Below are 59512 nucleotides of genomic sequence, written 5' to 3' on the forward strand. Positions count from 1 at the left end.
TGGCCATCTTCATCCATGAAGTGGAAATACTGAACATTAAATCGATGCACGGGACAACGACAGGAAAAGACATTTTTTAAAACGTATGTCAAAGTGTAACCGACATGAAACTGCCCTGGGACAAACTTGTTGGACTGACAACAGATGGAGCGCCGGTGTTGTGCGGTGAAAAAAGCGGACTAGTCAGCAGGATGCGAGTAAAGATGCGGGAGAAGAACTGTACCTGTGAGTTAATAGCATATCACTGCATCATACACCAGGAAAGGCTGTGTGGTAAAGTCCTAAAAATGGAGCATGTAATAATCACCGTAACGCAAACCGTAAATTTAATCTGAGCTATAAGTTTAAATCACTGTCAATTTCAGTCTTTTATGTGGGAAATAGATTCAGAGTTAGCCGACAGTCCTCATCATACAGAGATCCGTTGGCTGAGTTGGGGAAAAGTTCTCAATAGAGTTTTTGAGCTCAGCAAGGAAATCTGTCAGTTCATGGACATGACATGTATGATGCGGTGAAGGCATTTCAAGTGAAGCTGTCACAAATGCACCAGTGCAACCTGCCTTACTTTCCCTGTTGCCAAGTAATGTTGAACCAAATCAGCATACTTTGCTGAACTGCACCTGTGCAGATTCAGATGGAGCTGCAGTGTAATGATACACTCAAAGGAAAGTACGACACTGAATGGCCCGAAGAGTTTATTAGTTCCACTCCTGAAGCAATGCTCAGCTCCGTCTACATGCGGCTCCAACCTTGTGTTTGCTTTCATTTATTTTTTCTGGGGGGTTTGGCAGCATGTTCATATTTCTAACTTGCATAATTTTGACAGGATATATTTTTATGAAGAGCAAAATATTTAAAGTTAAAGTTTATTTTTTTAACTTTATTTAATCTGGAATAATATTCCTGTCTGTTTTCATTCATATTTATGTTTAAAAGACATTGTTTTAGTGTGTTCAATAAATCTTTATCTTGTTTGGCCCATGGCCTAAAGTGTGCCTTGAGTTTTGGTCCCCTGTGCAATTGAGTTTGACACCCCTGGTGTAAATACTGGTCATTCCAGTGAATCCTCTCAAACAAATCTCTTTTATACTGGCAAAGGGAAACTACCAGTTGTAGTCCACCATGGTCACTGATGAGAAAGAAGAAAATAAGCCTTGGCCTTATCAAGTTTAAAGACATAGTAGAAAATTCAGCATTACTTACTAAAAGATTAAATTATGTATGTATATATATATATAAAAAAAAACACCCAGCACGCCCCTGCGGGCGGTTTATCCTTCAAGCTCGGGTCCTCTACCAGAGGCCTGGGAGCTTGAGGGTCCTGCGCAGTATCTTAGCTGTTCCCAGGACTGCGCTCTTCTGGACAGAGATCTCCGATGTTATTCCCGGGATCTGCTGGAGCCACTTGCCTAGCTTGGGAGTCACCGCACCTAGTGCTCCGATTACCACGGGGACCACCGTTACCTTCACCCTCCACATCCTCTCGAGCTCTTCTCTGAGCCCTTGGTATTTCTCCAGCTTCTCGTGTTCCTTCTTCCTGATATTGCTGTCATTCGGAACCGCTACATCGATCACTACGGCCGTCTTCTTCTGTTTGTCTACCACCACTATGTCCGGTTGGTTAGCCACCACCATTTTGTCCGTCTGTATCTGGAAGTCCCACAGGATCTTAGCTCGGTCATTCTCCACCACCCTTGGGGGCATCTCCCATTTTGACCTCGGGACTTCCAGGTTATACTCCACAATTATATACTTATATATATATATATATATATATTATATATATATATATATATATATAATCTCATTAAACGACATTAACGCCATAACCACGTTAACGTCAAACTTGTATACACTTGTACAAGGAACATACTTTAATGGGATTTCATGAAAAAAAGAGGTTATGAGGCTGAGCCATACTAGCAGTGAGCTAACTAGATCAGTTAAATATAAAGATGAGCTGGCTAAATGATTGAAAGACAAAACAAAAACACCCTGTACTGTACACACCCTGTATACTGTAACTTTGGATGACAGGGAAAGGTGAATTTAGGTTAACAAATAATAATCGGCCATGCTGTGACTAACTTCTATGCCCTTTATGTAGATGCTAATGTTCTAGATTCTAAGATGTGAGCACATTCTTTGCTGTAAAGAGTGTGCTTCTTCACTACTGTACTACTGTACTACTGTACACTGTTGACATTTTGAATGGTTATTTACTGAATTTTGAGGTTGAGAACCTCCAAACATGAATAAAACTTCGTACAAAGCAATAAAAATAAATGTTTCACATCCTTCTGCAGACAAAACAAAAGAAGACGGTCTGTAGAATAGCTGTGTTCCCATCATTTGTTAAACAATGAGAAACAGTTTCTGTACACATCCTTCCTCCCACCTGCACTGTCTCCACACACCGCCCACCTCTCTGCATACCTGCCACATGTTTGCACATACACCTACGTTTGTCTTAAATCTGTCTCCCCTTCTGGTCCTTTCTTCAGAAAAAAAACTGCAACATGCAAATCACTCATTGCATGGTAACTCCCACACAGAGTTTTTAAGGAGTATTTACAAGTGTCAATATATTTGCATTTTGTTTTTCATCACCATGCTAGCTGCAGTGCCTCCACAACTCCCCCAACAGGAAGTGGTGGTGCAAACTGCCCTTATTTACAATGGTGGTCGACTGATTGAAAATTTTATGAGCAGTCATTAAACACATGGTCGAACAATTGAAGGAACTGTGAGTTTAGACATGGCTCAAGTGTTCTCACAAGTGTTCATTGTGTAAGCCTTGGCAATACCAGGACCCTGCAGCTGAAGCAGTTCAATAGGGCTTTATCATCATTCATTTTCCGGTCTTCTGTAAAAACTATTATTCTATTACGTAATGCAAAATGAAGGAAACTACACATCTATACCAAGAGATAATGTGAGGAATGAAAAAACTCATGGATTAAAGCTCTGCTCACACTGACTTTCCAACATATTTTTGTATTGTACAGAGTGGGCTGTATTTCAAATTGGACTGTACGTTATTGTCACTTGACTCACTTGTTTCAGATCAGGCTTCAGATTCATGGTGGGGGAAAAAGCTCCAGAGGGAACTGTCCCAAAACTGCAGATTCAGAATTAAGCAACTTCTGTCACATGGACAACTTCCATTTTGATTTTCAGTTCAGATCAGTGGAGACTGTTACCATATTTTTCGCAACATAAGGCGCACCGGATTATAAGGCGCATTAAGCGAAACAAAATCAGATCAAACTTTACTCAACTCATTCTTCTTGCTTCCTCCACTTCCGTAACATTGATTCATTAATGTTGAATTCTCTCGCAGCTGTTCCATTCCCGTGTAGTTGCAGTATATTAATGACTAACCTCGTATTGTGGATGGATTATCTCAGTTGTTCATTAATGTTGAATTCTCTCGCAGCTGAAGTTTGGTTCTTTTAAATGCAATTTTCTTTTTGTTGGCTCTTTGAGACCCTTCTGGTGTCTCATCTTTGGCTTTTTCTCTCTTTTTAAAGGAGTTCTCCGGTGACATTTGTTTTGGGGTCATTTTTGCATGGGTTCACTTACAGACTTACTGATGCATGGGGAAAAACTGCAGAAGTGAGGTGTGGGCAGAAGTGGCATTTTTTGAAAAATAAAATACTTTTTCAACGACATGTATTCTTCGTATGCAGCTCAGTACGGAATGAAGGAAGTCCAGTCCTCTGCCCATCGGTTGGGCACCTATGCTCTACAGTCTCTCTTCTGATTCTGATTCTCCAACTTTGAAACTCGAATGCAACAATTGAGCCCCTTCCTCTTTGCTGCTCACATAAAGAATGCCTTGAAGTCACCGATAAGTTTAGACTTAAAGTTTTTTGAAGTGATACTTCAGGGCTTTGGACATCACGCACATCACTGATGATTGCCCGCAATTTCAGTTTATTTAGTATAATATACAAAACCTGTGTGTTTTGTTTTTTCTTTATTTCTTTCTTTGGCTGCCAAAGGTTACACCTTTGGATGATCTGTGACTTCTACATCATCAAAAACTAAGCGACCAAACTTGACACTCAGGTAGCCCCGATAGTGTAGAAAGGGTTAAGCATTTAACCAAGCGGCCACATTAAAAAAATTGGGACTGCTGTGAAAGGTAATTAGCTTATAAATGCTAATTATTTTAATATTGAGCAGATCTGAGTTCAGCTTATTGGTGTGACACATTTTTAGTGTTTTGAATCTAAACAAACACCCTTTAAAAGCACTGTATCATTTCAATTTCATGACAGTTACATCTCATAACACCTCACCTTTATATTTGCAAAACTGGAATTATACATGCCTAGCAACCACCTACCGATGGACTACAATGGCTCACTTTTAACATTTAAACATCTACCACCACCACCAATCCCCCATCACCATTTTTTACTGCTTTTTCAGTTCAATTAAGTATCAACTTGGCAGGGTAAAAAAATTGTATGTGCTAGTTTACTACACAGGCACTTAACAATATTACACTTGAATGTTATAAGTCAAAATCCCCAAAACATTTTTCCCACCACTTGCAGATCGTGGAAAGGAGGCTGGACAAGGTTCAACGGCCACCAATGAAACCTAATAGATGCTGAAAGTAATAAAAAAATAGATTATTATTTAGAACGCACAATTGTTGTTTTAATTTGAATAAAAGTCTTTTAACGATTTAATAAACTGTTGAACTTCAAGACTAATGTGTAATTGGCTGTGCCTCTGTTGTTCTCATTCTAACAACCATAATATAAAAAGTGTTATCTGTTAGTAATTTTGATTCAGTTCTATTAATTCATATCAAAGAACAGATGTTTTCACAGCTGTTTAACAGTTACCTTTGTGTTTAACACGGGGGACTCTAACTAACAACACAGCACCACAATAGATAACGTCTGCTTATTTGGAATTTCCCAGAGAGGCAAAAGTAGGCACGCTATCTGACTTTCCCATCAAGGCACCACCACATCAGTCTGAGCTTTCCCCCAGTGACAGGGGAAACAAAATAAAAGTGAGAGTTTTGTGGGTACTCACCCTGTAAGGTTCATACTGGCAGATATCATTGCAGAGTGGTAGGATCATTCAAGTGGTTGCAAATTCATGCAGTGCATCTGCTCTGAGACCCTGTTTTTGAAGTGGAGGAGCTAAAGAGTTAAGGCTTGATATTGTCCCACAAAGGCAAAAAACAGAAACCAATCTGTTATCGGCATAAGAACAAACGTCGTCAAACTACTGAGATTTTGAGATGTTTAAGAATAGATATTTGGGATACACTATGCCCTTAGTTTGGGATCTTTTAATTGCTCAAACATTTTTGAAACTGCACCTGCGGTTGCACTACTGTATGGGCGTGGATACTTTTCTGTTAAACCATGCAGCAAGAGAAAGTTTTTAACCCACCAGATCACTTGTCTGATTTACAGATCCAAACATAAATCTCCCTTTTAGCTTCACTGTCGTTTCATTTGTGTGCACAACCATGTGCAAAATGCCAGAAGGGGATTAGCCTAAATAGTTTTTCCTCGGGTCACCTTTAAAAAAGGACATATTTAGTTTCAACCTGTTTATTTAAATAGTACATGTTGTGTGCTTGGTTTCTGCAGCTTGGTATTAGAGCAGATATTCATTTTCTTTTGCCAAAACACCCCCCATTATTTTCAAATCAGCACCAGGCTCTGCAAATGCTACAGGAAGATGAACTGCGGTGGAGCTCTTGTTCTGTTTTCAGTCTGATTACCCCCTGTGCACTAAAGAAGACGAGCCAAATATGCCCTTCCTGTCAAATGCACATTTAAAGCAACAGTCATCATACCCAGAAGTCCAGCAGAATCATCATATTATTTTAAAATTGTTTGTGGGGACTTTTGGGAAACATGGTTAGAGAGTATTCATTTTTAATAATCTGAATAGACTGGCCTGTTAAATAGCTATGAAACAAAGCTACATTTTGCAGGTAAATTTTCCATTGTGAGCTCTGAAGCCCCACAAAGCAGTGATTTGACTCACTGACAGGTCTTTCGATGTGTAAGGGCAGTTTATGTAATTATAGAAATTTATGGTACATTAACTAGGCTACCTGTCTTTATATTAAGTTACATTTTATACAGATAGTTAAAGAGATCACAGGAGAAATGGGAAATGTCCATGCCAACACTTATGATACAATCATTGTTACTGCAGTTTGAATTTAAACAAATAAATAGAATAAAATAATAAACTTATGTATGAAAAATATGTTTGCCTGGAGTAAGCAGATCAAAGTTTTAGTTACATTAAAATACACCGCTGGTTGCCATGGAGCTCTAACATTTAAACATTCACCAAAACTGTGTCACAGAGAGGAAGGAAAGAGAAGAGTCATAGCACAGCTGCACGGGGTCAGCCAGCTGTTGCTGGTTCGTGTAATATTTATGAACAGAGTAAAGCATTACACTGATAAAACATTACCACACAGATAATATCACTATCAAAGGTGCCTGAACTCCCAACACAACAACCACACCCATGACTGGAGGTCACCACCAGCCACAGAACTAGAAAGAGTGTGTGGGCAGGGGATTCTGGGTATTTCAGAAGTGTGGGTTTAGGCTCAGGGTTGGGCCATGTAATCATATATAAGGAAAAATGTAAAAAATAAAATAAAATAATGCAATTTAATTTGAAGTTTTAAGATGATGTTCTTTTCTTTTTAATCCTGAACCTGTCCTTCATCATAATTTCCAAGGAAGTAACTTGCATGAAACTGTGGCTCTCAGCAGACAGACATAAAGCTGTTAACGAGAACCGACCTGAACAAGATCAAAATGAATCTATGAAAACACAAAAACAGAAATATTTCATTTTAGGCTCATGTGATGATTACAGCTGATTAAAGGTTTGGCTGGGCTGCAGAAGATTTACTAATAACTAATAACTAAAGGCACGGTGGTTTGCAAGCAGAGGGAGTGGACACTCAGTGCATCATAACTAAGGGTAGCTGACTCAGGCTTAATATGCTTTATCAAAAAGGAAAGCTTTAAAATGAATTACTTTGTCACTGTGCTGTAAGTGATAAAGTCACACCATCTGCTTCAAACAGGCTTAGCCTTAGTAAAGTGACATAAAGACAACTTTAATGTCTCTAAACACGGAACAAATGACAGGCCCATTAATCACTGTTGACAAAATCAATGCGTCACAGTACCAAACAAGCACACTCATATATAGAACTGCTCATTCAATAATTGTTTCCAGTGTTCCAGCTTAGATATATCGCACACACGTATTACTTTATGAGTGCATAGTTTCACATATAGCTGAACAAAATCAATCCTTTAAAAAAAACACACACACAAACTTCAATTTTCAATTTTCAAGTTTCACTTCATAAGGATAATATGTTCTATACGAAGACTTTGGTTCAGGGATTTGAATCTCTACAAGAACCTAATCCCAGTAATTGAATTCCTTGGAATTAATATTCTGCTTGTCTTTTATATTTATACTTGTGCTACAACCAGCTGATTTCAGTTTGTGTGCCAGAGGAGGAAATAGTGGTGCAGTCTACAGTGATTAGAATTTTAACAGGAACCAGGAAGAGAGAGCAAATCACTCCAATTCTCAGCTCCCTGCATACGATTGAAATATAAATATAGTGAAATATAGATTTGGATTTAAAGTATTTTTGATTGTTTATTAATCAATAAACGTCTGACTATAAATTATTTGTATGAAATGGTGAAATATCTGTGATGTTGAGTAGATACAAGCCCAGTATGTCTCTAAAGTCTGCAAGATCTGGTCATCCACTGTAGCAGTGCACAGACCTGAAACTAAACAGGGTGAAAAGGCATTTAGCCGCTGTGCTACCCATAGATGGAACCAACAACCCACTGAGGCCAGATCATCTCCAACACTACCTATTTATAAAAGAAGCCAAAACAGCTTTTTTCATGATTGTATTTAAGCACTGGTTTATTGTTGTTGTTTCTGGTATTATTTCTGGCAGGTTTTCTTCTTTTACTCTTATCTTTTTGATTTTAGATTTTACTTGTAATGTGCTATATGAATAAGCCTGCCTTGCTTTGCCTATAATAATACTGTAGTGAGAGTCATGTTTGCAGAGAACATCAGTAGCACAGCTGGTCATAGTTGTTCTCATTTAGCAGTTTGAGCAAATGAATCTAAAGACTGAAAAGGCTTACAAAATAATGGGAGTGTCCTCCTGCAGTGTGTCTGTGACCTCTTCTCCAAATCGGCTGTTCAGAGCAGAGTAAGGACAGCAGTGGACGAAAGTAGCAGGTGTACGTCAGAAGGAAAATATGTCTTCTTTCTCGTCAGTGCCCCTTTAGCTGGTCATGATATCTTATACTAACAACCTGTCCAAAAGGTCTGTGATTCATGTGTGGTGACCGAAAGTGGGATATTTTATTTGTTTATATGTTGCTTAGCCCCCACGACCCTGAAAAGCATAAGCTGAAGCGAATGGATGGATGGATGGATGGATGTTGCTTAGCACTGATTAGTAGTTTTCTTTATTAGTGTGCTGGACATATACAGTCTATAGATCCTATACATGCTAAGTGCTAACTAAGCTAGCTAGAGTTTCCTCTCCAATCTGTTGTCCAAATATAGTCACTTTTGCTGCTAAAAAAAAACAAAATAGCACGGCGTAATGATCAATTGACTTCAAAAGGCCACACACACATGAATGATGTCACATTGGCCTATGAATCATCTTTTTTACATGTTGTCCAGAGGCTGTGTAGCAGATTTATAATAGCAGGATAAGAATAATTACACAGCTTCAACATGATCCTAACATGATCCTAAGATATGATATATGATAAACACTCTGTGGATTTTAGGCTCCTGAAAACTCCAAATTGAATTTTTTAGTTAGCACACTGAAAGCTATATGCACAGCAGCAGGCTGCAGGTTGGTGTTTGTTTGTGACATAATTAGTGACCAGAGGAAGGAGTGGTCCATCTGCGCTGTAAAGGGGAAGTTAGTTGTGTAGTTCATGCAGCAGTCATACAACCAATGAAAGTTGATACACGAGTATGTCTACACTAGTGTAAGGACGTAGTTAGCTGTTTGTAAAGATTCAAACAACTCAAACTTTTAAGTCCAAAGAAGAGTTAATCATGGTCACACCATAATCGTGGAAAGGAGCAGGGTTCAGTAGTTTCTGCTGGTAAGTATACCCGCTCTGGTTGTTTTTTTTAATGCTGGCCTTGTATGTCTGCTTGTCTGTGTTGAATGAGTGCTGCATCTTGTGGTTTAAGGGAGGGTGTTATGACACTTTGTACAGCAGCTTTAAAAAAGGCAGGCCAGGAAGTGAACTGGGCTGAAGTGGAGCTCTGCAAGACTCAAACCACACTGATGACACAGAGACAGACGAAGGAGCTACACAGCTGACGCGGCAATCCATGGGTAAGTTTCATGAAATATTTCAACAGTTTATCCAAAATGTGTGCAGTATGGGATGTTTTGGCTATTCAAGGTATATGCTAAGGGAAGGCTGCGAGGCTATCAGATCTCTTGAATCAGAATGAGATAGCATCCCACATGCAAGTGCTCAGATAGCTTTCACTAGTTTGTGAGTTCTTATATGTGTTTGTAATTTGGTTTTGAAGGATTCAATCACCGAACCAGAGAGAAAAGATCTATACACATAAAGCATGCAGTGAACTGTGAGGCTTCACATGAGGCTTACAGAGAATTTCTACCTTGGCATGTCTTTTAAATTGTTGGACAATTTTCTGTTGCTCAGATTAACAATTTAATGACTAATGACTGAAATTTTTGTTTCAAGGTTGGTCTCAGTGCCGATAGCCTCCATATAACCCAGACAATCCTGGTACTATACACTTACACAGAGAGAGGAGATATTTTTGACCACCATATTTGACCAGCGGCAGAAAAAATCATATTAGTCAATCCTTCCAAACACCTGACACCACTTCATAAGCAGGAATTCATCACTGATAGCCTATAGCAGTGGAATAACTAAGTCTGACTTTGACAAGGTCACAGGAATTTAGGCCTTACTAGGTACTATTTTTAGGTTTGTATTCAGCCGCTGTTTCCTTTCTGTTTCACCTGTGCTTTGGTTAGGGCTAGGCACCAAAGTCCCACCCCACGTTAAGGTCCTGATGTCATAGTGTGTTGGTAGTCCAAAGGAAGTACCACAGACAGGATAAAAGATGGACGTAGCTACTGTGACATGACCCATTGAGGTCTGAGGTCCAGTTTTTGATAGCTTCCATTGTGGCTATCTTGGTGTTTTGCCGGTGATATGACCAGTGAGGGGCGGATCAGAAGTTGAAATTGCATGCTCATTGGCTAACAGCTTGTCAATCATTAGTCATTAGACAGCATACTCTGAATATTCCTTCTTTTGTAAAAGTTATCATTTATAAAATAAACAGTATATTTTACTGGTTATGTAGGTAGATACTTTCATCTCCCCTCCTGTATTTTCTAAGGGCTCACTGTATTTTCTTTGGTGCAACCCTCCTTTTTATCCAGCCTTGGAAGTAGCGCTAGGAGTACACTGCCTTTTGACCCCTTGAAACTGTGTTTGCCTCTTGTGTGGCACTTCTTGTGCCTTAAACTGTGGATCTTTGGTGTGTTAGGCAAATGTGTTAACTACTACAACTGAGGCTAAAAACGGAAAGTGCTTCCAGAGGTCAAACCTAAGGGTCGATTTTGCATTGACTTCTATAGGGACAAAGTCTTTTTGCAACCACGCGTGTGGCTGCAAAAGCTGGTGATTAAAAAGAATGGCACTTCCACAATGGCTTCATTTCAAAGCTACATTAATCTTTTATACTGTCTGTCGATGCTGTTAAGAGCTTTGTTGTTGTCTGCTGTCACTAGGTGCCAGTATCAAAAATATATGGAACAGCTGTTTTTTATGGGCTACACATGTTCATATTTGGGCTATGGTTTGTCTTTTAGCAAAGCCTCTGACACAAAGAAGTTAAAATATTCAAAGAAATTCTTATAGTGAAGTGAAACTAAGTGTTCAAAAAAGCCGAAATTCCACTGTATCTACTGTTTGTGATTCATTTTTAGCTCATCCAGCCATAGACATTATGAGCTCAGTCCCTGGCAATGCGTCTGTTGTCTGTCCATCCACAAGGTTGCAAAATGTAATCAGTGTTTCCTCCTAAAACATTGGTCAGAAATTAATTAAACTTAAGTCCTTTTCCATTGGTACCTACTCAGCTTTGTTCAACGCGACAGGAGGCGGTACAACTCCCCTCGACTTGTTTTCTGTTACAGTTGAGGGCCACCTAATGCGCATGAGGTCGTTACAGCAATGCGGCCTAGCATCTCATGACGTAATTAGTATGCAGCATGAATGGCACAACAAAGGTGGACGGCGAGGTAACGATTATACCTTCTTCTTGGTCTGTGGCTTATTGCCAGACTCAGGGATCACTGACTTGTTTTTTGTTGCCATTTCCCTCATTGCTGCGTTTCAAAAATGGTGATTTTGATTTTTGGGAAGGAGATGCACTGATGACTCATCAAGTGATGCCACTGACCAGCCAATCATGGCATGCAGTCTGTTGATGCCTTGGATCGCTTGGATCCCTGGCAGAGTAGGCACTAAAAAAGTACTTGGTACCAGATACTATGACCTAACAGAAAACCACAGAGATGATGAGCCGATCCGAATAGGTACTAATGGAAAATGGGATTTACACTCGGTGATAACCTAATAAGGCTTCACCCAACTTCCATTCAAGGTCAAGATCACGTTTGTTGCTTAGCCTATCTTTGATGGGGGAGTTTTGTTTTTTTTTGTATTTCTTCCTCTAAATGTCAAACTCTACTGTTGTTCCCTTTCCTCTTCAAGATAACTTTTCAATGAGTCAGTGTTTTAACCCTAACCCTAACTGCTGCTTGGTCTTTTTGGCTCTATGTATTTCTGAATAGAGCTACATAAATAAACATCAACGCAACACCAGAAATTCAAGGTAAATGCATGCATGTATTCTCACTATACTTAAATTTAGTCTATAGGTCAAAATTGTGAAGGTGGTGAGTTTCTATACACATACAAGCATGCAGCAAAGTGTGAGGCTTCACATCTTGCAGAGAATTTCTACCGTGGTATTTCTTTTAAATTGTACAATTTTCTGTTGCCCAAATTAACAATTCACTGACTAATGACTGAAGTTTTTGTTTCAAGGTTGGTTTCATATGTCTGTAGGTCATAATTGTGAAGGTGGGATGTCTCTATTTATCCCATAAACAAGGTCACTTTTGGAGCTTAGATCAGTTACAAAGTATCTGGTTCTTTGACAACAGTTGAAGATCTGAAATTTTCAAGGCAGAAGTTACATTAAAAAAAAAAAAATATGAATTATATTTTGTGTATTGTGTTGTTTAACTCGGAGCAGTCATAGTTAACAAATAGAGGAACAAAGTATTTTAAGATTTGTGCCTCAGACTGTTGACTACGCTGTTCTAATAGCCCCCAAGAGCCATGATTCTTATAGTATTTAGAGATCAAAAGTCCAGAAATACTTGTAGTATAAAGACTTTTTAATGTATTCATACCAACTGTATGAAAGATAGCTAGTTAGCTCAACAACTGCTTTATATTTTTCATTTATAGGTGCTATGATAAAGACATTCCTTTCTGTAGCCTTGCTAAAGACATAATTTCTTATGAAAACAAGCAACATAGAGGCTCGATTAGTTCCATAGTTCCACAGAGGCACATTGATACACTTTCTGTAATAATTGAACTCGTGTGGCTCTGAACAGTGCTAAATCTTGAATGACATACAGTTCAATAACAGCCCCGAAACACTTCCTTTTTTGGTGCTGACATACTATATTGTATTGTCATATTGCTCATGATTACGTCTCGGCATTTAGCCTCAAAAATCACTAACCTAGCAGCTAACTTTAGCCTCCAGTAGAGTATTTTAACATGCTGCCATGCATTTAATTTCATTTATTTATTTATTTCACACTTGGTACAACAGATCAAACAAACCAACCACACTTTCTATCAATAAAGCACTACAACCATGTGTGAAAAGGAGCAGGAAGAAGAAAATATTCTTATTACATGCATGCACTGCATGTAAAAGCAATCCATCTTCTTCGGTCCGAACAGACTGTTTCCGTGCTTTCCACCAAAACCTGTTCAAACTGATAATAAATACAAATGTTGGTGAAGTTTTACTTGTTCTAACTTAAAATACAGGAACATGCACGTAGCCGTGTGAAGTAATTTGACACAGACTCTTGATTGAACTTTGTGCAGCCTTTATGCAGCCTGTACCAAAAATAAAAACTCTACGTGCTAATGTGTAGCATCTGCTTACACAAATTACAGTAAGACAGAAGTGCTTTAGCCCAGAATCATATTATTAATATTCTGTAGCCATTTCCCTTACAGAACAGAAAACATCCTCATAAGCGTTTCTGCAATGACTCATATTTCCCAGTCCTACTGAGATGTAACTAAAGCTGCATGTTTGATCCATCATTTACTCTCCTGTTAATATTAAGTCAGTTTACTGTTTACTCCCATGTCTGTTTGAAGCCATGCTAACTGTGCGGGTGGTAGTGCCACAGTGGGGTTAAAGCAAAGCGTGGTTCAGTTTTTAAGTCTTTTCTGAGTTTTTATAGAATAGTCTGGGTTAGAAAATGTTATAAAATGTCTTTATGCTTTGAATGACAGTGTTTGAAGTGCTGTTTTATGTGGAGTCATGTAAAACCACAGTCTAGCCATATGTGACTTAAAATAATAGAATATTTTCTTAAGATTCTTTCTAACAAGAATGTTTCTATCGATTCATTTGTTTAGTGCTACAGTTAATCTGCTGCATAACCTTCAAAAAGGATCAGATTTTTGTCCATCTTTTTTGCTCTTCAGGGCTGTTTCTGCAGCAGTGGTATACTGGCACTGAACATACATATTTCATCATAGGTTTTGCAGACCAAGTCAGTCAGTCTGTCACCTTTAGCTCCTCCTTCTGTGATTAACTGGATCTACTGGGTCATAAACTGTAGTTACAAGATATGAATGAGAGGGAGTTTGAGCTTTAGCAGCAGAGCTTTGTAAATGTGTGATATCTGTGATAAAGGGCAATGCACTATGGTACGCGTAGTTTAACCACCGCTGTTGTCTCTATAGTCAAACTCAAGCGACAGTGCAGTACTTTTACAGTCAGAAGATGTTTTTCATTATATGTCCATCATTATCTACAATGCAACACTACATCCATTTTCCACTGAGTTTTTTAACATGACATAGTTCAGTCTATTTCTCTTAAAGAATTTTATTTATTCTTTTTTTCACAGGGGTTGGCGCATTAGCGTGGCTAATATAATTGTTGAATGTAAATATATGTATATTTTAAACATTATAGACTTTGATTTTATTGTAATTTTCCAATTATTATTCGGTGTATTGGAATTTAGCACAGTGACCCATGACTTACAGCTCTAGGATCCCTGAGTCACACTTAAGGCCCCAAAATGATGATGGAAATAGCTCAAGTTCCAGAAATCTTGAAAACCATATTTGTAAACCATAGATCATGTTGGAATATCTGTCATAGATGAGGAAACATATATGTATGGTAAACACCAATAGAGAAACACCAGTTGCGAAACCACTTGGTCGCTTGACAGTTAACATATTATTTAAGAATATAACAGATATATTTTCTTTTAGCTTTCCCTTTACAGTTAAATTTACGCAGCACAGTAAATGGGCTTACATATCCTTTCCATATATACTAGATAAGGCAGAATAAGGTTAGGAATAGGTAACTGGCTAACCAGGTTAGCAGAGGATTCCTTTTTTGTAGTTTTGGCTGAGAAGTGTCGTGCAGCGCCAGCATGACAAGAACTGGTTCTAATCACCTTTCTGAACCACTGGTGACATCATCAGTACTTTACACTGGTATCAAGTATAGGTCACTAGTCATTGTCTGACTCAAATACAGTAAAAGCAGCAGCCATCCTCAAGTTTCATTGGTTGTTTTCCTTTGTGAGTTTTGCTTTGACCCATTTCAGTTGTGTTTTTTGCTGTCAAGCAAAGCCCTCGTGGTTTCAGACTCAGTGCAACAGGGACCAGCAGTCCCCACTTGCACGAATATAAAATGTCACCACATGCCTTTCACAGTGAGCAACAGTACTGCTACAGCCTTGCAAGTCATTCTGTTTGGCTCATACCGTACAGTGAGTTTGGTCAGCTGTTACATGCTGCTGCAGGTTGTGTGGTTAACCTGCATGCTTGGTACATCAGTGAAGGTCTGAAACTAATGCAGCAAAAAAATCCTGTCACTTTTTCCATCTTCATTTTTATTTATTGCTCGTATTCTAGTTAAACCAGTATCTTCCTATAAAGATGTGCATAGGGCTTTTAAAGGCACTGGTCATAAATTGCTTATAGCAAATTTAATGCCTAAATTTAATGCTTAGCTAACTTCCTGGAAAAGGGAAACAACTGGCAGGTCAGCGCTCAATATTTTGACTTGATTTTTATTTAAATAAAGTGGAAGAACTGGTGATGAGGCATTTTGAGCATGCTGGTATGCACCACATCAGAGTATTTCTTCTGAATGTTCTTCCTCAGATGCTTTGGGGCACTACATCAGTAGTCCGTGTTTCACAGTGTTCCCCCTTTTAGGGTAAAAACCAAATCCCCTGGCATGCAGCCTTCTAACTGTGGCCTCTTTAACTGAAAACTCCTGAAATCTGCACCCTTAATGTATAAAAAGTTGGTGTCAGTATAAAACATGAATTGCGGTCTGCGGCAAAATTACAGCACGGTCAGCATAAGTGGTATGAAAAGAACTTTTAGGAAGAGATCTGAAAATAGCAGCTGCACTTAACCAGAGCTACAAACTAAATTAGCTGAGGCTTTATTGACATATGAGGAAGGAACAAAATAAGGAACACTTACATCATACATCAGATCTTGCTGATCCTCTTTGAGTTGAAAATCTTTATTGATATACACTGTGTATTTTTTTTCTAGACAAACATGGTAACAAGGTTGGAAACCAACATCAGCAGATATTTGATTTTCACTGCTTGAGATACATTGCCAGAAGAAAAAAAAAGGAACAATAACAAAAAATTTCAGATGTTATTTGTGATATTGACATCGAAATGTTAATATCACGTGATACAAGAGTGCTCAGCCATTGAAACCCAGACCATAAAGGTCCCAGTGCACAGTTTTTGTGCTGATTTTAATCTCAGGGAGGCTTAAAGCTCAAAGCAGTTACTGGGTCAGCAGAGCGTTGGTGACATTTACACACTTAAGAGGCCCTGCTCTGTAATTTTACATGGCCTGTCACTAATGTTTGTATAGGCCGACTGAATGGCTAGATGCTGGATTGCTGTGGCAATGAGACTGAAAACACCTGAATTCAAAGATTAAGAGGTTTGGTGTACATACTTTCATATTCAGTGTAATTCGTCCTTTTGTTTCAAGTTTAATATTTTGTTTTTCACTATAAAGCAACAGCACTGTCACTGCAATTTGTCCACTCTGTTCATTGAGGAGGAGAGCTATGCAGATTACACAAATACAAGGAAATACATGTTTTTACACCTGAAATGGCACTTTCAGCATTAAGTAGCACCTTAAGTGTCCATTTCAAAGAAGGCCTTTTCTAACGTTACGTTCAAAGAAGTGGTGCAGACATCACACCTCAAAGCTGCCAACCAGCACACGACTGTACAGTACAGTCCCCTTGGTTAAACTTCAGCAGCAACATGAAAGCTGTTTTGTACCAAATATGTTCACACTTTAGATGATCTGGGTATACATAAACAATTTCTTGCTTATTTACATGTACTAACAACTGTCTCTGGATTAGACTTACAGTGAAAAAGGTAGTTCTGAAGCATATATATATATATAAAATATAAAAACATGCAAATTGTTTTACTAGCTGTGATCCAACTTGTGTGAAAAGGAGTGGTTTTTTTTGTTTGTTTTTCTGTCAGCAGATGGCCTCATCATCTGTGTGCATAAACAGTTGATCATCTGAGACTTCAGACTAACTGATATGATGACCGCGTAACCTTAGCCGCCCCTTTTTGGGATGGGAACTTGACAATAGTACAGACATTACACAAGGAGTGGCATTATTTTTAGCTTCCTCTTTTTAGGGTGTATGACAGCTTTGATAGCAAACCTATTTCAGTGTCTGGTAGAGGAACAGATTAAGATCATATTTTATAGCATCCTCATAAAAAAAAGACAAAAATTCCCCAACATAGTGTGACCTCTTCTTTAACTCGTTGATTTGCAGTCTTGCTCTGGGGCTTCTCACTTTGACATCGTGCTAACAAGCTGCTTGCTACGTGTTCGATTTGCAACTGATGCAGCTGCTATGATGGGCAGATATGGCCATGATACATGTAAGGAGCATCCTAACCTAATCACAAAGTGCAACCTGATACATTCACTTGCAGGACACTTTATTAGGTATACCAAAGTAGTAAAGGGTTGGAGTTCCCTTTGCTGGAAGCGTTCCTCAGAAAGTTTGATCCATACTGACATGATAGCGTCAGACACAGTTACTGCAGATTTGTCGGCTGCACATCAATAATGCGAATCTCCTGTGCCAGTGTGAATTGCAGTGGGTAACAAATACACTAACATGCTTCAGAGTACACAGGCTCATGTTTGGTCCTGAATCAACACCCAACAAACCTCACCCAAGTGATATGACACACTCTAGTGGGTTTTTATTTTCTCACATTTTTGTATTCAGATATATTACAGAACAACTCACTGAACCCTTGATTGAGCCCAGCCTAATATACTTGTAAGTGACTTGTGGCAGCTTGAAGTAATGACAGAAAAGGGGACAGAAGAGGAGGGAAAAGCTGATAGTGGAAACACAAATGCTAATACAAAACTAGGAAATGTACAACTGATACGAGACGTAAAGGAAAAATGTTTAAAGAGAAACTGATACAGGGCTAGTCATTTTTTAGAGGAATGACTTAAATAGTTCAGTTCTTTTTGCAATATGAACTCACTTCCAAGTAGTGTACAGGAGGAGTATGGTGGTTTTAGACATCATGGTGCTTCCTGTGTGTTCACGGTAGTATGTTGGGGGGGGGGGAAAGAAGTCAGAGAGCTGTCGTCTGGTGAGGTTTGTGGATTTAAAAAGAGGTGAACTTTCCAGACTTCTGTAGCCTATGATATAAAAGTTATTTTAGTGAACTAAAATACAAGGCTCAACCCAGCCTTGTAAAAAAATAAAGAAAATTCAAACTAAACTAAAATATAGACTATTGTTTTTATGTTCGTCTTTAAAATTTGTGAACACAATAAGCACGAGAACGTATTGAGGAAGCAAATGTTTAGTGAGACTGAGAAAGTCTGGGTTTAGGATAGAGATGCCTGCTCTAGTTTTAAGCTTCAAACTAAAAGTTAGGGCTGGGTCAACTGACCCTGAACCACCCTGTAGCTTCAGTGCTACAAGCTCCGGCTGCTCGGGGGACTTCCCATGATGCACTGAGCCTTTTTCCTCCAAAGATCTCTTTTCTCACTCTCACCAGTATTTTGTGTTTCATTGTCAGTTTCTCTGTGCTTCTCTTTCCGCTCATCTTTTCCCTCACTTCCCAGTCGGTTGTAGCGCATTGGCTTCTAGTGGCAATCTCGTCCCCACCATCACCAAGTTTTTGCTGATGTATTCTAAGCCATGTCTGATTGACTGGTTTATTGTCTCTGTCTAATATTTTGGGGTCTAGATCAGGGATGTCAGACTCATTTTGCAGTGCAATTGCAACACTATGGATATATACTCAACAGTAAATAGAAAAAACGATCTGTCAGCACGACTCTTGGAGAAATACCTGTGTAAAATAAAGAAACAGTTCTGGTAGCTTGTTGCCCAGTCTAATAGACCCTGTGCACGAGAAAATGCTAACTTCCTGGTTTGAGACCGGATGTGGGGTTGTGCATTTCCGGTAGCTTTACTTTGCGGTCAATCGCTACTGCAAAGATATACTCCACAATCATGTCCAAAACTCGAAAACGGAAAGATCGCGTTAAGTTACAAAGAGTAGAAGGTGGGAACACTCACCGCTGTTGTGTCATAAACAATCTAATGATCAATTTTGACATCTAAAGAGTTTAGATCGATCAGTTGTTTACATCACTCAACACAAGCAGAACTGCATCACTGCAGCAGAAGCCACATCGTCCACATTCAGAAGCACATCTCTGTATAGTGACTGGTCTTATGATTTAAACAGGCAAATGTTCAGCATTCAAACTACAGGTGAAGAATAGTCAAACCAGATGTTTCCCCGTTATGTCGAGATCAGCTAGTCAAGTACACACCTACACAGCATGTTAACAAACCGTGAAAAAAAGCCACACAAAAAATGAATGATTGCTGGTAAGGGTTTCTATACATTAGTATGTACGAAGGGTATGTTGTGACTTACCTTCAAAATTACAGTGGTCCCTCGCTATAACGTGGTTCACCTTTCACCTCGCTGTTTCACGGATTTTTTAGTGCAAGTTTGCGTGCTTTTTTTCTTTTTACATCACATTGTGTCCTGCATCCTGATCGCTGCAGACGATCTCCTCCGTGACGTCTCTCCTGTACAGTACAGAATCGCTGCATCGATCGCTAGCAGTGTGACTCTGAAGTGCAGTACTGTATGTCCACGATGTCCACCAAATGTTTTGCTTCGTCAAAAAATAAAATTGGCTACTTGATTTCACCTATCGCTGGTTATTTCTAGAACATAACACCTGCGATAAACGAGGGACAGCTGAGAAATATAACATTTGAATCTCTTTTGCCCTGAGGCGCGGGGAAAAAATATTGACAAGTCGATGAACATCATTTACAGATATATTGGGTAAATGCCCAAGACATCTATAGAAATGTAAATTGCCGCTTGATTCATTCATTTGCTTAACTTGTTTTGGAGCGTAAACAGGGCGCGAATAGGACACCGGAAACAAAGCTCCCCACAGGAGTTTCCGCACCGGAAGTAGCATATGCTAACGTGCACATAGTCAATTCACAGAGAATAACCTTTTTGTTGTTGTTGACCCGTATTTTTAAAGATCAAAATTTATGCCCTCCTTCACTTTTTAAAAAAACGTCTATTAGACTGGATTCCAGTCTAATAGACATCATTAAAACTGAGTTGAAAGACATTATCAGTGACAAATTTATGCACTGCAACACTCATAGAACACTCGTTCTTCAAGCTTTCTGCCTAAGCTTATCTGTTTTATTTAGGCCTTCTTAGTCTTTTATAAAGTGCCCACAGGTCGGTTTTAAGAGTCAAAAGGAAGTTAGGGTCTCTTAGAATTACTACACACTAGAAAGTATCACCTGTAACCTCACAGAGGAACGGCTCTGTTTCAGTGTGTGTTTTCAGATGCATTCGTGTGTCTGCGTCCATGTGCTTGACCTCTGAATTGTTCCAGTCCTGTGCGACGGAAAGTCCCCAGGCTTCTTTCACAGGAGCTGGGTGTCCAAGTGTGTGAGCTATGTGTTTGCAGAAGTGTGGGCTACAAGCGGCAGCCTATCGCATGCTGTCTTTGAGGAAGCAGGAAGGAACATGCTGAAAGTAGTCAGCCAATGAGGTGCCAGAGCTGAAGGAGGAGCCCCCCTCAGGAAACGCTTGGTGGAGTATCAGGGGTTCAGATCATCAACAGACTTCCTAATCGACACAGCTGATTGTTCTCTCTGCTCATCTATCCATTTCTTTCATTATTTTTTGTTTTTTCTTTCTTCGTTAACACCTTTCTCCAGTTCCATTCATCTGCATTCTGTTTTCATGCTTCCACCCATAACAACTCTTATGATTTTGAATCTGACTCGATTCTTTCTACTTTGAGTCCATTCAACCGTATATCCGTCTCTCCACGTGGGTTGAAAATTATGGTGGTATATTATCCTGTACTGCCGCTGTCATGTCCGCCGACATGTCTGCTCCTTCGGTAAAGAAGAAGAAGTCGTTTGCACGGAGCTCCAAACCAAGCACCAGGATGTGTATTCGGGAACAAAGGGACATCATGTAAGTTCAGACATTATCCTCACTGCTGGGTCTGACACAGCTTTTCTGGTATCTTTATTTTTTCACTGAACACGTCCTCACCAGCCTGAGTTTGGTGATCAGCTCTGAGACTCGTTTGAGGTAGTGACTATCTCATTAGTTGGTTTTTGTGTTTATCAAGTGGCAGATATCTGGTATTTAGTGGTTCTTTTGAATGATCTTGAGTATCATCGGTGGTCTCAGGTGTGCAAAACCACGCAAGTAAGAGTGAGGTTTGTACCATCTTCACTGGCTGCTGTTTGATCTGGTTGTCACAATAATCTAACTAATGGAATTTGAACTTGCGTTCTCTGCTGCCTGAAATGTGTAAACAGCAAATTTAAGATTTCCTAAGTGAAGTGCAACATTTCAGACTAAAGTACTGAGAAAAGTTAAAATCTTGTTTAGAAGTCGGAAAGTCAAAAGCGAACATCTACATTTCTCACACTGCATTTGAAACAGATGAATTTTACAACTTTTCAATAAAACGGACATTAACTTGGCTTATTTCGAGCGATATTTATGAGGGAGTGAAAGTAGTACATATTGCACTTTTAGCACTCCTTGTCCCCATGCAGTCAAAAAAAAAACAGCATGGCAAGAGTATCAAGTAAATACTGGACAAACAAGATGTTTTAATTAATAAATAAAACGATCAGGAATAAAAAAAATAGCACTGATGTAATATTTTTTCCAGTAAAGCAAAAAGAAAAGATGTGAGAGAGCGTATGTTTGCACTCAGGAGCAGTGAGACTAGATATGATGTAACCAAGTTACAAAATACCATGACAGTACACGGCACATTAGGTCATGTCTTATTCACGCGCTGAGCTTTAGTAGGTATATTTCACAAGGTGAATGACAGACTTTACCCACTGAAGCTGTGGATATGTGTCCAGGATGTAAACAGCAAGAAAAAAGAAACACTTCCAAGTTCCAAAAAACTGAGTCACATTTTTGACAGATAGATGCTAATTCAAGATGAAAGGTCCACAGTGAGTGGCATTATTTGAAGAGTGATATATTAATGTATGAAAGCATTTTACCTGCTTCTCTGTTAGTAAGTTTTGTAAGGAGATTGGGGAGAGCAAGTTCTTCATTTTCATAATTTCACTTCTTGGAGACCTGAGCAGTTATTTTTGCATCTGAGATGTCTAGAGGTTGAACATTGCAAAACAAGCAAAAAATGCAGTCATCTGTTTTTGGTGTTTTAAAATTCACAAAACCTCAAAAACACATGTGTTTTGATGCACCTGGTTATGGCAATAGTGAGACAGGTGTGTCACTCTCAACTTAGCATTTTTAACATGCAACCTGGGTGCATTTTTCTCAAAAGGGAGGTTTCTCCTGAGGCTAGCTGAGTAGTTTTTTTTGTGAAAGTAACCATCCTGACTAAAACTACAACCTCAGGACACGGACATCTGCGCCCACCATATCTCCAGCCTTCTAACACGAGCTTCGCAGGAAATGAAACTGTTCTCGCTCTGCGGCCACCATAGCTGTGGCTCCAACACCAAAGGAAACTTTATTCGTAACAGGGGGGACATAGGAACATTTGACAAACCAACATTATCGTAAAACTATAAGAAACAAAAAGCAGTTCAGTACCCCACAGCTGAAGTTAACTACAATGTACACAAGTACACAGCGTTTCCAAAACACATGTTCTCATTCAGGACAGACAGAAAGCATCTGTGAGACCAACAGAAATGATTTTGAAGGGAACATGTTTTAATTTAAGGTTACCAGCAGAGCTTGATTTGGTTTCCAAACACAGGTGGTGGTGCAAAAAAACAAAAAAATAATCTGTGCTATAATAAGTATAACTTGCTTCAGTGCTCTATCGGGATTAGGAATTCAAGATTTGCGACTCTTTGTCGACATTATGCAAGCATAATGACATTAAGACAAAACTTCCTCTTAAATAATTAACTTAAATAACCAATAAATATCCTAACATAATTAGAAATCCAAGATGCAATATATATTATTAATGTATTACATGTATGAGAGGCACTCATTCAAAAGGAGAGATCGATATTAAACCTTTTGTTCGCAAAGGTTAAAACTTCACCAAAATTCCAGTATAAGATGATTAAGAATTATTATGAACTGTGAATTATCCCATATGGAAAAGAAATAGTAAAAACTTACATGATTTACTCATGAAAGTGGCCACTTTCTCATTACTTTCATATATTTTTTTAGTAAGTATACAAAACATACAAGTTTCATTATATAATTTTTCAAGGGATCTTATATCTGTTTTCACTCTTGTATGCTTTTCATACAAGTTTCATACTAGACAGATAAAAACTTTATAAGATTTATATATATCTTTTCCATATGGGATGCAAAGCTACTTGAGTCCAAGAGTATGAAAACACAGCTAGAAATGGTGGTATCGTTATCATAAAATTTAGTATATAACAAAAATACAACATAGACAGTTGGGAATACTTTGTCGAGAGAGGACTGATTTACATAACATTATGCAGGAGCAACCAGTAACAGGGCTGAGCTACTGTAAAAGTTCTCAGTCATAACAAACACAAGTCATCAGTTATAAATCACACCTAGTGTGTTTGTGAGACTGTAAACTCTAAGAGAATGCATAAGAGATGAAGAGAAACAGGAGGGTGCAGACACACAGAGGTGAGGCTGAAAGCACGTAGGTGTGAGGCTTTAAAATGAAACTTTCATGCCAACTTTCTTCAAAAACCAAAGTCAAAGCAGGAATGTTGTTGTTGCACACTGAGGGGACAGAGGAAGAACGAAGCATGCAAAGTGTAATGTAAGTACTTGTATTTCCTGAGTATTTGCATCCAAAAAATAGCCTGAATTCGTTACAAAAACTGGGCTAGCTGTATCTATTGCTTTCACCTCTAAAAACAGGCGATCGATACTTTGCCAATGGCCCATGTTTGCTTTTAAAAAAGAATTTTATACGGTAAATTAAACCAAGTCTGTTAGCTTTGGTGATTTGATTCCTCAGAGAAAAATCCACTTTATTTGTCAGTGGAGATAAGCTTCCATGACGGTCATCAGCTGGGACCTCGGTATTTCCTCAGCAAGGTTTGCGTTAGAAAGAGAGAGAACGAGGAGACATTTACGGGAAATGAGTTCTCATTTTTCGACCCCTGCGTTGTGGGGGGAGGGTGGGCATGCAGTCAGACGGCAGAATCTCAATCCTATCTCTCTTCCTTCCTTTCATCCGGTGTACCTTTCTCTTCACCGCTTTTTCTTTTTTTGCTAAATTACAGTTTGTAATTTGTTACAAACGGCTACTGTAGGATTTTTACACTTTGAATCTTTCCAACTGAAGACTTAGACTGTGTGTTTGTGTGCATCAGTCAGAGAGGAATCCTTCCTGCAGCCGTTACAGAAGTGTGACGATGGTGTAGTTCCTGTTGAGTGGCACTGCCATATTTGGACACAGGAAGGAGTGATGCAGGTAGAGAAAGAGGACCTGCTTTTTACTATTTCAGCTTTCTATGAGCCCATCGCTGCAGGTGTGTGTGTGGAGAGCAAAAGACTTGTTTCTGTTTCTCTTCTGCTTTTCCAATTTTCCGTGTTAATAAAAAACCAAACAGTCCTACACACCGGTGGTCACTTGTTCTCTGAATTCATTTTACATTAAAAACCGAGGAGATGATACTGGAAAGGCCAGACATTTCCACAAGCTACAGTGCCAAAATTATACACAAAGTATTGCTTTTTGAAAGCTAAAGCTGTTCTAATTCTCAAACATATAAATCCAACTAGTTTTAATGTTTAACCTGCAGGTACAGGTCTCACACTATAGAGCACTGTAGAGTTTTTTTTAGCAACTTCTTGACAGTGGTTGTGCAGCAACTCCATCGAATGCTCTTGCTGTTGGTGTCCGATTGAAAGCAGTTGTGCCAACCACTTTTGATCACAAGGTGATTGCACAGATCATCAACTGGCAACCTGTCTCCAAATGATCGTTTTTTTCACTGACTGCACTGAAAACACTCATCTGCCAAGCGTCTCTTTGCAGTAGAGTAGGACTAGACTCTATTGGCTGCCAGCTGGTTGTATTCTGGTTCTGGTCTTGCAGTTAAATTGCCATTCTGCAGCAACAAGGTCACTATTTTTGGAGGAATTTCTGAATATCTGTTTAAAATCCTGGACTCTGAATGTAGTTAGTTAATTTGAATTTCTGTGTATGGAGATATGCAACAAATATGCGCTTTTCTCCAATTCATGACTATTAATTGTTATGTTGTCACAAGCAGACTGTATGTAGTTGCTAACTTGACCCCATTCACTTCTAAACTGATAGCTGGCTCAGTCTTATTGCTGTTTTATTACCATGTTGAGACAACAAAGTCACTTTGTGTGGGGCTGGTTGAAGACCCAGCCCATCTCTTTAAATCAACCATTTCAAAATATCATTGCACACTTTTGCAATAATTTTGACTGTACCCAATCTACAGCAGCTCTTTCCCCTGTTAACACTAGTAGACATATCAGCTGAACAGCTAAAGATCTTAATGACTGGTTCTTTAATCCATTTTTAACTTCTTTCAACTGTACATACATTGGCTAACTTAATGATTGTAGATTTTTTTCTTAAAATAAAAGCTTTAAAAAAAAAGAAAAAAGAAAAAGGCACCTAGAATCGGTGGTTGCTCAGCATCTGGGCCATAAACCTGATGAAAGATCACACATGTCAAAAAGAAGAAACCCATCTTTTATTGAAGTTACAGATATATCCAGATTAAGGCTGGTTAGGGCTATTTCCTGGAAGTAACACATGATGGTATTTATAAAACGTATTCTCAACTCTAAGAAGGTATCCGTGGGAAAAAGCAGCAAGCAAATTTATAAGATCTGTGCCGTTAACACTTTAGCTGTGTTAATCATTATCACCTGGACAGCTTCACAGAAGTGAGTAAAAGAACACTGATGACTTGAGATAAACCCAAAGTTTCTATTCATGTGTTCACACCTGCAAAAAGTGAAGCTGAACTAATGGAGGAACCATTGTGGTCGGTCATAGGGGAGGTGCAGTTCACTGCAGACATCAAACACAGCACAATGACACCGTTTCCTGGATGTGACAATCTGCATCGGCTGCAGCTGTGTCAGCGGTTACCTGTGACCTTTGAGTCAGCCTGAGGTTGTGAGCAGTGAGGGTCTTCGTTATCTGGTCTAAGCACGAAGCACGCACTTTGCGTGGACATTGGTTAGCGGCGTGCTTTTTTTGTTGTAGACACCTGACAGCTGCCGAGATCTGTGACACGTAGACAGTGATGGACTTGTGTATGCGTCTGTGCACATTTTAGTTTGATCTGTGGTCTGTGAATAAAATGATAGCTCACAACAAAAGAACGCAACAGGAAAAACCACACAAGCCTCTCTTCTAGTTGATTTTTGGTTTTTGTAGCAGTTGTGTGTGCAGCTCACAAATCCAACTCCTATATTGCTATAAATCGGGGGATTTAGCTGCATTCTTTCCAAAGACCAGCAGGGGGTGACTCCTCTGGTTGTGTAAACAATTGTGGTTGTATAGAAGTCTATGAGAGAACGACAATTTTTCTCATCTGATCTATGGCTGTCAACTCCTGATAGGTTTACGGCTTCTGTAGAGAATTAAATTTCTAATGTATTACTATATCATGCGGCATTTTGAAATATGGTCACCATTACAGTCAAACAGATAATAAACAGGATATAATTACTCATATGATACTGATATGTTGCTACTATCTGCATGTGCAGTGTATCTAGGAATGGCTTTTTTCGATATCTTTATATAACAAGCCTTGCAACACATCAGAAATGTGATTATGATTTTCAATCAAGTTAAACTACTGATTAAAGTCCCACAAGATTAACATTGCGCATTACATTCGTGGAACTTAGAGGTGTTTCTGTAATGGCTGGGGTCCGGTGTACACAAACACACAGAAACCCAATGAAAACATTAGAGAGGGGAAGTATTCCTTCTCAGGTTTAATTTAAGGCTTTTCACATCCATGCTGGTGGATGCACGAGGCTTTTCAATCATGGAGTACTTTTGGCAGTAAAGGTTTTCTTCCCCTGAGCTGTGCCTTAAAGGTCCCATAATATGAGGATAAGTTAGGTTGAGCACAGAAAGCTTCTTCAATAAAAAGATCATGTTAAAGTCTCTGCATTTGTTTTAATTTATATTGTATCACTATAAGTTACAACTTTAACCCATTTAATTTGAAATCTAATGTCATCCAGTGGAACATACTGTGCTGTATTCTGTTAATTAGAAAGAGTTTGCTTGTATTCCTTTGCAACAGCACTGTTCTATGAGCTCACACAAACAGTTCCTAGGACTTGAATCATCGGGGGATTTCCATTCGAAAACTGAACTAGTTTCAATTTCAATTTGAAAATGAACAGTCAGCCTGCTAACATGAGTCCACACATTACACCATGCAGCCTATAGTGTCTTCATGCCCTCTCCTGAGTTTCTTCAGCTTGCTGGAGAGCGTATCTGAGATGAGGACACGTTGTGTATGACTTGAATCGTTGGCCCGGCATTTCGTTGTCTTTGTCTTTTTCCTGCAGTAGTTTTTTCACAGTCATCTTCTCGGGAAGACAAATTTAGATGCTACGTGAATGATAGCTGGATTCTATTTACTTTTGTCACGATGTCTGCTGATTTCTACTCTTGATTAATTTGCAGGCATTGAACTAAACTTTAACTTCCATCTCAGGTGAAGAGCAAATAGGCACTGGCACACAGTTTAAATGTGGAAGATAATTTTAAACTACCGCTCGGGGCAGACATTGTGTTTGTGTCCAGAGAGGAAATGTGTTTGAATGTGTCTGGTATGTGGGCTGTGAGTCTCTTCCTGAGAAAGCAGTTCTCTGATTAGCATCTCTTCAGGAACTTTAAAAAAGCAGTAGCTGAGGTGAGCGGGTTTGAAGCTAAATCACACTGCCTTTTTTTTGTTCTTTCAGGATGAACCCACGGCAAGCCCGATTGTATTTGGCAGAAGTTTTTTTTTTTTTTTATGGGTTTTTTTCTGGTCACCGAATTTTGGTCATTAAATAAGTCATGCAAGAACCACAAGATGGGAGAAGCAAATGTGATATCAGCATCCAGAAAGCCTGTCAGCGTGCTGATGGGGAATCTTTGTGTTTCATTGTTTTACTTGTTAGGAAGTGATCTAATGCGACACTACTAGGGGAAATTCTTTTTTATTTATTTGGACAGGATTTCCTTTCCATGCCGTCTCTGCTCTGCTATATTTAAAGAATGTCTTCATTTGGATGATATTAAATATGATTTTTGAGAGCAAAGTTGAATTATTAGGCTAAGTTGAAGCAACCAATTCAAGATGTGCTGATGTGGGCCACATTTGGGCCAAATATTCAGTGCTACCTGTGGGATTGTTTGGCTAACTGTGTGCAAACTGAGCTACAGTGATGATCGAGTAGCTTAGGTAACTTAAGTTTAGGTATCATACGAGGCTTATGGATGTTTGGATGCATGTATGTTTTGGTTTCTTTTTTAAATACAGTTTGACGGCCATGCAGATTATGAGAGTTGAACAAAAGACACAACAAAACATGAGTTCAAGGAGAGAACTGCAGAAGAAACCAGTGGGGGTTTGGGGGGTTCGCTAATTCCCACAAATTCCCACTACTACTTTTGACTCTGATCTTTCTCCAGTGGAAAAAGAATTAACACATTTCCCAGAAAACATAAAGGTGTTGAGTACGCAGTCACATTGCCATTGTGCTGTTTTTGTCGTGAAGATGAGGACTTCATGAAATCCGTATCGGATGATAAGCGGCAGCTGACCTCACTCGGGCTGAGATGAGATGAAGTGCAGAATGTCTGGCGTGCCTGTTCGTTTGTGTCTGTGCTGAGGTCTGTATCAGATAGTTATCAGTAAACATTACATGGGCCCAGACGAAAAACGAACCACGAGATAGCTTTGGTATGTCCTTTTGAAGTCCCCCACACACACACAGATATGAAGGAGGGCAGACTGAGGTCATAAACAGGCTGAAGGTTCACCCTGTGATGTGTTTGAGGCCTGCATGTGTTATCAGCTAACAGGTTTAACTCCTTCCATCTGTCCGTGCAAATACATTTTGTTCTAGTTCTCAAAGTAGGCTGCTTTGGTTGAATTATGACCAGGGTGTGGTGATGTGGAGCGGATCTGCCAGAGCGGGGGAGCTGCTGCCAGTCCTGGCAGACTTTGCCCTAACCACAGCTTCTTCAGTCTAAACTGTTGCAATATTTCTATTCCTCATCTTCATTATCAAGCAATATTGTTTAATTATGTTCGATCATATTCTCACCATTCAGAATATTCAGAGCAGAATAAATACATTTCCTCTAAATCTCTTTGGTATATAAGAGACTGAGGCTGATTTTAAATGATTCAGTTACCTGGTCACTAAAACATCTAACAGAGGAGGAGCTCTTATGCACACCCTAAATGGTGCTACAGATTAGAGCAAATAGTTCACTACATGAGCTGGCATGCTAATCGCTAGCATGTGTGACATATGTAAACATGCTAGCTGTGGTTAGTTGATTCTGACACGACCTACTTCTGTTTTTGTGCTCGCTATTTTGAGTGCAGTCAAACTAACAAGTTTAAGTGCATACAATATCCTATGATAAACCATGCTGTTGTGTTAGTGTTACCCAACACTTGCTAGTTGGCTAACAGCAGGTTAGCCAACTATCAAACAGTATGCTTGAATCAACAGTATGCTTCAAACAATGTCTTGGAAACCACATTGTCATTGGTTGAGTCAAAGGGGCCCACGTTCCTGCAACAGTTTATTTTTTTCTAAAAACAGACCTTCAGAAATAAGCAGAGCTTTAAGTCGCTCTTTTTTTTTTTATCTCCTGCATGTAATTAAATTTTACTCTAAAGTGTACCCCACACTTTAGCTTTATCCTTTAACTTTGTTTATCCTCATTCATTCATCATCGCCTCACCTAGTTTATTTGAAATACTCTGAAGTCTAAAGCATAACACAAAAACTGACTTTGGCAGGAGTCATTTTCAAGGTGTCTTGTTTTTTTAAAGCAGCCCTGCCAGGATCTGCGCTTCAACATCAGTAAATGAATGCATGCCCATTTAATTCTCAAGGTCTTTTTATCTCAGGGAAAGGGGGTGGATTTTGGCACCAACTAAATCCTCCTAAATACTTCATTCCTTGACTTCTTTCCAACTCAGGCTAGCAGATGCTGGTGATAAACTGCAAGTTATACATAAACACTTTAGATCATGAAGAAATGTTTATTTTCACTACCCCCACCCCCCTGTCTCTTTCTATCACACCCACATTTTTTTTTTCACATTACACCTTGAAGACTCAAAAAAGGACACAGGATGTTATGCATTTCCTGTGTGAACTAAATATGTGCCTTTGCCCATGCAAAAATTCAAGGTTCCTGTTACGTAGGTCCACCACCTCAGTCTGAGTGTCTTTATGAGTGAGACAGATAGATATCAGCAGAGGCCGTCAGAGAGAGCTGCGGCAAAAAGCAGAAAATAAGACAGACTTAAAAATTGGATGGCTAAATCGCCCTCAGTTTGGATTTGATGGGACAGTAAACGCCACAGAGGAAAGAAACAAAAGGTTTCTTGTTTCTATTATGGATATCCTGCCAGCGTTAGCTTCTACTATGTTAGCCTCCACAGTCAGCATACTGAGGGAGAACGCTGCCATTCAGATCTTCACCAAGAAGCTCAACAGGAGGTAGGCAACACCTGCATCAGGTGTAAGGGCAGGAATTTGCAGAAGAAAAGTTTTTGAAATTGACAAAAAGATGTTTCATTCTTTTAGTGATCTTTGTCCAGCTGTGGTGAGCTACCCAAGCCAGGCAGCATTTCCTGAGCAGCACAGTGGACACAGCATGGCTATAACTCTCCATCTGCTAGTCCACTGGCATGTGTCTCATTAGCAGTATAGAGTTTCATAGCACATGATATGTTATCTTAGTTAATCCTTCATTTCTGACAGCATCACAATTTGTTTGTCTTTAGTTTGTGACTTTTGATTCACAACTAATGATTAGAGATTCCTATCCACACCAGACTAGTAGCCGAGCATTACTCATGTTACTACGGAATTTGACTGAGTAATAAATGTAATTTATTTTAGATTAACAGAAATGGAGTGAAATAGTCATTTTGTTTTACTCACTCCCTGTCATGACTGCTTATCCAGCAGTCATTAACTAACCGATTTTTAATTCTACAAAATAAATGCTGTTTTTTTTATTGATGATATAAATCATGAAATAATGAATATTTAATAGCTGTTGAGAGTTCTGCTCAGGACTAGTTATTTGGTTTAGGTGTTTCCAGGACGGCTAATCTTTGGGCAAGATACTGAACCCCGAGTTTCCCCTGCTGCCTGCATAAACGTTGGAAAGCACTTAGGCTTGGATAAAAGCTCAGTATGAATGTGTGACTGTGTGAATGAGACTTGTAGTAGAAGCTGCTTTGAGCGCACAGCTGAGTAGAGAGGTGTTTTATGAGTACTAATCTGTTCATCACTTTATAATTCCACTTCTATGAGCGTTCACAGCCCAAAAACAGGCTTCGCCGTTGGATGTTTTGAGTGGCCGGTCTTAAGTCTGAGGTGGTCTTATCGCCATCTCTGCTCCAAATATGTTTCAGGGTATATGGGAGAACAAATAAGTCATTTTTTTGTTTTGTTATGAACTGCTGAGTGCCTTCTAGTTTTCTGTGTGAGAGCTGATGAAGCTCAGAACGTCCTCAAGCTAAAGGGGATAGGAAGCAGGTTTGCTAGCAGAGGATGTGGTCCTGCCTCTGTGCTGCCTCCTTGAAGCTACTTGGTTTTTGTTTGTTAGCTTATTTATGCTGGCGTTCATTTCCTTATTCATTTCTGCGATCTTGTGCGACTAGAGAGATTACAGTTTCACCTGACTGACAGAAAAATATTCTGTCCTTTGCTCTGCCGTAGAACCATGTCATCTCCAGAGATGTGCTGGCCGGTGCCAATGCGAGCCATTGGGGCTCAGAACCTCCTCACCATGCCAGGAGGGGTAGCCACTGCAGGATACCTCCACAAGAAGGGAGGCAGCCAATTCAGCCTAATGAAATGTGAGTTGAAAGGCAGACATGAAAGAGCAATATCCACTTACATTCTCATCACTGATACAGCACCTTTTACACCACCATGAAAACATTCTTAATACATATTGCTTGCCTTACAGGGCCACTGAGGTACATCATCATCCACAAGGGCTGCGTGTACTACTTTAAGAGCAGTACCTCTGCTGCACCACAGGGGGCGTTTTCTCTCAATGGCTACAACAGGTCAGTAGAAGACATTTTCCTACATAAATAAACATACTAAACTGCGTGCTTCGGGCTCAAGGGTGAAGCCTGTGCCAACGTCTATATATTGTTGTATGAAGATTAGGTGCGCTTTGAGGTTAATGATTCTGACATGGGTGTCACTTCCTCCTGAGCCGCAGAAACCCACGTGTTTTTTGACTACTGTGATTAGACTGTTACTCTCTCCTTTGGACCCATAATGTTTTGTGTGCTTATTCGGGGCTTTATTATTCTGGGTCTCAGCCCCAGCGACGCTCACATCCCACCGGTTTAATTTAAGCTTTATTACAGCATGACATCTATGTAAATGGTAATTGTAGATAATAAGGTTTAATACAGGAAAAGGTTAAGTACTTGCTTTAAAAATGGGCCTTCAGTACAGAGTACACCTGAAGCTCCAGGAATGTTAGACCTGAGCTCAAGGGTATATAAAGGAGTGTTCTTAAAACTGAAAAGAACAAATATATGTAGATAGCTGGCCAGGCTGCCATCAAGAGAGAGGGAGAGGGAGGGAGTGTTTACAGTAGGCAGCTGTCAGGGCACCTGAAAAAGTCCCCAGGAAGCAACACTTAGCACATAACAGCTGCCTCACAAAAAGTGTGGCAAACATCCCCATCAAAACATCGCCGTATTTAGATTCCCTCATGTTTGCTGCTTTGTGACATTTGATTGATGAAGGGATGGTGAAGAAGCTCAGGATGTTTCTTCAGGGCTTCCCCACAGAGAGTGATTGCCATCTTATTGCATTTCCTAGTCTATACAGTGTGTGTGAATGGGGCTTTAAGGAGGGAAGAAGGTTGTCTGATCCCAGCCTCAATCAATGCCAGTGATTCAGCAATAATTCAGACTAAAATTATTTACAATAAACTCCTTGATCTCTTTCATACTTATGTATATTACATCCAAATAAGGTTGTATTATATCAATTACAGGGGGCTCATTAGCAGCACCCAGGTGTTCTTTGTTGCTGTTATTGCACATTTCCCATGACATCAAATAATGTGGAGCACTAATATATCTTACATTTGTCCTCTTCTTCAGAGTGATGAGAGCAGCAGAGGAGACAACATCGAGCAATGTTTTTCCTTTCAAGATCGTCCACTTCAGTAAGAAACACAGGACGTGGTTCTTCTCAGCAGCCAGTGAGGATGAGAGGAGGGTAAGAGTACAAAAATTTGACCTCCCTGCCAAGCGATTTATTGAGAACTTAGCATAACTTTAGAGCCTGAGAAGAATTTTTAGTCTTTGCCTTTGTCTCAACTATGGTATTATTTCAGTCTTTATGCTAAAATTGTTTGGGGTTTGTTTTAATTTAAATGCTGCAGTTTCACATTGTCACGTGTTGTATTTTGCTTGATGTCTTACAGAAATGGATGCGATACCTTCGGAAAGAAATAGACCACTATAACGACAGGAAAGAGTCCCACCTACCAAGGTAACCTCATCGAACTCGGTCATATTTCACCACTCTATAAAAATATAGATTATACATGCATTGTTGTAAGAAAACTACAGACATGGGACAAATAAAGTACTTAGTGCTGTGAAAACCCAAGTACAGCCTTACTGCTTCCATAGGAATTAAGAGGTAATAGCAGCCAGGTGTGGTCAATTAAATGCACAGTTAGCCAATCATCAGCAAGTGTGACCACCTCTATAAAAGCTGAAAGAAAAAAAATAATGGAAAAACGTGTCTAAAAATAATTTTATACCATTTATGCTTCATTAGTCATCTACGTTTTTCAGTGTGACCTTTTCTACCTAATTTAGATTTTTCTTGCTCGCGTACTTTCATTGAAATCTCAGTGAGCCTGCAGTCAATAAAATCCATTTTTTGGCATATTATTTGTTAATTATGTCTCCATCTTTGTTTGTGACAGTGACTCAGATTCAGATGCAGACAGTTTCTATGGCACAATCGAGAGGCCGATGGATGTGAAACATCTTGTTGATACCACCGAAATTAGTAAGACAGCAATAATGAATATCCATGGATAAGATATAGGCTTATATGGCATTTGTGCATTAATAAATTGTTGCACCTCTTCTTTCTATGTGAAGATTACAGTGATGACGATGATGATGACGATGAGGAGGACTATCTGAAGCCAGACAGTGAATATTCGCCAACATCTTCAGGTGACCACCTCATATTCTTTCCCTGTACTTATGGCTCCTTAACACAAAGATCTTTACCTGAAACAGGAAGCAATACTGACTCTCTCTATTCATTACCTCGTCAGGTCGACCCACAGGTCCACCGCCCTCTTACCCTCCTCCACCTGTGCCAGTGACATTCCCCCACCATCAAGACTCCAGTCCAGGCCAAAAAAGCCTCCTCCCTCCCATCCCATTACAACTGAAAGCCCCTACCTCTCCGCTCCACAGGAAACCTTCACCTTCTCCACCCTCTCCGTGCATAAAGAAGGAGTCTACCAAAGGCCCACCCCCACCTTTACCTTTTGCCCCTCACTTACAGAATCCTTTTCCTTCCACACCTCCACCTATTCCTCCCAATGCAAAGAAACCAGGCAGGTCAACCTCCGTGGGAGTAACAGCAAATGACAAAAGAGACTGGAGGCCTACGCCGTCTGTTTCAGTCCAGTCACCAGCTACTTTGCCCATCTGTGAAAAACTAGACAGGCTAATCCTAAATGGCCCCTGTCCCCCTCACTCTGGCGGGAGCCAGTCACTAGAAAACAGCTACCGCCGTAATAAGCCGAACATGCCGGTTCCACCATGCCCAAACACAAATGTATCTCTCAATCTAATGTCCTCCAGTCACCCTTCACACTCCCCGCTACCTAAACCTGGACTACTCAATAAGCCATCTATACCCAAACCTCCTTTACCTTTAATAGGAGTCAAGCCATCAATGGCTCCACCCAGGCCCAAGTCGCCAGGAACACCGTTTCAGTAAGTCTGACTTAAACAGTGAAATTCAGGTTGATTTTTATGATCAAAAAATTAATTGAAAGGAAAACATCCACAATCATTCTAAAGCTGTCTTACTGACACGGTTTTGTTGGTTCATGTATAAAATAGGTATGTAAAGACAACATAAAAGTTTCCCTGCATCACTAAGGCATGTTTTTTCACCAGAAGAACATCTCCAGAGGGCCAGAGCTTCCGTTCCATCAACGACGAAACTGCAGATTTCAGGAGGAAACGAGACTCGACCGCGTGCGACTCTGACGAAGACTACGAGAATGTAAGAGAGACTGAAATGATGTGTCAGCTGATAAAAATGCTAAATTACTGTGGAAATACATGCTGCTTTAGATAACCGCTTGTATCATCATGACTGAGCCCAGGGAAATCCCTTTTGTTTTAAAAGTCATTTTATCTGGGCTGCATATTAGTCTTTATGAACTGCCTTCAAAATTCACTAAAGCAAACGAAAAAGAAACAAAAATCACAGCATCAGCTGATTCTGAGGCGCTCAGGTGGGAGGAAGTCATAATCCAATCATAATAATCTCATTTTCTGCTAAAACAACACTATTTTATGCCAATTTTTCAAATCATGAAGTTGAAGCAATTCAATTTTTATTAAACACTGAAACAAGATATTGAAATTTGAGCCATGCTTTATTACAGGCAGTGCCAGGCCGACATGCTTATGATCTAAACTGCAGTATCTTTATGTGACCTGTGTAGTTATTATAACACACAATTTTGTTCTTTATGTTTTACTGCTGTATATCTGAGCAGAGATCTCAGCCTCGTGAGAGCCTAGTATCAGTAATGAATTGAGTTTAATCAGTTGTTTCTGTATCTGCAGGTCCAGCTGCCAGACTCTGTGTTCATTGATTCGAATGAAACCAGCTTTGTAGAAAAGTACGTATCTCACCTTTAGTTTTTACATTTAGCTGGAAGCTGAAACGGTTCTTCAGTAAACTAAGCAGTGCTGCTTTTTGTTTTTTCTGCCCTGTAGTGGCAAAACAGTGCATTTCTTTCTGCGTGTGTTTTTCTTTCTATGAGCCTCACTTCAGTTTTAACTGAACTACTACTACTTATTTAAGTGCTAAATTTAAAGTGACTTTTAACATGGGGCAGTTGCTTTATGTTTTCCTCTGATAACTCATAACCGGTGATCATTTTTCTGTTTGTAGGTTATTCAAAGAGAGTCCAACTCCTCCACAAGATGGACTGTATGCCATCAGAAAATCAGGAACCAAAACAACAAAGGTAAAAATAAATTTAAAAAAAATAGTTTCCAGTACAGCATAATGGAAATTTGTGTTAGTGATAGATACTTAACACTAAGTAACTCTGAAGCTCTGAAAGCTAATGATTATGATTGCCATATATGAAATATCTTTTGTCATTCTGGGCTGAAAAATCTATCTCGCTGCTGTAAAAGGTTTAATAATAATTGTAAACAGTAACAGTCAATATGATCTAATCAATAAATGTGTCCATTTTCTGAATACTTCATTTTTATTTTTTACAGTTTGTGGGTAGACAGTATTATTTTAATAATAATAGAAGAGCTTCTGATATTTAGGCCTAAATAAAATCATTTTTGGTGTGTTATCCAGGTGCTGGTGGTGTGGGACATCAGTATAGGCAAAGCCAGAAACTACAGACTGTTTGAAGAGGTAAGACACCTGCTGTTGTATTTTAGCTGTATGGTATAAGTGCCTATTATGTTTTGTAAGTAAGTTACAGGTCAGACTAATAAAGCTTCCTGTTGGGTGTTTTGGCAGGGTGACTGTATATTTCTGGAAGCTGATTTGACCTTCCCCAATCTGTCTACACTGATCGAACACTACTACTACCGACCTCTTCCTCACCACGGCTCACTGTGTCTCCAGAAGCCCTACACAAAGACGTGAGCACTTTCACAGGCGGCTTACTGAACTGTAATTGAAACCAGAGGACACCAAAGCAGCTGAAATCAGTGCAGAAGACTGTGCACTGGACTGCACCTTAAACATGGAGAAAACTATACAAGCTAGACTCTCACCTTGACAAATCTACACTCAGTGAGATATTTCCATCATGGCAAACTTTCTAAAAAAAATCTACCAAACTCTCTAAGGGATCAAGCATCTGTAAAAGGAAATCAGAAATCTGCTGCAAATTCCTGATGTTTCATGTAAAGTGAGCAATGGTTGTGATGTGTTTTGGCCACAAAGGGGCGCTGTGACACCAAATGCTAGCATTAAAAAACATTGATGTTTCTGCGTTGGCCTAGCAATGGTCTAACAAACTGCCTAGATTGTCCTCTCCCTCATGCCCCGTGACAGCTGGGATAGGCTCCAGCACTCCAGCGCATAGATAAAGGGAAATGGATGGATGGTTTACAAGTTTTGAAAATGATATAAAGTATAGCTTTAATATTGATGGATGAGAGCAAGAAGAACTTTAATGATGCCAGCACAGAAGTTGAATAGTATTAAAAAAGTAATTCAGATAATTATTACATATAATTAATTAAGTTTAATTTTACAAATACATTCTTATGATTCTCAGTGACCATCTGTGCTCCTCATACCAACCAGAACACATCATCAGATATACATATTAGTATCGATCTCATAAGGATTAACATAATTTAATTTGTGAGACTAAAAACGATGATGATGGAAACAATTCTTTAGATTTAAATGATATTCAGTCGTTCTTAAAGTTGGTCCAAAAGTAAACATTCAGTTCCTTTAATGCTGATAACTTGATTGGTTTGAATAGATTTCTGACTACCTGGAGGTACTGAGGTGTAAACGTGGATACTGGGACAGGCTTGCTGTCCTTTATCTTCAAAAAGACTCCCATCTGTCCACTTTGTCCCAAATGTGTCGTCCCAACCAGATGCAGCTAACTGATGCTCAAGTGTCAAAATCATAGCAAACTATCAGCTTCATCTTTGTGCCATTTGCAGGCAAACTTTTTCCTCTGGGTGCAACGTCCAAAACTAGTGGCTGCGATGTATGCTTATCCGTGAGAACTGAATTAACATTAGAAAAAGTAGAACATTAGAGGCAGAAATGTTTTCTTGTTTCTTCTTTCAGAAATGAAAAACGACATACGACACTGTCGATAAAAAAAACTCATTTATTTACAAAAACAAACTGATGTAATTGACTTTTTTGTGTATTTGTGTGTTCTGTTTGTACAGCACTATAAAATGTTCCTTTATATTTATATGTAAATGTTATTCTAATTTGTAAAAAAAAAAGTGTATCTAAACTGTAAATATTCTGTTTTTTTACTTAAATATATTATTAGAGATTATTATAAAAGAAAACTTGGAGTGTCTCGTTCATAACACACAGCAACAGTGGTTAGATCCTGAATACATCACTAGTAGTTTATCCAGCTGTTCTCAAATACACTCACTTGCTTTATTAACTGAACTGTCTGATTCTCCCATTCTATCACATGCCAAAGGTGCTCTACTGATCTGAGATCTGGTGACTGGGGAGGTCAACCTTATATACTGGAACACTCCCAGTACATCAGCAGTTTCTCATTTTCTCAAACCACTCAGCCATGTCACATTTAAAGTGACTTAAATCTCCTCTCTTCCCCATCCTGATGCTCGGTGTGAACTTCAGCAGGTTGTCTTCCATTGGCTTGTTGCCATGTAATTGGCTTGAATTTATCTGTTTAGATCATATAGTTGCTTCAGGAAGCATTCAGACCCCTTTGTTAAGACTTTATATCAACGGTGTGAAAGTCACTAGGTACAGCCCAATTTGATTGTTAGTCAGTATGAACCGTTGCCTAATAACCTTTAAAAGATACTGCCAAATCGTCCCCGTTTGTTTCACTGTAAAGATGTTTAACTACATACAAATCCCTGAGATGTCTTAAGAAAGTCAAGTGCAGTTTCGACAATATGTCTCATGTCTCTTTTATACTGAAATGTTTCGTTAATCTAAAGCAGTGGTTCCCAAAGTTTGGCCTGGGGGCCTCTAGTGGACTACAAAAGTACTGCAGGTGGGCCTCAATAATAACAGCAATTCATTTATTTATATATAGAGAAAAAAGTGAATTAAAATGGTAACTGGGGTTGGTTAGTTTGTGATATTTGTCATTTGTCTGGCCTAAATTTACTGCTCTGTATTGAGGTTTTTGTCTCAGTGACAGGTGGGTCACACATTGGCCTTAACACTTTGCATATGACAAGTGGATAACCAACAAACTGTGATTTTTATGGATTTTAAATAAAGTTTTCAAGCACTCTTGACTTTGGGAAAGGATCTAAAGAAACCTGCCAGCACAGCTATTTGGGCTTACATTTGACAATATTGTAAAATTGACCAAAATAAATAAATAAATAGTTTTTCTGGACAGTTTTTACATTCTCCAAAGCAATCAGACAGGGTGGATTGAGCCATGGTTCCTGCATCCAGGCCTTATGTTTGACACCCCTGCCTTACATGGATAAAACAAGTATTGCTTATCTACACTGTAGATAAAAAAAATACTAAACTTTCAAACAGAACTGTTTGAAAGTTTAATAAAAAGCCAAAACTTAGATCTCTCATTCACAAAAGTACGCACATTCTTTGGGCAGCACATATAGCTTTTGGTCATCCTGACCACGTGAAGGTCTCACACATGTGGATTCAGGCAGTTTTTTTCATCCCTTTTCACAGATCATTTCAAGCTCTATTAGATTGAATGGGAAGCCTCTTTGAACTGCTGTCTTCAGGCCTCACCACAGATATAATATGAGGTGTAAGGCTGGGCTTTCGCTGGATTTTTCAAGGGCAAGGAGTGACTTGTCCTGGCTGTGTGCTTTGGTTTGTTTTCCTGAGATGTGAATCAGTCTTTACATACTGTATATACATATATGAATATGCATTCAGATTTTATTTGAATGCAGTCTCTTTTTTCTCATATATTCTCATTTTATTAATCACGATAACCGTTATAAACTGTTAACAAACTGTTTTTTCTGTTTCCGTTACATGTGGTAATCATTTGGGTTTAGTGGGGAAGCATCTATCAGCTGGTACATCTCTTTTTTAATTACAAATTTCTTGTGAGATCCCCAATTAACTGACAAAAACACTGGAAAAACTCTCCTTAGAGAATCACCTTCTATCTCTTCACACACCTATCACAAGTTTGTCATCTTCAGTGTAGCTGCATTTCCCTTTATGTGAGGTACTTTTCATCGTATACCACAAAACCTTGTGCAGCTTGTGACTATATGATGACTTGCAGATTTCCACCTTGGGTTTAGCACAGGCAACAGCAAAAAAAACCCTGACATATTAATCTGCAGGTGACCCACGATGACAGCCTTTCTTTACAGCCATTCAGCAAATGCTACAAGCAAAGAAAAGTGAATACACAAATTCACATAAATTCTCAGAACAATAAAAGAGCACTTCATTAAAGATTAAAGAAAAATCAGAGCAATTTAGCTCACAGGTGATGAGGGCAGGCTAGATAATCACAGAGGACGGAAACAAAATCTCAAAGTAAAACCAAATTCAGGCACATGAAAAAAGTAATCTTTCAACAACAGCAACAAAAAACCCAAAAGGCAAACATCAACACTAAACAAGTTGATAAGAAAGATAATGTTTATTCCTTTTATTTAAATGACTTCTGGATACAACCCAGGTAGAGAAGATCTTCTTTTGACATAATCTTCTTCCATGCAGCTCTGTGTACACTGCCAAACACAGTGACACAGCGTTCCTTTGGCTTCTTTGCGTTAAGCTCATACGTTTGGTATATTTTTATTATATGGCACGAGTTACAAATGTTATACGATACACATTAACCAGTTATATTGTGTTAATCTGAGGCTTGTATTCACTTTCTGAGCCTGCACACCCCTCTGATTTCCTATCCTTTGTCGAGATTTTCAGTTTCCAGATCTTTGGTTTATATATTTAGCTTATAGTGATGAGATCAGTCATTACGGTGTGCCATTAGATCACAGCACAAACTCCCTCTCTCTTCTCTACCTCTTTCTCGGAAGGCTTGGTAGAGAAAATCTAAATCCTAAAGAGAGTCTGCAGCTTTTTGCTTTCTCACAGAGATAAAGACGTTCCCCCTTTGGTAACAAACATCTTCAGAAACCTGGCCCAGATCTGACCATGATTAAATATCTGCTTTCAGCCAGTGGTGAGCTCTCACAGCTTCCTGGGGAGATGAGGATAAAGCTATTTGGTCTGAGGAAGCACTGATATCTGTAGGCTGTGTGTATCGCTCTGGTTAAGAAATGCAATTTCTCTGCTGGATTTGAACAAACAGAACAGGGTCATATTTTTTACATGATGAGATTAAAATGTAAAAAATAAAAGCCTCCTGGGCTCGGGTTTGAAAAAGTGTGTGAAGCTGCCTAACTTTTTTTTTTTTATTTCTTCTGTGTAACCAAAGCTGTTCTGTCACTTCACATTTCTCTTTGTGCTCCTGCTTTAACTCGCACTCCAGGAAAGCAGACATATCCAAAAAAGGCAAAAAAGCGACATAATCCAGAAAAATTCTAAGACTGAAACTGATGTACTAACGTTTTTAGATGTTAATTTATCAATAAAATGACTTAAATGAAAAAATCCAGTAATTTACTGTATAGATTCAGGTTGGGCAGTTAATTTTGCCGTGGGAAAACATGAGTATATTGTATTAAATCACAAAAACAGTTGCCCCTTTATATTGTAGGGCAAAAACCCTAAAAACAAAAGAGGGAAAACTCCAAAAATAAAAGGTAAAAAATTTTGCGTAAGCACTTGGTGACAGTGGGAAGGAAAAACACAATTTAAACAGGAAGAAACCTCTAGCAGAACCAGGCTCTGAAAGGGTATGAGTTGAAGTTAGATATCTCTTTGTAGCTGCCATGTTGCTCAAGGAGTCTATATAAAATTCCTAATTTCTTTCCTGCTTTTTAATGCTCAAATGAAATAAATGACAAACTAAGTAACAGGGACTGATGCTCCACATGTGAGCAGTTTAGCCATAATTTGTCTTATGATCAAATTTGACAGCCTTCATCACTACCCTGCTAACACACCAGATACAGTCATGGAAAAATGATTTGAACCCCTGCAGACTTTGTAATTTTGCCCACTAACAAGGAAATGATCAGTCTATAATGTCAGTGGTAGGTTTATTTGAATAGTGAGAGGCAGAACAATAACAAAAAAGTCCCCAAAAAAGCATTTCAAAAAACTTATATATGAATTTGCATTTTCATGAAGGTAATAAGTATTTGATCACCTATCGATCAGATTTCTGGCTTACAGTTAATGAGTTTAAAAGGCTCCTAATGTCAGCTCGTTACCTGCTAATATTTTGTGCATTAAAAATATTTTTAGGACTTACCTATGTTTAATGCAGGCTGCATTATTTCACTGGGTAAATGTATTTTTTCAACTGAAGCTTGAGTTTTTGGATTTGGGTTTTGGAGGTGTGCGTTAAAGATTTCGTGGACTGGGGCCTTCCATGTTCCTGCAGACACCTCAGATGTTGTTGTCAGCAGGTTACATGTATAAAACATATTTCTCCGGTAGAGAATCTGTATCACACTTACAGCACACTGAAAATAAAAAGAGTCATCCAACTCTCTATGGCATGACTTTCATTTTTTTGAAGAAAAAAATTATTCATCCTACTTTTAGGGAGCCTAGAAGTGCCTTTTAATATTTACATCATCAAATTCCAAGGGTATGCATGTATGCATGAGCTAGTCTGCTTGTGTAATTGATTGTATATGTTTCTGTGTGTTTGATAACTGTTCTGTGGGGAACAGATGCTGATGAATGTGAAACAGAGTTTGGGGTCTTCTAGTCAGTCATAATCATCCAGTGAGACATTCAGGCACACAACAGTGACCCTTAATTGACTCCTGACCTCCTACTGTAAGTGCTCCTCAAACATCATTTTGAGATCCACTCCTCCTCACTATCGCTCTCACCAAGTTCACATCCTCATTGTCAGATGAACATCCCCCTTTTTTCCTGCCATGTCCAAACATGCAATAACATGAAAGTTACATGTTCATGTTACTGCATGTTTTGAGTGCTAATATATTCCTGTTTCAGAAGAGTTAAGAAAACTCCTTTAACGTTTTTGCCCTAGAAAATTGATCTTTTAGTAAGTTAATAAAGTCCAAATCTATCTTTAAATATCAAATGTCAAATATACTTTAGACTTTAGCACTGAGACTTTTATTTTAAACTCAAATTATCGTACTAACCTATTAATCTCAAACCTTTCTGTGAAAAAAAAGGATAAAAATGTGAAAACCAACAATAACATGTCAGATATGAAATCGGTACGCGCTTCTATATATGTACACAAGTGTAAATATTGCCCATCTTACATGTTTGGATTCTTCAAACATGGAGATGAGGTCACATCCTGTTGCTTGTGTGTGTACTTTGTTTCATTTTCAACATGAAAGTGTGACTAATGCCAAAATCACGACGACATCAGTAAGTTATCTGTTCACTTTCAGGCAGTTATGATTACAGTCACTATTAGAATAAAATAAATACGTCTATGGTTAATGTCTAACAGTTCCTTGTGCATCTGTCCATGTACACTGGTTTATATGCATGGTTAGAGATATTTAGAAGATTGTTTAGTTAGTTGGGCCAGACTTTCTTGTGAAATGGGATTCTTAGGATAACACATTTTTAAAAAATATATATATAGTACATAGTACAACTCAGTTTTATTTCAGAATATGCAGCCAATCTTTCCATCTGACACTACTGATTATATCCTATAAATATGGGCTAAAGAAAGCATTTGTTATCGTACTGATGCTGACATATTTTTTTCACCTGCGGGGTTTTTTACACAGTATAAATGGCTGGAGTGTACTGATTTCTTTTGGCCACCAGGAAGTGATTTTAGCTTACTAAGCTATCTGATGCTTGACACAGACATATCCTCATCATGGATTTGATTTGGACCTCATTTTGCTTTCAGGACTCCCTTAATTATTCATGGCATAGATTCAACAAGATGCTTGAAGCATTCCTCAGATATTTTGGTTTATTTCGATATGACAGCATCACGCAGTTACTGCAGATTTGTCACATTCATGATGTGGATCTCTGGTTCTGCCACATCCCAAAAGTGCGCTATTGGATTGAAATATGGTGACTGAGGAGGCCATTTGAGTACAGTGAACTCATGTTCAAGAAACCAGCTTTTGCGACATGGTGTGTTATCCTGCTGGAAGCAACCATCAGAGGATGGGCACACTGTGGTCATAAAGGTATGGACATGGTCAGCAACATTACTCAGGTAGGGAACGGATGACGATAACACATAAATAACTGTGTGTAATCTCAGTTTAATACATACTTTAAGTAAGAGAAATAGAGGGTAATTTAAGACAATATTATAAAGATTATTCTTGTGAAAGAAAACCTGCTGTCACTGTGAGGTTTCCTCTCCAGGAAATCAATCTCCAAGATTGGAAACATGTAAATCCCTCTAAAACCTTTTTTTTTTTTTTACATATTATTTGGTGCACAGATGCAACTCTGGTGCATTTCCAAAATGTCATAATACTCCTTTAAAGTTAGGGTTGCACAAGAAACACTCACATTCATTTCACTGCGGCTATTATGTTGACACAGTGAAATACCAGTGTGCACCTTCCATTGTCTTCTGCAAAATTATCTACAGTTGCACTAGCTGGCAAATCAAATAGATAGAAACAGGCATTACAGCAGATTAAGATCAATAGAAATGGTCTTTTTTTTAATAACTAACCTGCCAATCACCACTATGCAGAGTAAAAGAAAGATGATCATTGTATCCTGAGTTGTGAAATTGTGTTGTGCAGTATTGTAAACTGTTGTGAAATGCTATTGTGTCTGATAAGCATTCAAAATGATTCATTTTAAGAAATATGCATCAAGCTGGCAAATAAATTCTGAGCATTTTGTACAAGTGGAAAATACTACTTCGAAGGTTGTATCTCATACCAGACTAGATTTCTAAACCTTTAGATCTGTAATCAGTCTGTGGATGTTTGGAAATGACTGCTGTTGGGATTGAAAATGTTTCATTTCTTTTACCAAAATAAGTGGTTATAATAATTTTCATACATTTACTGCAAATGTGCTCATAATAAGTTGGCACTCAGTCTTCTGAAGGTCATAAGCTTTGTTCGGCGTGACTGTCCAGACTGATATATTGTAGGAAAGGACTTAGAGTGCAGAGGGGTAACTGCAAACATGCTTACACACATAGATCGTGATTAGAATAATTCTCTAGGTCAGAGAGTCCTGAACATGATATTCTAAACCAACTTTGAATCACTAGAAGAACAATGGATAATAACATTAGATTATCAAGGCTAGGCAGAGAGGTGTTTTGCTTTTCTGTCTCTTACAGACGAGGAAACAGATACCAGACAAAGTCACGGAAATAAGAGGATGCTTCGGAGCAGACACCAAGACTGCCACGTCTGTGCGGGAGGAAGATAGCCGCTATAATCTAAGTCGGAGGAACTGTCATTTATACAGTTTTATATATAAGGCGATACTTGGGTTGCTGCCTTCTTATATATGTTCCCTGCTTGTAATGAAACATGCTGGTCGGTATTCTCTTCTTCCGCATGGTTATTTGTTGCTTTCTGTTCCATTTGCCCGAACTGAACTTGGTAAAAGAGCTTTTGTCCATTTAGCACCCTCGGCTTGGAACAAACTGCAGAAGGAATGGAAAATGACTGAATTCATTTCATTAAGTGATTTTAAATCTAAACTACGAATCCTTGAGGCCAAGTCCATAACATGCAACTGTTTCAATTAGATTGATTGTCATTTTAACTGACTTTTTTATTTTTTTGTATTCTTTCACTTATTGTTGCATGTGTGTTGTTGCTGCCTGTGTTTGAGTAATTTCTGTAACTGTGAGACATCTGCTGCTGCCTATCTTGGCCAGGTCTCCCTTGAAAAAGAGGTTTTTAATCTCAATGGGTTCTTCCTGGTTAAATAAAGGTTAATAAAAAATAAAATATAATCTATGTTTTTGTCTCACTATATAATGTTGTACACTTGAGGGTCATCCTTTTTGTGAAACATGCTGTTGGTTCATGTAGAGGTCCACAGCACTGTGTAAACTTGTAATTTCAACTGCCAAAAGCAAAGTAAATCCTTTTTAAAAGACAAACCTTTCTCCTGAGATTCCTTCCAAAAATTCTGAACACGACACTACAAGAAAGACACAATCAGAGAGAAGCACTTCCTGTTACAGAATTATACAGTGGTTTCTGTGTGTGTGTGTGTGTGTGTGTGTGTTTTTAGGGGACGTGAAAATCTGGGACAGAGTGAGCCTAGGGGTGTATCAGCAGCCAAAAGCCATCACTAAGAATGAGGTTCAATCCTGTGATAAGAACTCTGAGAGTTTATAAAACCTGGCACCACGCAGCCCTGTGGAAATCCCAAAGGCCTGGTGATCAAAATGGGGGAGAAATAGTATCAGACTAAGAGAGGAAAAAACCTACAGCTGAATTTGGCTCGGAAATTTGTTATTCAGTATTTGGAAAGTGAAACACATGCTCTTACAAAATGACTGGCAGTGAAACCAACACATGGTGCTCTTGAGGTGCTAGGTGATTTCAGTCTTTCTGTGCTGAAATGATAACACATTTGATCTCCAGGCATTCCACATATAAAAATGTGTAAATGGGATAACTCCTGCTTTTCTTATTTGGGTATTTGGATTCAGTACTTATATAATCTTCAAATGTATCACGTTTTATAGATAAAGCCTTATTTCCTCTTTGAAAATAGTCAAGGAAGAGCTAGAGTCCTGAAAAGAAATACTGGGATTTTTTGTTTTTTGCGCCATTGTTCTGTAATTACCACATGTGGCCACAGGGGCCGCTGTTAAACAAATGGTGCAGTGATTTCTTACTGAAAGGACACGAGTATATCCCGCAGACTTCATTGCACTGGTAATAAAGTCGAAAAATATATTGAACACAATACAAGGCTGCTGTTTTGTGAACCTATCAATACATTAAAAAAATCGCCCAGGTCTTTTTTTCTTCTTCTAATCAGGATAATATATAGACTGAAATATGTCTGTGAAGGTATAGACTGAAAGTAATATAGGCCTACTGTAGTCATTAGTTGTATTGCTTCTTTTATCTGTGTTTATAGTTACTTAATGTAATCATTTAGATTTTTAGGGAGGAGTTGTTTTGCTTTTCTTTTTTGTCTCTTTGTCATTATTTTAAGTCTATCAGACGAATAGAGCCTTTTATGTGTCTTTGGAGTCCTTTTATGATCTTTTGTGTTTGTTTTGCAGTGCAAGTGCACTATTAAACTGAGAAACAACAGCGGCGCGTGGGGGTTGGTAGCTGAAAAAATCTTCCATTGCTTCTTTAACTGAGCGCTGTGACTTTTCCACTAAAAAGGTGTATTATAACCCTATCAGTAATCCAAAGGATTGGTAGCTTAATGAAATCAGACTGAAAATGGAAAACAGAACACAAAAAATAGCCCAACACAAGACACATTTTTGTCTAGGTTTAGGACATGTATAGCAGAATTTGTTTTGTCCTTGTACTTTGACATTGTTGAAGGTTTAAAAATGAATCTATAATAGTATTAATAGTATAAAGCTGCTTTCCTCATGATCCCAACAACTCCTTTTTCAGTGGAGTGAGCTGGAAAGTGTTGCCACCCTCACTTATGAAGGCAAAGGATTTCAAATGCATTACTACATTAGCTACAACCACCTGATTTTAGTGGACTAATAAAGATGGTAGGGTTCAGCAGATCTTATAATGATGCTTCCCGAAAACTTCCTATGCATTTTGGCCTTGTCTGAGTGTTAGGTCTATCTAACACTCAGGAGATTATGTCTCTTGAGACATAAGAGATTATGTGATTTGTTGTAAATGCCTCAGGGTCCCACCAGAAGAGCTGGAGGTGGTGGCTGAGGAGAAGGAGGTCTGGGAATTTCTGCTGAGACTGCTGGCCATGTGACGTGGAAGAAGATGGACGGCTGGATAAAAAGAAAAAAAAAAAACAGATGCACTACTTGTGACCACCCATCCTCCAAATTAGCAAGGCGTGGTGTGGAATTAGCAATATCTTGCTCACAGAATTCAGCTGGCGCATGAACATTAACTTGTTGATTTAGAGTCTGTGCAACATATTGGAGCCAGTAATCAGGAGTGTCAAACATAAGGCACAAGGGAAGGAATTGTCTCAACAAAGACAGTAATCTGGCTCCCCTGGATGGCTTTGGAAAACGAGACCTAAATTTTTTAATAGATTTTCTTAATGATGAAGTGGAGCTTCATTGTTGTAGTCCATTAAAGATAAAAGTATGTGCCCTACAGTTTGACATCCCTGATCTAGAGAATACAGAACATAAACATAACATATTCTATTCCAGTACAAGACCATTTAACACATGCCCAATCTTCTAAAATCAATGTAAATGAGAACTAGATTCATAAACAGACACATCATAACCTCACATTAATTTTATTTATTTATTTATTTTTACTGCTTTTCTTGCAGGAGTAGATCAAACTCGTGTTTCCATAAGTGATTTGCCCTTTATCTTTGATACAGCCACATGACAGACACTACTCAGGCTGATGACATCTCAGCCTATAGTTTCTTCATGTTTGATGCTAGCCCCACCCACCTATGCCATGTCACACCAATGAGGATGTGCAATTTTGATTATGCTGTTTCACAGATTTCACTTACCATTAATAATAAGAACAATAATAATTTTACCTCTTTAAGTGTGAAAACAAAGCTTATATACAGCACGTTTGCTGTATATAAGTATCGCAGTCATAGTTACTGCCCTTATGTTTGAAGTATATGCAAAAATATATACATAATGGATATTGAAGAAGCCAACTGTGTCTTAATTTATCTTTGATTTAAGATAGAACTGCTGTGTTATGATACACAGTTACCAGTTTCTTTGAAGTGTTTCCTGCCATATAAAATGTGCTTTATTGTTTTATTACTTCATGCGGATAGCGAAGGGTTAACAGTGTGCCGAAGACGTATTGAAGGAGGAAAAAAAATCCTCCTCAGCTGTGGCACCAATACCTAACGACCTGACCGGTCTCCGCTCGTTACCGTCAATTTGGGGAAATGGATTTAGCCTTGATAGGACAGGACGCGAGCCGTGCGGGCTCGTGGTTGTAGAAGGAGATCAAAAGACGCGTGGTGTGCGCGGCGAACCCCTCCGTGTCTTATTCTCAGCGCTCCTCTCCCCTCGGCCGGACTCAGGTCTGTGTGGCGTCGGCAGGCAAAAGCGGCCCTCCTGCTCTACTCATTCTTTGTGTGCGCATGTGTGGCTTGCGTGTGAACCGGCAAAATCAGAGAGCAAAGCAGGCCAGCGCGCGACAGGGAAGCCGGGCAGTGTTGAGGTAGCCCAGCTAGCAGCCGCACGGTTGTTTTTTTTTTTTTCGCACTGCCAGAGATGGTCACGTCCACACAGGGGATCCTTCTGCTGCCGATGCTAATATGTCTCCAACGCTTCGTTAACGTTCACGGTAAGTCCCGAGCCACCATTTCTTTTGTGTGTGTGTGTGTGCGTGTGTGTGCATTTGGAGTCACCGTACCGGCGAAACGCGCACCCTGTGCGGTGAGGTTAGCTAACCTTAAACGGAGCTGCACACCTGTCTTGGCTGCTCCTTGAAGAAAAGCCCGTGCTTGGCTGCACCTTGGGGCCACTCAACCCCTGCCGCTTCTAATCGAGGAAAGCTCTCAAACTGCGTCTTTCTTAAGGGGACAAAATGAGAAATATGTGCTTTAAATGAATCTGAGTCTGCATTATTTTAGCTCTATTAATTATTGGAAACTACAGGGAGGGGGGTGGCCCCGTTGGGTTCAGCGCTGCTCGTTGATGCTCAATTAGCCCCACGGTCATTTAATTTAGCCCTGAAGACCCGCAGCCATTCAAATTGTAAACCCTTGTCGTCCTGATTTCTCCTTTACTTAGACTGTTGGGTTTTTCTCCTGTCATCTCCACCCCCATCGAGCTTCGTAATTTATTTATTTATTCATAAAGTGGAAGCGGACTGGGGAAAGGGGGTGGGTAGGCTGAAAAGCGTGGACACAGTGCGTTAACACGGAGAGAAAAAGCCACAAATAAGGGTAGCAAGCAGCCCCGCAGTTTCGGGAAAGGAGTATCAGCAGTTGACGGGGTTTTTTTTGTTTGTTTTTTTTGGGGGGGGGGGCGCAAATTACTGCAGGGGATCCCAGTGAAGGCCCAATTAAGAGCAAAGTGGCCAAGCTCGAGCCGTTGGCAGCTGGTGGTACTTGTAGAGCTGTGCGCACTGGGGTTGCAGCTGTTGGTGATTTTCATGATTGGTTGTGGAATGGAGAAAGCGCTCTGGTCTGCAGAGTAACAGAAAATGTCACGGAGTGTCGGTTACAAGTTCAGAGCATAGCAACAATCAAAAGTTAAAAAGTTGCAGGGCTTTTGTTTGTTTCGGGTTCAGAAATGGGCATGTGGAGGGTGGACTAAGCACAACTGGGCTGCATACACTCAAATATATGAGCAACTTTTTTTGGGAGAAATATTTGTATGTCACACAAACCCCTCACTTAAATTCTGTGATGCACCTGCTAAGTTATATTTTTTAAACATTGTATCATGTGGATACTTTTACATATGTGGATACAGACAAGGGGCTAATTAGAATGAGATTTTAACTGCATTTAATTACTTCAGAACCATAGTCATACATCGATCCCCTCTAATCTAAACTGTATCAATGTAAAGATTGATGCGTAGATGTAGAGGGACCTCTAGAATTTATATATGGCTTTCCATAAATAGTAAACGCATCCATTTTTTTGGCAACATCTGTGACTGAGAATATGAAGTGCTAAAACGTTGAGGAATTAAGCATATTGAATTTGGTCTCTATTGGTGTATTTCCCCCCTTTAATAACTGCTAGAGAAGGTGATTTATTTATTTGTCATTATATTTTTAATAACTCGTCTATCAGGTGTCCCAACACAGGCTTTTGTAACAGACTGTCTGTTACAGGGCCTCACTTTATCTAATTAGAGCCACTGAACTTCATGCTGCTTGGAGCATTTTTAATGGAATTGGCTGCCAAATAACATGGCTTGTTGTGTGATTTTTGGAGGTTTGTTAATGTTTAAGTAATATTCTAGTGTCATCAGTGTAGCATGGCAGCAGCTGTGATGAAGCCTCAAAATCCAGAACATAGCTTGTCTTTTTTCCCTTGATTAGAATGACTTCATAGTCTAATGGTTATCACTTTTGCCTAACAAAATGGTAAATGGCCTGTATTTGTATAGCGCTTTACTTAGTCCCTAAGGACCCCAAAGCGCTTTACACTACATTCAGTCATTCACCCATTCACACACTGGTGCCCTGGGGCGCACTGACAGAGGCGAGGCTGCCGGACACTGGTGCCACCAGGCCCTCTGACCACCACCAGTAGGCAACAGGTGAAGTGTCTTGCACAACGACTGACTGTCCGAGCCGGGGCTCAAACCGGCAACCTTCCGATTACAAGACAAATGGCCAACTCTTGAGCCACGAACAAAAGAAAGATTACCAACTTGATCTTGAGAGAAGACTGAAATCCTTTGGGATTGTTTTGGGAATAACGGAGCAGCTGAAAGTGGGTTATTATAAAAGTGCTTCAGTATTGCTAGAGTTTGTTTCATGCATCCATCTATATTGGTCTAAACTGAGGTGCATACATGACTCTGGACCTGGTCCAAATGTCGGTATATGCGAGTACTGTCAGTGATTGGTTTCTTTTCTGATAATTATGCACTGTGGATAGCTTAGTTTTAGCACAATGTTGCAGCCAATACTGGAGATTTTCCTAAGCCTTGTCAACACATACTATCTGGTTACAAGTTTCAGGATACTTTCAAAGTTTTCAGCAACTATGGCATTACTAGCAAAATGCTAAGTTTAGTCATTTACGAGCAAAGTTTAGGAATCGGGGCGGAACCCCTAAATGATTCATTTCCAAAGGCCTGAAACTTGTCTGAAACCTGCCCAAACCCCAAACTTTGTCCTAGTAATGGGGTAAGCTAATCAGAAGCACACACATAAGCTATTAACAGCTAATAAGAACATGACATAGTCAATCTCGCAATTAACATTTAAACATGTGGGGGACGTGAATATTGATGCTTTCATTGGCTTTTGAACTTGCCCCCTGCCCCCAACTTTTAACAGGTCTTTATGGCATCACATGTTCTAAAGCTATTTAAAGTGCTTTTATTTAAGGCTGTAAAGTCTCAAGTCCAGGAAAACAAGATGTTTGTCCTATATTTTTGCCTTCATGCCACTTGCTCAAAGATGGCATCTCTTTGTCCTCATGCAACTTGCATTAAGCTTCATCACTGTTGGATGACATCAGTTGTTTCCTAACCTCAAGGTCAGGTGTTGAACAATACCCGTTACCTTTACAGAATTGAGCAGCTGCAGTATCACATGTGCAGTTTTTTTTTTAACATTGTGCTCTAACTTGTGTCTATAGACATGTCTTACAAATTGAAAAATCTGTTAGTCCTGCAGCACACTGGTAGAAACTCTGAACATGAAGTGAAATGCACTGATCAGTTACATCTTTAGTTTGCTCAACAGACCCAGATTCACCATTATGTATAATAAAAAGCATTAAATGCTGTGCTGTAGGGGTTATTGCACAGTTGAATCTATCAAACTAGTAATTTTGTGTGAAAATGGCTACATTGTAGTAAGAATTCAGTAATTTATAAATGTATCAGTCCCTTTAAGAAGCCTAAAAAACCTCATGTGTATCTTTTGATCAGTTTTATCCACTTATCTGAAGTCATGTTGTGGGGACATCAGGGTTTTCCAGACTTTCCTCCTGGAGATCCCTAAGGAGTTCCCAGGCCAATCGAGAGAGAGAATCCTTTCAGCAAGCTCTTTGAAATCGTGGATGCAGCACAATCACTGGTTAACCATTTGAGTGACAAGTAGTTAGGCAGTGGACTTACCCTCAATTCTCCTTATTGGCGCTAATATTGACCAGAATTTAGAAAATAAACTTGGCTTTACTCTAAGACTGTGACTGGTGCTGGAGCTCATGACCTCAATATCAACAGAGGTCAGAGTAAGGTGAGGGCTTTTCCCCCCCCCATAGTCTTGTTTTTGTTACTTTTAATTTTTTCTTTTTTTTTTCTTTTTTTTTTTGCTGTAAGAGCAGTTGCCCCCTGCTGACCATTAGTAGTGCAGCTTTTAGACACTACTTGGTTGGTTTATTTTCTTTGGTTGGTGCTTGTTGAAGAAATTTTAGCCTTTCCTTTTTGGCCCCAATTACTGATATTTTTTTTAATCTATTTTTTTAAATGTGTGTTTAACATTAAAAGGAAAAAAATGGCAATATTTTCTGTGCTTCACACCTTCCACTGCTGACTGCCCCTCCCTGACCTGGTTCTGCTGGTGCTCTACCTGTTAAAGGGAGCTTCTCCTTCCATCAGTAGTTTGATGGTTGGGGTTCTCTCTCTATTGTAGAGATTTATAATAAAAAGGCTCCATAAAACAGTGGTTGTGAGCTGGTGATATGTAAATAAAATTAACCTGTGCACAAAATATTAAATTTAATCATGAAACAACTAGTTATTGAAAGATGCATTCCTTGAATTCCAGCCTGCTGTGGAAAAATGGCCTTTGGGGGAAAACTGGTGAATCAGAAGTGCTTATAATGCGCACACACTCCACACACAATACACCCACCAGCAGCACCACCACCACTGTCTCATTCTCAGCTTCTCACCAGGCCTGAACGAACACACACACACACACACACACACACACACACACACACACACACACACAGGCCGTGTGAGCCTATTTGAACAAGATGCCACGCAAATTAGGCAACAGCGAGATCAGCAGCGGCAACCCTGGCCTGATTAAAATGGATGTATTTTTTTCCCTCCATGGTTACTGTGATACCATGCTAGACCCAGATCCTCGGCTATAGAGAGGGGGGGCGGCTATGTGGGGGTGTGCTTGATTCTTGAAGTGGGCGGGGAGGTGGACAGGAGGAGGAGAGCACTGCAAACGTTTCTGTTACTGGGGAAAACTGCATCACCATGACCTCAACTGTGAAAGCAGTTCTATAGCACACAATGAGCTGCTATTTTGGGCAGGAGACGGTTCATTACAGCTCCATGCCTGTTGAATCTGTGGTTTAAATTAGGAGAGTACTACTACTACTAGCAGATCATGAGAAATAAAATACGTTAAGCTTATGTCTTCAGTTAAAGTGTGCCAAAATAATTAGGTCTTTAGTTAAAATGAATCTTTTTTTTTTTTAATGAGTCTACAAAATCCTAAGCTGACACAGTTGGGTTGTATTTCTCACAGTAGTAATAGAAAATATTCTGTAAATTAGTCTTAAAGTAGTGTAGTTTTGACAGTTTACTGAGACATTAAACAGTTTGTACTCTGTGCCCAGTAATGCAGAACAGTGCTGGTTCACAATGCTTTCCACCTCGCAGTGATGGAGAGGGAGAAGTGCTCTAATTTCTCCAGGAATGCCGACTTGGATGGTGGCAGATGGCATCGCTACATTTCAGTTAACTGGTGTACACGATATTAAAAATCTAAATTGCTTAAGCATCTTTTACTGTGGGTGCCAATGAGAAAGGTGGCAACAAATATCTGTATTGCACAAAACATGAAACGATGTCAGTGTGACAGGTTAGAAAATCAATAAAATTATAAAAAAATTTATTGTTTTTTGGCTTTTTAAAAGTTTTGTTTTTATATATTTGAGGAGAGAGTGGCTGTGCCACAGAAAATTAGTGCAGTAGAGTTTGTGGCAGTGTGGCCGTGCACATCAGTCCTTTTCTTCAATTAAGAATACCACGACTGTTTAGTGACAATGAATAACAGAACACAGTAACCAGCAGCCTTTAAGTGCTGATTCAACAGGGTTCAGTTGTGCTGGACAGCAGCTGGTGAGCATGGTCTTCCTTTTGCAGAGCAAAAGCTTTTCAATTTGACTCAAATTGTTTTATGCTGCAGTCTCTGAGCTCAGTGTCGTGTCACAGGAGCCATTTGGAGTTATGGATGGGCAACTATGTAGAAATCACACTTGTATTCCAGGTATCATCATCTGTTACTACACCAAAGTTTTGCTCGTGCTGCTTGTTCTGAAAAGTTGAACATTTTCAATCATGGTTGTTCAAATACTCCAGTGCTGCTACTAACCAAATATCCCGTGAATATTGTGGGAGTGAGGTGGATGCACACACTTAAGAGCAGGCATCAACTGGAACTTAAAGGCTATAAACTCGATTTGGTGGAAAACTGCAGTCGGTGCGCTCGAGCCAGTATTCTGGAAAATGACAGACCAATCTGAACCTGCTTCTGTGCTGCTCAAACAAAAGTAAACAGCAAATCAGAAATGGAGTTTTTATATACCAGATGGTTCAAAGTGAGACTAGCTGGACAGCAGCAATATTTAAATAATAACTACAATCAAAGAGGCCAGGTTTGTTTTATTTCTTGGACGTGTTGGCCTTCAAAAAAAAGCTGATGTATGCAGAGTCTGTGAAACATGGCCAAGTAATGTGATCTTTAGTAATGTTAAAATATTTAATGTAAAGGTGCAAACAAAGAATGACATTAAAGCAGAGTGACATTTCTCATGTCATTGTAAGCAGTAGTCCTCACTCTGTACAGTCTGGAGGGTTCAGGCTTCAACTCTCAGCTCAAAATTGAATCTGACACTGCAGGGAGAAGGAGCTCGTACAGGTTTGTATACTCGAGCTTACTACTGAGGTGTGTTGTTGCGATGTGTGGATCAAAGTGCAGTTTTCCAGACAGCAAGCCGATGGTTTTCTGTCTAGATATTGGAATAGTAACCCAGGAGGATACGCTCTTAAAGAAGCCAAAAACAGGAATATATTTACCATTCCCTGCAGCTTGGCTTCATGGTTACTTGTATGCGCCGCTGCACCCCATTTACTACACCTCATGTTTACACTAGCAAATGCTGCATATTTTTATATTTCTACTGTGCTTTGGGCTCCTGTTTTCTTTTTGGATTCACTTTAGAGTCCCACAGAAATTGGAGGTGCATCAGTGTTGCTGCTGGACCTTTTATGATTTCTCTGGTTTACATGGTGGCGATTTGTTTTGAATTAACAGCTACTGGGTGCCAGAGGCTCTTTATGTGATCTCACTCTTTACCTCAGTCGGCATTAAATGTACATCAGCAGTGTGATGAGTCAGGACTTTTGTTCCTGTAACATGCAGATATGCAGTTATTTGTCCAACCCCCCCCCCGTTCCCCTTGAAATGAAACATGAACAACTGGGCTGAGTAGTATGAAGGTGAACACTGTAAAAGGATGGACACTTCAGGGAACATAAACGGTGCGTGTTCAGTGTTAGGAACTTGGAGGCCAAGGGGACTAGTAGGCTTATTCTAAAGTCACTCACCATGTAAGGGTTGTGTTGAGTGAGGGTCATTCTCAGGGTTATTAACTTAACTGGTTGAAGGACTGCAGAACTGTCATTTCATAATTCACAAATAGTTGCTGCTTGGGTCAGATTTTAGTGAAACTTGTGCACAATTTGGGTGAAAACCAATAGGGTGATCATTGTGCACAAGGTCAAGGCTACATTTGAATTGTGAATGAGCCTTATGGGTGACTAATATCAATGTTGTGGTTTTTATCTCGTTTCCTCATTCCTCCCCTCACCCCAACTGGTCACCCCCTCCCTGTGCGTGGTTGTGCTTGAGGTTTCTTCCTGTTAAAGGCTTTTTTTTTTTTCCTTTCCAATGTTGCCAAAGCAGTTGCTTAAAGTGTCATATTGTTGGGGGGTGGCATGGGAGATCAGTAACTTGCAAGTTGCTGGTTCGCGTTTCAGATACAAATACTGCTGTAATCATTGCCCTGAGAGTAGTTGCAGTTGCACAGAATTGATTAAACTGTGCTGAATATGTGTAATCACTCGCTGAAAATAAAGTCTTGTATGCAGCACAGTATCCTGACATTTTTTCTTCTGAAAAAGTTGGAAGTTTGGCGAAATCATGAATAACTTTCTATCTGCTTGTGTATTTTATTTGCGTAGATGTGAATATGTTCAGAAGATGGGTCAGGAGTTGTTGAACCCAGTTAATGGATTCTGTTGCTCATTGAGCTGATGGCCAATGTCTCTGGCTTCATAAGTTTAATTTATTAATTTTCTTCATAAAATATAAGGTCTTCCCAGAAACTCTGCAGTGCTGAGGGATTAAGGAAAACACTAGGTGCTGGATAAGCCCCCTTTTAAATTTTTTTTTTTTTTTTTTTTTTTTGTTTCTTTCATTGACACCTCAACACTTTTGCTTGGCAGTGCCTATTGAAGACTTCAGTGAATTCCCAGATCCAATGTGAATGTTAGTGAGGCTCTCGGAGTGCTTTATTTATTCAGCTTTGTCTGCTTGTTTTGGTCATCTTAAAAATGGGAAGTCTTTATGTAATTGCTTGACTCATTTAGCAGTTTCTCCTTTTTCAAGGAAATGTATTTGTCATGGTCGGACTTTATTTTCTCAAGTCATCAGAAAATAAAACATTCTGACAAGAGTCATGTTTTTGGATGGATCTTCTTGTAGTAACTTTTTTAATACTAAGTCTAATCTTAGTCTCCTATAATTTCTAATCATCTTGCCCGTTATCAAGTCCATATGTCACTGTCAAGTCGAATGAAACTTGGGACAAATGTGGCCATGAGGATATATAAGGGAAGGTTCTAAAGAAGTTGCACAAAGTCACAATAACATGTGGAGTCATTTAATCATTCCTTAAAAATAGCATTATTTTAATTATAAATTTCCTTCTGCTCTTACAGACATAATCTATTGCCTTTTTTCAATTAGTTTGATTAAAGGCATCAACCTGACTGATTTCCTTCAATTGGGCTCTTTTCATTGTCACTTTTGAGAAAGATACTTAATTCCCAGTCTTCTGCAGCAATAAAGCTTATAAAAGGCTGTTAATAAAATCGAAGCCTGCAATGGTAACAAGAGCCGTACTATATCAATGAGTGAAGTTGTGGTGTAGCCTGTCAAGTTCAGTGGAAACATTTAAAATTTCAAAAATTGGAACAATGGCCTGTATAAATGTGGCTGCAGTCATAATTGACTCCTCTCAGTAATATGAAGTTTAGAGCTGTTGGATCTTATCCACTTCATTGTAGGTTTCCCACAGTGCCCTCCACCATTAACAGTTGCTATGAATAGTTTTGCATTAGAGAAATATACTTTTTTTGTTTTTGTTTTTTTTTAATGTTTGCAGTTTAAAATAATTTGCCTTTACCACTGACCTTTTCTCTAAGTATTTCCTCCTTTCTGTGATTTCTGTCTTGGTTAATGATTGTTTGGTCTCTTTAGATTGATTTATATTTTTAATATGGTGAAAATACTTGCCGTTTTCCTGATGTAATGGAAAATGAATGAAATGAACTCTTTAAGTACAGGTGGTGTAGTCTTGGATGACTGGATGTCTGCAGGCGTGTATTTGCGTCCTGTGCGGTGAAGCTGCTGGACTCTGATCAACAGCATGCTCTGAAGTGTTCAAGTCTTTGCTTTGTTAGTGCAGCGCTGTGCTTGTGTTTAGCATCTCTGTAGATGGTTTGACAAGAGTAAATTTGACTTCGGGATAGAAAGCCTGTAGTCACACCCTTAATCTACAAGGCTGTGTTTGTAAAAATATGTGAAAAGGAGAGCTTTGATGATCAACTTGACCCTGTTGACTCATTAAGAATGTCCTTCCCAAGTGTTTTGTTTCTTACTTGGGTGTATTATTGATTTGGTTGGTGTTTGTTTTTTTTTTTTTGAAGTAAGCTTAAATGTTTTTATCCCTGAAAAAATAATGCTGCCGCCTCCTGTGCTTTATAATTCGTCAAAGCTCTGTAACTTCCAATATTTTCCCTGTAAAATCTTACATGGATACTTTAGCTGATGTATTAAGCTCTGAAAAATTTGTTAGATTAAAAAAAACAAACAAACAAAAAAACAATAATACTATAATACATTCAACAAATGTACCAACTATAAGTGGGAAATGTCAGAAGTCAAATGCAGTCTTGCCAGGGTGTAAAGCTGGCTTGCATCATGG

General features: G+C 39.2%; 2 protein-coding genes across 8 annotated transcripts in view; both read left to right on the forward strand.

Annotated features, from left to right (window-relative positions):
• Nucleotides 1-9054: 9054 nt before the first annotated feature.
• On the forward strand, nucleotides 9055-38577 carry sh3bp2 (SH3-domain binding protein 2). Of its 7 annotated transcripts, none has more exons than XM_042220590.1 (14): nucleotides 9055-9203; nucleotides 9295-9442; nucleotides 32063-32202; nucleotides 32316-32418; nucleotides 33481-33598; nucleotides 33807-33874; nucleotides 34320-34405; nucleotides 34501-34578; nucleotides 34683-35355; nucleotides 35542-35650; nucleotides 36223-36278; nucleotides 36554-36629; nucleotides 36983-37042; nucleotides 37151-38577. In XM_042220590.1, the coding sequence occupies exons 3-14, from the start codon at nucleotides 32067-32069 to the stop codon at nucleotides 37277-37279; spliced, it is 1692 nt and encodes a 563-aa protein (XP_042076524.1). In that variant the 5' UTR covers nucleotides 9055-9203; nucleotides 9295-9442; nucleotides 32063-32066; the 3' UTR covers nucleotides 37280-38577. The 7 variants fall into 7 exon arrangements, with proteins under 7 accessions (XP_042076524.1, XP_042076525.1, XP_005921742.1 ...); XM_042220591.1 differs by having other exon boundaries at nucleotides 9321-9442; XM_005921680.3 differs by having other exon boundaries at nucleotides 9055-9442.
• Nucleotides 38578-49421: 10844 nt separating this feature from the next.
• The window catches only part of vldlr (very low density lipoprotein receptor), an 83437-nt gene continuing 73346 nt past the window's right edge, over nucleotides 49422-59512 (forward strand). Inside the window, exon 1 of the mRNA XM_042220599.1 lies at nucleotides 49422-49917. Coding sequence (XP_042076533.1) covers nucleotides 49845-49917 — 73 coding nt within the window. The 5' untranslated portion in view covers nucleotides 49422-49844. The remainder of the gene's footprint in view (nucleotides 49918-59512) is intronic.

Source organism: Haplochromis burtoni, unplaced genomic scaffold (assembly GCF_018398535.1).
Source record: "Haplochromis burtoni strain Fernald_Lab_line unplaced genomic scaffold, NCSU_Asbu1 Contig_51, whole genome shotgun sequence".
NCBI lineage: Eukaryota > Metazoa > Chordata > Actinopteri > Cichliformes > Cichlidae > Haplochromis > Haplochromis burtoni.

What these genes read in the sequence shown, in the direction of transcription:
- sh3bp2 (XM_005921676.3), top strand. Translation starts at nt 20,970, where the DNA reads ATGTCCGCCGACATGTCTGCTCCTTCGGTAAAGAAGAAGAAGTCGTTT. An exon ending in CTGACGAAGACTACGAGAAT is followed by an intron (nt 35,651 to 36,222) that starts GTAAGAGAGACT and finishes CTGTATCTGCAG; the next exon opens with GTCCAGCTGCCAGACTCTGT. An exon ending in ACTACAGACTGTTTGAAGAG is followed by an intron (nt 37,043 to 37,150) that starts GTAAGACACCTG and finishes GTGTTTTGGCAG; the next exon opens with GGTGACTGTATATTTCTGGA.